This window comes from Gastrolobium bilobum, unplaced genomic scaffold, assembly GCF_033153095.1.
Source record: "Gastrolobium bilobum isolate Gb01-03AN ecotype WA unplaced genomic scaffold, APGP_CSIRO_Gbil_v1 utg35429, whole genome shotgun sequence".
In the NCBI taxonomy this organism is placed as follows: domain Eukaryota; kingdom Viridiplantae; phylum Streptophyta; class Magnoliopsida; order Fabales; family Fabaceae; genus Gastrolobium; species Gastrolobium bilobum.
Window position 1 is genome coordinate 101417 of NW_026895783.1, and position 72089 is coordinate 173505.

General features: G+C 32.9%; 5 protein-coding genes and 1 long non-coding RNA gene across 13 annotated transcripts; 3 read left to right on the plus strand and 3 right to left on the minus strand.

Annotated features, from left to right (window-relative positions):
- Window positions 1-1745: 1745 nt before the first annotated feature.
- Window positions 1746-5619, minus strand: LOC133295984 (F-box/kelch-repeat protein At3g24760). Its single transcript, XM_061494924.1, has 2 exons — window positions 4357-5619; window positions 1746-2263 (listed from the first exon to the last, which is right to left on the minus strand). Exon 1 carries the CDS (start codon window positions 5530-5532, stop codon window positions 4384-4386), a length of 1149 nt encoding a protein of 382 aa, XP_061350908.1. The 5' UTR covers window positions 5533-5619; the 3' UTR covers window positions 1746-2263; window positions 4357-4383.
- Window positions 5620-27279: 21660 nt separating this feature from the next.
- Window positions 27280-29544, minus strand: LOC133295993 (uncharacterized). Of its 3 annotated transcripts, XM_061494941.1 has the most exons (5): window positions 29335-29544; window positions 29152-29242; window positions 28560-29032; window positions 27864-28089; window positions 27280-27599 (listed from the first exon to the last, which is right to left on the minus strand). In XM_061494941.1, exons 1-5 carry the CDS (start codon window positions 29338-29340, stop codon window positions 27580-27582), a joined length of 816 nt encoding a protein of 271 aa, XP_061350925.1. In that variant the 5' UTR covers window positions 29341-29544; the 3' UTR covers window positions 27280-27579. The 3 variants fall into 3 exon arrangements, with proteins under 3 accessions (XP_061350925.1, XP_061350924.1, XP_061350923.1); XM_061494940.1 differs by lacking the exon at window positions 27280-27599 and having other exon boundaries at window positions 27606-28089; window positions 29152-29239; XM_061494939.1 differs by lacking the exon at window positions 27280-27599 and having other exon boundaries at window positions 27606-28089.
- Window positions 29545-33647: 4103 nt separating this feature from the next.
- LOC133295985 (uncharacterized) lies at window positions 33648-38892 on the minus strand. 6 transcript variants are annotated; one of them, XM_061494930.1, is made up of 4 exons: window positions 38832-38892; window positions 36852-37071; window positions 35014-35300; window positions 33648-34907 (listed from the first exon to the last, which is right to left on the minus strand). In XM_061494930.1, the coding sequence occupies exons 3-4, from the start codon at window positions 35279-35281 to the stop codon at window positions 34117-34119; spliced, it is 1059 nt and encodes a 352-aa protein (XP_061350914.1). In that variant the 5' UTR covers window positions 35282-35300; window positions 36852-37071; window positions 38832-38892; the 3' UTR covers window positions 33648-34116. The 6 variants fall into 6 exon arrangements, with proteins under 6 accessions (XP_061350914.1, XP_061350911.1, XP_061350913.1 ...); XM_061494927.1 differs by lacking the exon at window positions 38832-38892 and adding an exon at window positions 38649-38818; XM_061494929.1 differs by lacking the exon at window positions 38832-38892 and adding an exon at window positions 37301-38818.
- A 6324-nt stretch (window positions 38893-45216) lies between these two features.
- On the plus strand, window positions 45217-45921 carry LOC133295987 (transcription factor GTE12-like). The gene has a single exon (XM_061494931.1). It carries the CDS (start codon window positions 45217-45219, stop codon window positions 45919-45921), a length of 705 nt encoding a protein of 234 aa, XP_061350915.1.
- A 6093-nt stretch (window positions 45922-52014) lies between these two features.
- LOC133295988 (uncharacterized) lies at window positions 52015-54748 on the plus strand. Its single transcript, XM_061494932.1, has 4 exons — window positions 52015-52626; window positions 53030-53119; window positions 54379-54498; window positions 54563-54748. The coding sequence occupies exons 1-4, from the start codon at window positions 52015-52017 to the stop codon at window positions 54746-54748; spliced, it is 1008 nt and encodes a 335-aa protein (XP_061350916.1).
- A 4065-nt stretch (window positions 54749-58813) lies between these two features.
- LOC133295983 (uncharacterized) lies at window positions 58814-61418 on the plus strand. The gene is made up of 3 exons (XR_009749427.1): window positions 58814-58913; window positions 59832-59920; window positions 61240-61418. It is a non-coding gene; the product is annotated as an uncharacterized LOC133295983 (long non-coding RNA).
- The last annotated feature ends 10671 nt before the right edge of the window (window positions 61419-72089 follow it).

Sequence of the window (72089 nt, forward strand, 5' to 3'; positions counted from 1 at the left end):
GATAAGTTGTGTGGGAATAAAAGGGAAAATAATTTTTAAGGGATTAAAAATCCACAGTAGTCTGCCAACTGAAAAACAATTGTGAAATAATTTTGTTAAGCAATTGGATGCTAAGGGCTGTGAGGAAGCAATCAAAACTCAACCTAGTTTTTTTTAATTAAACTTCTTAATACTTTGTTAATTCTGACTGTTTTTAATTCAGTTAAATTTTTTAGGAATCCTTGCAGAAACATAACCAATTTGAAAAGTCTAAAAATAATTTTCTCAATTTATTTTATTTCTTTCATTTTGTGCATTAAGATATTGTTTTCAATTTTAAATCAAAAAGCCCCAAGTCAACTTTTAATCTTCTGTTTGTTTATTTTATTTTCTGTTTGTCAACCTTAATCATAGTTTCTTTTTAGTTAGAAATTCAATTTTAGGCAATTGCAAAATTGGCTTTTGAAGCTTTTCGCCATAAGATCTCTGTGGGACGACAAGGGTCTTAAATACCCATATACTGCTTGTGGCTGCGTATATTTGCGCTTATCCTGCATACTCTTTAGCAAGGCCAACAATGACGATAGGTGGAGGTGGTGGTGGTAGTGATGGTGACGACAGCACTGGTGGTACGACAATGGAGACGACGACTATGGCGGTGGTCGTGTCGGTATTGGAAATCGACAATCACACACAAATCAGAAAATAAAAGAGAAAGAGAAGAGAGAATTTTGACACGACAATTTACCTTGGTTCACCCAATGTAGACTATGTCCAGCTTGTGTGTACTATATTCACATTCGGTTTACAAGGAAAATATAAATATGATTAGAAAACCCTAACAGTAGCTATTCATGTACCCAAACTCAAACTACTAAAAAAAAGAAAAAAATTACAATAAATTAGGGACTCCAGTTGCCTTTCTGCTGACCCCGACAACAATGGCCCTCATCAGCATGCAAAGTATGAGAATGATTAAGAGAGACAAGTATTTCTCATTTTGTGTCCGACAACAAAAAAACAAAAAAAATTGAATTCTTTTTTCTGTTCCCCAACACAAAAATTAAATTGATTCATCTCGAGAACAAAAAAATAAATTGCTTTTACCAAACAAATTTTCTATCCATTTCTGTTTCCAAAAACAGAAATTTAAAAAAAAAAAAATTATTTTGAAAAGGTTGTGATACACACCTTAAGAATCCATGCATAGTTGTCCCTTCTAGATTTTCGAGGGAAGTTTAAAAAACTTGATTTTTAAGTTCCAGCTCTGTGTATTTATGTTTAAATAGGGAACCATAGCCTACATTTTGTGATTTGAGAAAGAGGAAATAATAAATATGAATTGGGTCACATAAGAAAAACAAAGGAAAAATAATGGCTAGTTTCGATATCTTCTAACTAACAGGAACACTACTGTTGACAGAACAGAATCCAGAGGATTCAGTCCAAATGAAGACGTGAATACGAAAGATTGAAAGACGAGACAAATCCTTTGTTCTTCAGGTTGTTCTCTTTCATTGTTTTTTTTTAGTCAATGAAGACATTCTCTACTAGCCCAACAGTGAGTAAATGAGAGTTTTGGCTCTTCCAAAGAGATTACCAGCAACAATTTTTATCTTGAAAGAGAACATTAATTAAGTGAGGCAACAAAATAGAAAGATTGAAAAAAAAAAAAGAGAGTAAGCAGAGCTAAGAATAAGTTGTGGAAGTTGGAAACCTGGAACAGATTAGGTTACAAGAACAACAAATACAAAGGGTGCATGCATATCTTGATGAAGTGAATCTAAATGGCTGAAAATGCCAATGTGTACCACTTAGACTACTTTTAGCAACATATTAAATGACTAATACCAAACTGTTGCCAATATCAGTACTTAGAAATGCAACATAACACTAAATAACTCACATAATTATTACTTAATACAACACAGTTGCCAATATTACTTGGTAAGGATGGGAAGAGAAGGCAAAGGATTGACCCATGTTTTATGACAGCTAAATAAGGTATACACACATCTATAATTATTTTTTCCAAAAAAAAAAAAAACACATCTATAATTATCTACTACATACTTTATGACAACTTCTGCTCTTTTCTGATGTGAATGATGCACAAGCCTTTGGTGTCTGCAGCATCTATATACTACCGTTTTGAGCAAATGATTCTTCTACTTGAACCTTGAACCTTGAACCTTTCTTTTCTGTCAATGAGCATTTCCTTTTGTTTTTTGTTGAATTGTAGAATCACAGTTTTACTCGGATACAGATCAATAACAGCATCATACTGTTGAACAATTGAAAGTAGATTCATCAAGCCATTACAAGTAAGATAGTGAAAAGTAGAAATGAAAAGTAATGGAAAAGCTCGTCAATGGTAACGAACTTGTAGACAAAAAATAAGTTGCTGACGACCCAAATCAATCAAGAAAATTCAATTGAAATGAACTTTGAACACATTAAAAGCTGTAAACTATTCAATATATATAGAAAACAAACATCAAACGGTTCAGTTGTTAAACTAAGGATGAAACTAACTAGAAGCACTCTACACCTTGTGCAGGGCTTAGTCCTAAACCTGTAGGATCCAATTGTCAATGACAGGTTAGTCATTCTAAAGCTACTGATATGAAGGCACTGATACTTGTCTTTATTCCTCAACTTTCTTCATATATAAAATTTTAAACAAGTTCATTTAATGGAAGTTCCTTTACATGAATAACTACAGGATGCTTATAAATATATGAATTCATGCATCAAAGACAATTTTGAAGATTTGAGTATTTATGTTTTTACGTATATAGCATACTTGTTTCCATAAACATGCACTAATTTGTACATTTTATCTATGTGGTGTGCACTGAATGGATATTAATCTCCATTCATAACAGTTACTTAGTTAATTTAATGGCATAAATTTACTCCCTGGAGTCCAGAACTAACCAGAGAATCTGAATCTTCAACTGACATGTATCTTGGAATTAAAGAATTAAAACTTATAAAGACATGAGTGTTGGTCACTCTTTGCTCTTTAAATCATCAAAGGTTTAAAATTTTTTCTGTCATGTAAAATTCAAAATCTACCCTTCACCAACTTGATTTTGTGGGGGCACAAATAGCCAGCTTAGTGCAGCTTGCAAAACAGTTCTCTCACAGATGATTTTTACCAAAATCCGATGTCATCTCATCTTATCCATTGAAAATATTGGATTCCATACAAGGAAATTCTCCAAATTGTAGTAAAATAGCATCAAGAGTTGGACATGAGAATCAGCATAAAGAAAACAATAAAAGCATCTATGAAGAGCCACAATAATGAAGTAATTAATGAAAAAGAACAAAAACGTGAATGCAATGAAATGGTCAACTGAGTCAAACATAAGAGTAAAGAAACATCAGTTCTACTCTTAATTCATAAATACATTATGTCATTACAGTGATGATCAACGATGTCATTTTCAAAAATTTCTAAAATGGAGTGTCATTTCGTATTGCTAATTGGTTTGCTTATGCTGCAAAACATTCTATTTCAGCTAGCCTGTTTGTTAGAATTGTAACAACAACTAAGTTAAACAGATAAGGAAGATCTACAAAGTTTTTTCTTTCCCAACTTTTACTTGCATCATCACCATATAAGGTAAATAAAGATGAAAAGCATAAATATCCATTCATAAAAGGGAAAAAAAATCATGGTAAAATGGAAAAGTATAAACCATATACTTTGGAGATGGAGTACTCCTTTTAAAATTCGCGCACTATAGTCGGAAACCATACATGGCAATGTAAAAGACAGTGAACAAAAATATCATTAAACTATAAGAAAATATCACTTGTTTCATAACTAACTCCAACACTCTTTCCCATTTTAATCAATATACAATTGTTTCCAGATCCTAGTCAAGTTAACTGACAAAGAGAAAGCAATTGCATAGTCTATCAACAATCTCACCAATAACTATAAGCTTATAACTATTATGCTAACAAGGGAAACTAATTTATAATGAGCCAACAAACTATATATATACGGTTAGTAAACTTAATTACATGAAGCAATCATGGCATTAACACCGAACTTCAACAAGGACTGAAAGCTCAAACAGTAACATGTATTAGGTGCAATACTGTTGAGTTAATTAATATGAAATATACATGTAATTGACCCTAGAGCCAATCAAACAAAGAGATCATAAGATAATTGGGATCATAAATTATTTCATGATCGTCCCTACAAGTTCACTTTCATGATCAAAAGGCACATACAATTATTTGTAAAACAGAACATAGCAGAACACAAAACCAAATTTAGAGGTTAAATGCTAGCTAAGAAATTGCCCAAAATGATGATGCTTAAAGATGGTGGTGTTAAGAAACACAGGATACCTAGTAGGAAAATGACCACCGTAGAGCCTATTGAAGTCCAGGATGTTCACGTTCACCCAGAATACTAGGCAGTGAAAGAGTTGAACAAAAACTAATGACTTTGTGAAACCTGTTCACTGGTGATGGCAATTGAGGCACTCTCCTCCAACTACACTTCCCAGATTCACCATGAATCTCACATACACAAGCTGGATACACCCTATGATAGTCTTCATTGAAAACATATATAAGATCACCCAACCCAACACATTTCAAGCTTGCAAATTTATCATCCTCATCACCATCAAACAAGCTATAAAGCAAATCATGTGGCATCACAGCAATCTCATTGAACTCCATGGTCTTCTCATCAACCTTCCACAAATTGAAGGAAGACCCATGTGGCAAATTGCAGATCCCAGCCAGAACAAGTTGTTCCCTGCACGCAATCAAGAAGGAAAAAACAACCCCAGAAGGCCTAAGTGTCTGAACCTCACTCCAAACACGTTGGTTCAAATCAAAAGACGAAACAAAACAAGAATATATCCCAAACACAAAAAACCTTCCCTTAAACAAAGCAGAGGATAAGGAAGAAGATGAATTTCCTGATCTGAAATCTGCAGGAAGAGGAGTACCAAGTTCCCAAGTACCCAAAAGAGGGTCAAATATCTCAACATCCAAACGGTCCTCTATATCAACCAAGTTCCCAATGAACTTGACCCCACCAACAACAATGAACTTTGGGTGAATATTAAGACACCCATCATTGAAAACACCAAGAAGAGGGTTGATTCTAGGGAAGTGAAGAGGTGGGGTAGCATGCCAGAGAGGGTGGAGGATGCGGGTGTAGCAGAAAGCAGGAGCAGTGATGAAGAAGAAGCCATTGGTGCCAATGAAGGAAGTGTTTGGTTGGTGTTGGCGTGTGGTGGTTGTGGGGAAAGTGGGAAGAAGGAACCATGAGTTAGAAATGGGGTCAAAAGCGAAGGATTGGTTGTTCTTGGAGGAGATGTTGTGGAGTCCATGAAGGAAGAACCATGGTTGGTTTTTGTTGTTGTTGTGGTCGGAGAAGGGAGAGGAAGAGATGATTGATTGCCATAGTTTGCAGACAGTGGAGGCTCGGATCAGTGTTGGAATTGGGAGCAGTGATAGGATTAGTTCTATGAGGTCTGAACTCAGATGAGTGATCTCTGTTGTCATCTCTTTCTTCTTTCTTCTCCTTCTTCTGGTGTTGGAGGAAAGAGAAGAGAAAAGAGAGACACAATGTTCAAACACAGATAACGATGAATGGGGTAGATGGTTGAAAGGTTGAACGCGTGCGTTGATTATTTATACAGCATGTTTAGAAACTACTTTTTAAACTAAAGTTAAAAAAAAAAAAAAAAAAATTATTGTAACAACGAATTATGTTATTATCATGTTACTATTAATCAATTTCGTCGTTAGATCGGTTATGTTGATCCAACGGTTATATTTATTTTTACTTTTGTATGATTATGTTTTCCAAATTTAATATTTTATATTTATTTCTACCTTTGTATAATTATGATTTCTCATATTTAATGCTTTCACTTTAAATATGTGGAATCGTAATCATACAAAAATAGAAATAAATATAATCGTGGAATTAACATAACCGATCTAACGGTGAGATTGATTGGTAACACAATTTAGTTGTTACAATATACTTGCCCGAAAAAGAATAAAAAAAAAAGTTTGCTTGTTACGTAAAATTTTTGGTTTAAAAATTATTTAAAAACACACGTATCAAGAAAGTCTCTTTCTTTCTCTATGCCTCTTTGTTAAAAAAAATTACATAACTCAAAAAAAAAATATAAGAGTTTAAAAAAAAAAAATCTTTGAAAGATTTTGGCTTTTGTTTTTTTATTATAATAAAGGGTTCAATTTTTTACTATAAATACAAAGAAATTATTTACATTGAGTCCAAAATAATGTCGTTTTAAAGCTAAAATTAAGGTATTTTTATAATTATAATTTATTTCAAAATTATAATAAAATTTTTTATTATAATTTTTTAATCTTTTAACTCAAAAAAATATCATTATAAAAATAAATAAATATAGATATCAAAACCTATAAAAAAGAACTTTTCTTAAAACCTACTTCACTTAACATTTACTTAAGCTAAAAATAAAAGTATACAAATATACTCATAACGTGTAGTTTTCATTTTTAACGAGTTGAAGTTATTATTTGCAGTGTTATTCAATTGGAACTCAAGAATATAATATTCATTTGACAAATCGTTGATTTTCAATAATTGTATAATTATAATTTATTAAAAATTAGTAACTAATAAATATAATTTACTAGTTATCAGGTTCAAATGATATGTAAATTATTAAATTTAATATTGGTATCAAATTATCGTATTACATATATATATATATATATATATATATATATATATATATATATATATATATAATCATTTTCATAATATAGTTTATAAATTATTGATTAATATTATGCATTTTTTACTAAAATTCAAGTTCCAACTTCATCTGTCGGATGATCTTTAAAAGTTTGATACCAAATTATGAAAACTGATTTGATCAATAAATGGATGTCAATTTAATACCTATTCAACTCAATTTCTAATCAGTTTACCAACCTCAGATTAATTTATTTGCTTCATGAATGAATTGATTAGATTTGGTAGTATAACAATCCTCAATCTTAAACATATGAATAAAAGAGGTTAATAGGAATTTAAGGAATTAAACACTAATTTAAAGGATTTGTGAGAGAGAAAAATCATGTAATTGACACGATAACTAAGTTAAGAATACAGTTCATATCAGACAAGTCTCGTAGAACCCAAGTATAAGTATGAAATATATGTAAGGACATAGATATCATTTTGATAAAAGTTAGAGTTATCTTGATAATTGACCAAGATTAGGTCAAAGCTTGAATTAGATGGTAAATTAAATTGTGTGGTTAATTTCATGGATTCAAAGTAGGGCCGGCAAAATGGGCTGAGCCCGCCGGGCTGGCCCGCCCCGCCTGCCAAATGGGGCGGGCTGGGTTGAGTTTTTCAACCCACCAGCCCGCCAAACCCGCCAGCCCATATGGGTCAGCCCGCCAGCCCATATGGGTCATCCCGCCAAGTCCTTTTTTTTTTTTAGGTTACCCAATTGTTATGTAGCTCCGTAAGATTTCTCTGCATGCAAGTGGCTTTTTTGAATTGTTGTGGACTGCTCATACAACACTTTGTTACTCTATTTTATCCTGATATGATTTTATTTTTTTATTATTATTTTTGGATTGAAAGATGCATATTTATATGCAGATTATTAAACACTGATCTTCTTGGTTTCATAAGCACATTAGGATTTTATGCAGATTTTTGTATGCTTTTATGCAGATTTTTTTATGTGATTTTATGCAGAATTTAATTTTTTGTATTTTATTTTTATATTTTTTTTATTTTAGGCCGGCTGGCCCGTAGCCCGCCAGCCCACTCATAAAACGGGCCGGGTTACTCAATTCAACCCATTTTGTCAAAACGGGCCGGGGTGGGCCAGCCCATTTTGGGCGAGCTAGTGGCGGGCCGGGGCGGGCTGGCCCATATTGCCAGCCCTAATTCAAAGTGATCTTATTGTTATCAAATGATGTTTAGATTGATTTCTAAAACTAAGTCAAAATAAGATTAATTAGAAACCAATAGAAAGTGGTATAGGTCAAAGATGTGTACAAAGTCGACAAGTTAGTAACATAACTTAACTTTGTGAATTCTTTGTATGATTTTTGATATATAAGTGATTCTATGTATCCTTGAATGAGTTAAACTCAAGAAGGTCAAAGTGGAATGAAGATCAACCAATTAAAATTAAGTTTGACAAGTTTTGATTAAATGGACCAATGAATGTGTAGTTTGAATAATCAAATGTCCAAGTAAGAAAAGATGCATACACTTAGTCATTCTGATGTACTTATAGTTGGCCCATTGTATATGGCCCAACCATTGATTCAAGAAACTCATAGTCAACTAGAATTGTGGCCTAATAAGTATGGTACAATTGTTGAAAGAGGCAATGATTTGAAATATAACAAATTACAATCGAATCCAAGTCTCAGTAAAGCAACAGATGTGATTGTGATTTGTTTGGGAGGAAAAGGAAATCAACATATTTGACATATTTGACGTGATTTGAGATTAAAGATTTGGGATGTATTTTGAATTATTTATTTGTAATTTTTTATTTATTTTTAGATGTTAATTACTGTTATATTTTATTTTAGGAAGTTTTATTATTTTTAGAATTTTAGATTTAGAATTTTGAATCAATATGTAATTAGTCTATAAAAGGGTGCTTATGACCCTTATTCTAGGAGTTGAATTTTGTTATTTGTTAATTAAAAATTGAGAACAGGAGGGTTACTTTTTTGTGAAATCCCAACTTTCTGTTTAGCCACTTTTCTATGCGCTTTCGGCATCATTTGGTATTAGAGCACTAGGTTGCCTTCAACCAATGGCTAAACAGAATCGTGGAGGTCGACGACAACAGAGTCACCAGAGTAGGGAACGTGGATTCATTCCTAAAGAATATAGACAACTGCATCAGATTGACCTACGAGTTATAGAAAATGAAGAGCTCGGAAGGCGGATCAGGATTTGAAGCAACAACTTGAGCAAGCGTTGGACAAGAAAAACCAAGTTTTGAAGCGATTATGCGTGCCGGCACAAAGAAGGAGAATTCAAGATTTGGAGCGACGACTTGTGTGGGTATGCATGAAAATTCAAATTTTGAAGCAAACTCTTGTGGAGGTGCAGAGCATGGAAATCCAATATTTGGAGTGGCGACTTGCGTGGACAAAGTTGGGCATTCAATCCGAAGAAGGAATGGAATTAGATGACGCATCTGATGATGAAGAAGAGGACGTCAATCCTTTGCGGATTCTAAACCAGGGACAGAATTGGAAAGTACGACCTGGAAATCAGTCAACTTTTCAAGATATCGAGATGCAAATCAGCATTCCTGACTTTGAAGTCTATGATCATAATCCAATTTGTGATGATGACCCGATCTATGATGATAATCCAATTTATGATGATTATCCGATTGTTGATAATTATCCCATTTATGATGATTATCCATCTTATTTGAAGATTCAGTTTATGATGATAATCCAGTCTATAATAAATCTGAGGGTGAATCATATTATGAAGATCTAATAGAGGAAGATTTATCATTTGAATTTTTGTCTAAAGAAATTGAGATCAGTGGAGATAAACAAGATTCGAGGACAAATCTTTTCCTAGCAGGGGAGAATGATGCACTTATAGTTGGCCCATTGAACATGGCTCAACCATTGATTCAAGAAACTCATAGCCAACTAGAATTGTGGCCTAATAAGTATGGTTCAATTGTTGAAAGAGGCAATCATTTGAAATATAACAAATTACAATCGAATCTAAGTCTCAGTAAAGCAACAGATGTGATTGTGATTTGTTTGGGAGGAAAAGGAAATCAACATATTTGACGTTATTTGAGATTAAAGATTTGGGATGTATTTTGAATTATTTATTTGTAATTTTTTATTTATTTTTAGATATTAATTACTGTTATATTTATTTTAGGAAGTTTTATTATTTTTAGAATTTTAGATTTAGAATTTTGAATCAATTTGTAATTAGTCTATAAGGGTGCTTATAACCCCTATTCTAGGAGTTGAATTTTGTTATTTGTTAATTAGAAATTGAGAACCGGAGGGTTACTCTTTTGTGAAATCCCAACTTTGTGTTTAGCCACTTTTCTATGCGCTTTCGGCATCATTTGATATCAGAGCACTAGCTTGCCTTCAACCAATGGCTGAACAGAATCGTGGAGGTCGACGATGGCGGAGTCACAAGGGTAGGGAACGTGGATTCGTTTATGAAGAATATAGACAACTGCGTCAGATTGACCCATGAGATATAGAAAATGAAGAGCTCGGATGGCGGATCTAGGATTTGAAGCAACAACTTGAGCAAGCGTTGGACAAGAAAATCTAAGTTTTGAAGCGACTATGTGTGCGGGCACAGAGAAAGAGAATTCAAGATTTTGAGCGACGACTCGTGCAGATATGCATGAAAATTCAAATTTTGAAGCAAACTCTTGTGGAGGTGCAGAGCATGGAAATTCAATATTTGGAGCGGCGACTTGCATGGACAAAGTTGGGCATTCAATTCGAAGAAAAAATGAAATTAGATGACGCATCTGATAACGAAGAAGAGGACGTCAATCCCTTGGGGATTCTAAACCAGGGACAAAATTGGAAAGTGCAACCTGGAAATCAGTCCACTTTTCAAGATATCGAGATGCAAATCAGGATTCCTGACTTTGAAGTCTATGATCATAATCCAATTTGTGATGATGACCCGATCTATGATGATAATCCAATTTATGATGATTATCCGATTGTTGATAATTATCCCATTTATGATGATTATCCATCTTATGTTGAAGATTCAATTTATGATGATTATCCATCTTATGATGAAGATTCAGTTTATGATGATAATCCAGTCTATAATAAATCTGATTGTGAATCAGATTATGAAAATCTAATAGAGCAAGATTTATCATTTGAATTTTTGTCTAAAGAAATTGAGATCAGTGGAGATAAACAACATTCGAGGACGAATCTTTTCCTAGCAGGGGTGAATGATGCACTTATAGTTGGCCCATTGTACATGGCCCAACCATTGATTCAAGAAAATCGTAGTCAACTAGAGTTGTGGCCCAATAAGTATGGCACAATTGTTGAAAGAGGCAGTGATTTGAAATACAATAAATTACGATCAAATCCAAGTCCTAATAAAGCAGCAGATGTGATTGCGATTTGTTTGGGAAGAAAAGGAAAGCAACATATTTGGCGTGACTTGATATCAAAGATTTGGGATGTATTTTGAATTATTTATTTGTAATTTATTTATTTATTTTTAGATGTTAATTACTATTATATTTATTTTAGGAAGTTTTATTATTTTTAGAATTTCAGACTTAGAATTTTGAATCAATTTGTAATTAGTCTATAAAAGGGTGCTTATGACCCTTATTCTAGGAGTTGAATTTTGTTATTTGTTAATTAGAAATTGAGAACCGGAGGGTTACTCTTTTGTGAAATCCCAACTTTCTGTTTAGCCACTTTTCTATGCGCTTTTGGCATCACATTCTTAGTGTGTAAGTCGGTTCCTTCAAGTGGAAAAAGATATGGAATGCTGTATAAGATGATGACAAGGTAAGTGTGAAGAAAAGGAACCAATAGGAATAAAACTTGATGTTAAAGTAAAAAATTTGTAAAGTAAGTTAACTTTGTGATATTTTAAATACACAATCGGTCATCCCTTCCTCATTAAAAGTCCTACGCACATTCATCTCCTTTCTTCTCACCATGGCCGAGCATAGCACAAGAAAAAGAGCATGTGAGTTCTTGGAGAGTTAAACACTTTTAGCCAAAAACTTATTTCACAAAAGTCATAGCTTTAGGTTTTGTGATCCTAAATCTTCTCTCTTTTCATCTTAAGAAGCCTTGTAGTGAGAGATATGTCCATCTAAAGAGGACTGGTACTATTCATCAAGAGAGAGAAAGTTGGAGTTTTGACAAGTGTTTGAGTGGAAAAGGTTGTCTAGTTCTTAAGGAAGCTATATAAGATATTACTTCTTAATTTTGATGTTTAAAAGTTGTTGTATGAAGTGTTTTGTGGTTGGTTAAGGTTTGTATATATCATGATTATGTGATGTTTTTTTTCCATGTGGTTTTAAATGATTTTGAGGTTGTTTGTTAGGTCTATGTGTGAACACCCAATTTTGTCCCAAATATTTAAAAATGAAAAAAAATACAAAAAAATAAAAAAGAAAAAGAAAAGAAAAAAAATAAGTTATGAACACATATTTTTGTCCTTCAATAAGGAAAAAACGAAGAGAGCAATCAAAAAGATGGAAAAGGGAATGATGGCCATTTCAGAAAAAATAACAGCTTTGAGTAGGACCTGTTCCAGCCACGATATATCCTTCATCCACCGTCCGATCGAGCTGAAATTTTTTTGGCAAGATCTTAACTCATCGTCCTTCATATCGACCGGTGAATTTCTTGATTGGATGTCTATATCATTCCCAAAAATTTAAAATCTGCAACTGTTTTTCTGGACATTTCTGCAGTGAGCAACAACTTTGTGAGGGTCATGTCTCCCAAATGAACTGTTGGATTGTCCTCATATTTTGTCAGCGTGTTCCCCTTATGTAATACTACAATCTGGCCGGACGAATTTTCGAACTGAGCCTCCTAGCATCAGATATAAATTTCTTAAGATGGACTGTTAGTTTTGTTAGAACAAATGCAATTTTGGGCAGCCATGTTGCAAGGATCATTTCTCTCAAACGAACCTTCGATCTTCCTCAAATTTAGTCGGCATGTTCCTCCCATATGGTACTTCAATCTGATCGGACCGATTTTCAAGCTAAGCCCTCTGGTGTGAGATATGGTTGTCGCAAAATGGCTGCCCACATTGAAAAAAACCAATTTTTCTAAAAAGTCCCACATTACCCATTTCTCATTCCTTCAACATACACCCTTTGGAGATAACCAAATTAAAAAAAAACCCAAAATACAAGACACTTGAACTTGGTTTTTAAAACTAAGTTAGTGAAATAGTAAAATTTTAATTACTAATTTTCTCTACCTTTTTTTTTTCTTTCTAGAAAATTTGGGGTGATTTTCCACAACTTTGCTCCATACACCAAGTTTTGATCATCTTTGAGGTAAGTCCATTTACCTCGTCCTTTAGTTAATAATTTTCTTTTTTTTTGTATGCTTTTATATTCTTTATTTGTTAGAAATTTTCTTATAATTGTCTATTTATTTTATGCTTTTCGTGTTTTATTAGAAGTTTTCTTATATAGCTTAGAAATTTTATTAGGGATTGATTTGGGCGTGACGCCTTGTTAATCTCATAGTTTTTTGGATTATTTTGATTGAGACAGCTTGGCGACCCAAGTCAATTTCAAATTTATTATTTTGTATTATTTTTTTTTTATAATTAGGGATTAATTTTGGCGTGACGCCTTGTTAATCTCCTAGTTTTTTGGGTCATTTTGTTTGAGACAACTTGATGACCCAAGTCTATTTCAAATTTATTATTTTGTATTATTTTATTTTATTTTTTATAATTAGAGATAAATTTTGGCGTGATGCCTTATTAATCTCGTAGTATTTTTCGGGTTATGTTAGTTGTGACAACTTGGTAATCTGAAACCTTTAAAATAATTTCTTTAAAATAATTTTCAAAAATTAAAACCAACCAGTACACAAATAATTTTTAAGAACGACATAGCTTTGAATTTCTCACTGCACATGAGGATACGTCGGAGCGAAACTCTTTCCGTCAAGCTAAAATAAAATTTTAATATTTTAGTCTTCATTCTTCATAAATAATCATATTTATTTTAAGGGATAAAACATATTTTTAAAAGCTATTAATAATTCGCACAATTAATTTACGGTAACCATTTTTAAACGGATGTGTCACGGGTGCAGTGGGATTAAGTTTCCACCCTTCCCTGCGCATAATTAGACTCCCGAACCTTTGATCTATAATTTTAAAGACCAGTTTGCAATAAAAAGTTTTCCAATTTTTTCAAAGTAAATAAAATTGGTCGGGACTCTGTTGTTTAAATTTTTAAATTTCGGGTCGTTACACTATGTAAAACTATGCATAGAAATACTTAAAACAAGCTAAAATGTTTTGAATTTCTACAAGCTATAATTCGGCCAAATGAGGGTTTGTTATGCAAATCATGTGGTTGATAAAATGCCTAAGTGAAATTAGGATTTTAAGGTGTTGTAGTGATGGTTGGTTCATTGGAAAATTGATTAAGAAATTAAAAGTAAAAGCTATGTATTTCTACATAGGCTATTCGGCCATACACTTCTAAAATGATGAGGACTAATATTTAATCATGTAAGTATGATTAAACAGTGGTTAGTGAGTGGTTAATCAATGTTCAAAGTGATTACATTGGAAAGGAATTAAATAAAATACCCTAGAAATTGTCTGCGTACATTTGGCCATGTAGAGTTTAAATGGAAAAGATTGGTCTAGTGATAATACAATGATGTTTAAGGAATGGTGTAGGGTGGTTTAAAATGATTTATAAGGTTGTTAAGTTGATAAGTTATGTAAAGGAACCATATATGTAATTCGGCCACATAGGTTAAATGAGCAAGAATTACATAACTTGATGTTTAAATGTTGTGTAGTGTTTAATTGATAAAAGAATCAAGATTTGATATGGTTTAATGGGTGTAGAATGGATGAAAAGTCATTAGACTTATAGATATATCAATTCGGCCATTCAAGGAAAAATAATAAAAGAGTTGAAGTTAAATTCATGTCATGATGAATTTATAAACATGATAATGTGTAAGGTAGATTACACTAATTTTCTTTTTGGTACATCAGATTACACTAATTAAGTTGTGTGAGAATTGGTGAGAAAGTGTGTAACCTAATGTGTAAGGTTAAGTTGTTAAAGATAAAGTGTAAGTTAACCTAAAGTGTTGTGAATTAGGTTAAATGGTATGTCAATTGGATAATTGGTATAATGGTGCATGAAATGATGGTATATCAATTCGGCCATGACAATAAAAGTATCATGGTATGTAAATTAAATTCAATTAAATATTGAATGGTATTGGTGAAATGGAATCAAGTAGGTTTCAAGTGGTTTTAAGGTAAAATAAACCCTAACAAAGTATTAAGTACTTACTCGAGTTAGTGGATTAACTAACTAGAAATGTGGGTCTAATGTTAAGGTGTGAAATTGAGATAAGACTTGTGTGGTATGATATGAACTGTTAATTAAAAGAGTGATTAAGAAAGTTACCAAATGGGTAATTGATTTAACATGTGATATGTTAATTGCTTGTGTGACAAGTAATATGTGTTTGATTTGGTAATTGATTGTATTTTAATAAATAATACCAGAGTGTAAACAAACAAAGTAAGTGGACGTAAAGAGTACAAATAGCTTGGACTACAAGTTAATAGCGGGAAAGCAGAACAGGTAAGTTCCCAGTTTATGAGGTTTCTTCATTACGATATTCCCCCGTAATTAGTGGATTATGGTTTCTGATAGAAATACCTGTTATGAGTGTTACATATTAACATAGTTACATTTATATAGGATCAATATATATATATATATATATATATATATATATTATAAATTGCATGATCTTATGCGAATTAAACTAACATACTGTAATTAATTTGTGTTATGCATTGATGTGTGAGGATAATTTGATATTTTGCTGTAATTGAATGTAAGTGATTTGTGTTATTAATATTATTTATGTTCTGTCTGATCTGGTAGTGTGATTTAATATGTTTTATGTTAAATCTGATTATGTGTTCAAATTGTTGTGATTAACATGTAACATGATTGATAAACTGATAACACACTGAACTATATGTGATTTGTGAATGATGTGTTGTAAATGATTGATATGTTTTATTTATGTATTTTATTGATATGATGTATTGACTGGACATATCTTATTGATGTGTTGTATTTAAAAGTATTGTGAAGTAGCTGTGATGTTGTGTTTGAAATTCTATGCTGTAAGTATTTAATATACGGTTGTAATTTGGGTGTCAGCATAGGAAATGTTGTGTTGTGATTAATCTGATAAAAGATTAATGTAAGGAGTATAATTATAGTACACTGATATAAAAAGTTGTGACTTTTAAGTGAAAAGGGTGATGAATATATAGAATTATATATTATATATACATATATAGATGTGGTTTCCACGTACGAGGTCAAAAGTTATTCTGGTCATACTAGATGAGTGTACCTTGACTACGGGGAACTCTGGTGGAGTCTTTGAGATTACAAAATATCGTGAACACATTCGGTCTTCGGTTGGTTCCGATTATTCTGTAAAACAAAGATATATGATATTTTGATGTGTTTTGACGGTTGTGATTTTTGGTAGATTTGATTAAAGTGAATTACTGATTAATTTGATTAATGTGAAGTGATTATCATTCTGGTTTATGAAGATTGTGTGTTACTGATAATTCTGATAGGAGTTTCTGAAATAACATGAAATGATTGAGTAAATAATAAAAGAGACTCTAATTTATCAAAGAAAGAAAGTAAAAGATTTTATATGTGAATACGGTTGTTTGATGGTGTAAATATTTATCTGTATTATTAAAGAGACTGTATGGTGTGGTCTATGTTATGTATCTGACATGTTACGCAGGAAGTGAAATTGTGGGTAGAGACTTCTCCATAAACCTCGAGCTTATTGAGTTTATCTCACCTCGCATTATAGGGACATATTTCAGGTACTTCTGATGTCGGAGATAGATCCTTTGGTAAGAAGCCAATATGAGGAGATTAAGGCTATGCATGCAGGGATAGAGAAACAGTTGCATGTGTGTTGAATATCTGTTTGTACGTTTGATAATTGTATGTATTCATGTTTTGTAGTGATAAGACAATTGTAGATAATGTAAATATTCTTTTGCAAGGCCTACGTTGCCTATATAAATATTTGTAGAAGTATGACAAAGATATGTATCTGTATGCACATATTTATGTATTAGGTTAATGAAATGGCATGGAGCCATCTTGTGATAGTTTGAATGGAATGAGTATTGTGTCTATCAGGTATTAAATGTTAAGTGGGATTTAATCTCTGGAATTGTCCAATAAATAGCAGAGATGCTGTCAAAATTTATAGAAATTGTAGGGTAATTACCTAAGACTTTAGTGAGTCATATCTCACTAAATTAGTAATCAAATGAGGCGTGTGAACTATCATATTGAAGCTTAGGATATCTTCTTTATTGTTCTAAAATGTGAGACTGTTAGGAGTTGTGAGTCTTGTATAATTTGCATTTAAGTGCAGATTGCCCAGTTTCACAGGCTGTGAGGCAGCAAAGGTTTGTCAACTTTAAAAATTTATATCTTCTTCGTTTCTCATCGAAACAAAGCTTAAGATATATCAAATTAAAGCTCTAGGTGTCTGCTATGACCTATTAAAATCTGGGAGCAAAAAAGTTAATATATTTTCTGCAGTTTTGAAAACCGTAAGGGAACTAAGATTTCGCTGTTGATGTTTGTTGACAATTTTGAATAATTAACTTACGACGATTATAACTTGAGCTATAGAAGTCCAAACGAGGCTTACGATACCTTGTTGGAAAGCTTAAAGAGTCTAGTTTAACATAATAAAATATGAAAATTTATAGACAAGTAGTCCAGTGCGATTTTGGAAAAGACTGAACCTACCTTGATTAGGTAAAACATGTAATTTGTGTATTAAGCTTTGTTGGTTTATGGGAATCACTTAACATCTTTGAATATGTGTTGAATGGTATTTAAGCTATAGAAATTTATGTTCCGCAATTGATTTTAGTTATGATCATAATATGAATTTGTCTTAAATACAATTATTTTAAAGGTAAACATTATTGAAAAGTAAAAAATTATACCGTATTTCAATTCAAATATTGTGATTATAACTGCAGTTAATATCATATGTATATTAATATCACTAGTCATGAATGAGGTGTTACAGGTAGTATAAATAGGTATTTTCTAAAATTATTAATATCATATTTTAATTAATTTTAAAATTATTAAATAAAATTATTTTTTTTATATTTTCTAATTTTTAATGAGTATTGAAAACATAATAAACTTAAATAGGCTAATAAATTTGGGCCACGTCTTTTAATTTTTTAAAATTGGTTAAGATAGACTTACAATTTAGCTTATATCATCCTAATAGATTAGGATGGATTTATAATACTTGACATAATTCTGGCTATTTAGATCGATGATACTACTCTGATTCTTAATTAAACCGGTCCAACAAGGGTATTCCCCCTCCCAACAGATGCGCTTCCCGGGTGTAGAACTTGAGTCCTCTACCTTACGAGGACCAAGCATGCTTCCACTTGGCCAACACTTTGTTGGTTATTATATGTAATTTAATTAACATTATATATATTTTTTAGAAATAAATATAATTTCCCCCTAAAACATGCAAATTTAGACATGTTTAATAAAATACTTATAATAAATGTTTTTTTGACTTTTTTGCCTCTTATTAATTTAAAATAACCATTTTGTCCATATTTCAAAACTTTATGTTAATCTACCTCCGTTTGATTGTTGACTAGACAAAGTAATTGATTACATTGTTCAAGTAACCGATTAAACCACGAGATATTAAGGTAATCGATTATAAAAAGTTGTGTAATCGATTACCATGCACCATGTTTGACCCATTGACCTTTAAGTTAATCGATTATAATAGTTATTTAATCCTTTAATTTTTGTAAAAAAAAACCCTATTTTAGTCGAAGAGGGAGTTATAACAAGGTGTAATCGACTATCTAAAACCTAACTCGATGGGAATACCAGTGGGTTTAATGTGGTACAAAATTTTGGATATTTTATCGTTAATTTTGGAAGACCATAATTTTTGACTTGGGTGTCAGAATCATGTGTTTTTTTTTTATTTCACGTAACTTTTTGAGACCTATGCGAGGCAAGGGATTTGACCCAACAAATTTATCAAAAAATATTTCTTTGTGCACCGTTTGACATATTATATCTTTGTGAATGATGATATTTAAATTTTTACTTTTTAATACTAACAAATAATCCTCCGGAAATTTTTCACTATGTAGATCTCAAAAAATTATATGGAATAAAAAAAAGTACCTGATTCGAATTCCCGAGCCAAAAATTATGACATTTCAGAATTTTATTCTAATTTTTTGATGATTTAATTAATTGCATCATTCAGTCAACTATCAAATAAGGGTAGATTGGTGTTAAGTTTTGGTAAAAGGTCAAATTTGTAAATGATATTAAAATGGGGAAAAAAAGTTATTTTTTAATTAATAAGGGGCACAAGGATAAAAAAAAGTGCTATCTATGTAATAATTGCGTTACTATCTAGAAATAGGATTTGGCCCAAAAATTTTATCAAAAAATACTTCTTTATGCACCATTTGACATATTATATATTTGTAAATGATGTTATTTAAATTTGTACTTTTTAATACTAACAAATAATCCTCCGAAATTTTTTCAATACGTAGATCTCAAAAAATTATGTGGAATAAAAAAAAATACCTGATTCAAATTTTCGAGCCAAAAATTATGGTCTTTTGAATTTTTTTTCTAATTTTTTGATGATGTAATCGATTTAATTATTCAGTCAACTATCAAATAAAACTAGATTGGTGTTCAGTTTTGGTAAAAGGTCAAATTTGTAAATGGTATTAAAATGGGGAAAATTAATTATTTTTTAATTAATAAGGAGAAAAGGATAAAAAAAAAGGGGTGGTATCTACGTAATAATTGCGTTACTATCCAGAAACATCTTCTCCCTCGCTTCATCTTTCATCTACAAACATAAAATTATATAATAGTTTCCGGCATGTTTCATGGACTCATGCAGAAACCACGCCCAAAAACCTTAAGGCAACACGTTTATTATTTATTCTATAATATTTAACATAATTTTTCTAATTTAAAAAGGATACAATATTAATTTTTTAGAGGGAGTACCATCCCCTTAAATTTTTATTAACTATAACTAACAATCACAACCCATGTGACTAAATGCATATTGCTGTGGGTCCTTGTAACTGACCTAGCCATAAAGCTTAAATGCTAAACCCACAAATACAGGCATTAAACTTATGCTTATCTTGAGTTAGGTTGCGATGTGTAATTTTTCAATAAATTTTCTAGAACTGTTTAGGTGGGTAGTGTGTTATTGGCATTTATGACATATATATAGATAAATAAAAATCAACATTTATTTCTTTTGTCATCCAAAAAGGAAGAATAGAGAGATTAGAGGAGCGGATGAACTCAATAGAGAAGAGACTTTATAGATTGGGCATTAAGATTAAAGTCACGTTACAAGAGGTCCCGCTACCATTGAAAAATCGTTAGACAGGAACATCTATGTTGAAGGAAAGTTGAGTCCCGCATTGGAATAAATCTTTGGTACTACTGTTGTACCAAAGATTCAGTGCATCTCACCAATGAAAATATTATATGTCAGCTAAAATACTTTTTTTCTGTGAATTTTTTTTTCTCTCCTCTGATGTGTAAAGCTCTCATTCATGGGATGCACACTTAATCTAGGTACAGCAGTAGTACCAAAGATTTATTCCCCGCATTGATTGTCCCTCGCCTTGCCATGGTACATCAAAATGGATTTTCCTCATTATGCAGAGCCAACCAAATGGTTGCATTGTATACCACAAATTTTCCAACATAAAAGCAAATCTATAGAGCACTAGGTTCAAATAATTTAGAGGTGGCAAAATGGGTTCGGCTCCATCTATCAAATGGGGTGGGATGAGTTTCATTTTATAACATACCAACCCATTTAATCTGCCAACCGCTTTATTTATTTATTTATTTTTTTACTTTCAAAATGGGTTCAACTTGGTTGTACTGAGTTTTTCAATCTACTTTAAAAAATAAAACAAGACGGAGTGGCTCATTTTTTGACTGATTGATAGTAGGGTGGGACGAGTTACCTGCTTTGCCACCTCTTAGGGTCACTGATAATGGGCTTAAACTTTGGCCGGCCTTTGGAATCGGGGTGTTAAGTTCTAATATCTTTTTGGGCTTTTAGAGATGTTTTAATCAAGTTTTTAATTACTTTTATCTTTTTATTTTTGTAGAATTTTTTTTTTAATTTCTATTATTTTTCTTTTCATTACTTATTTAAAGGTGTTATGAACTCGAGGTAGGCTGGGGTGGTGTATCTCAAGGTTCTTTACATGGTATCAGAGCTTCGCCGCCCCCCACTTTCTCTTGTGGCGTTTCTTAGCACAGGTAGGCTGGGCCTGTTGCATTGTCCACTCTTCAAGCCCAATGGGCTCTCGTGTGAGGGGGCGTGTTGAGATATATAGTCCCACATTGGTTGTATGTGCAACTAATGCGGAGTTTATAAGGTCTTGGACACTCCCACCCAAGGGGCACTCCCACCCTTTGAGCTAGCTTTTGGGGTGGTGTATTCCAAGGCTCTTTACACAGACTAAGAACATCCAACGATCTTTCACGGTGGATTTGTATACCTAAAACAATAGGGCATCACCAAGATCCTTTGTATCAAAATGGCTGGACAACAGTTGCTTTATCTCATATAACATGTTTAAGTCACTGCTAGCATGTAATAAATAAGCAAAACGCAATGCACACATCAACAACATTGGACACGAAAAATCATAAACTTGCTCCCATTGGTCTTAATATAGTTGCACTAATCTGCCTTATAGAACTATATAGTTCCTTAAGTCCTTTACAAAAACATTATAGAACTATATGTATCATTGCCTTAAGGCATATTTCAAACCACATAGTGATCACTTCAATTTACATTCTAAATGCTCTTTCCATTCTTCAAAAAATAAAAATAAAAATGAGGTTAATCTCCTTACAATTTTTTTTTAAAGATCTTATCAGAAAAGTTCTATGTCAAAATGAGCAATCAAAACTAAAACGACACAATGGAGTGTTTAGTAGAGACTGGTTAGAATGCATAAATGGGAACAACAAAATGTTCTTCCATAAACACAACACGGATCACAATATTTTCACCACCAAGTCACCCTTAAACATGAATCCTGCTGGTGAGGGAAGGACATTAATGGGCATTTGAAACATGTATATAAGCGAAGAAAGAAGAAAAAGGAGGATAGTGAGGTAGAGAATGTAACAAAATGTACACATGGTGCTTGTTAGGAAGGTATTAAAAAGGAAGATGGTCCAATGCTGAGAAACAGAGTAAAGGAAAAATGGATAAGGAGAGAATTAGGCCCAATTTTAACATGCTTGTTCTGACTAAAAAATGGGTTTGAATCTAAGACCAGGAGTTGCAGTTACCCAAACTGTGGTACAAGACTTTATCCGCATTTATTAAGGAGGTTTAGATGTGACCTTGAAATATGAATGGTTGGTTTTCAGAAGAAAAGAAAGAAATATGAATGGTTGGAAAGTTTGGGTAAAATGAGATCTTACTTTATCAAGGACTGTCATGTCATTAAAGGCATTGATGAAATAATTGCAAAATGAGATTAAAGCATACTATGTTGAATTGGGCATGCTAAATATGAGAAAAATTTGGGGCATCGGGAGTACCGATTTTGGTGCATTCTTTTATTAAAAATGAAAATATTTTTCAATTTAAAAAGAAATATAAAAATAAACATGGATAAAAAAAGAATTTTTTCCCCTTTTTAATAAAAAAGAACACGGTGAACTAAAATTTTTCTCATTGAATACGGCGATTCATGTTCAATAGAAAAGATTGGAGGGAATCAAGAGAAATACCATGAATTGCTCAAAGAAACTACAAGAGAACATGCCCTTAGTCTTAAAAGAATATCTAACATTAGGCCACATCGCCACCATATTTGGAGGTGCGTGTAAGAGGTATGCATGAGTTAACTTGAATCAAATTTTTAAAAAAATCGAATCAAATTAGTTTAAACGGTTCGGTTTGAAAAAGTTCGGTTTAGTTCAAAATCAATTCGATTCGAAACTAAATCAGTTCGATTCGAAAATGGTTCGGTTTGGTTAAAAACGGTTCGATTTGATTCAGATGCAGTTTGGGTCAATCCTATTCTAAAAAGGAAAAAAATTAAAAAAATTAAAGAAATAAAGTAATAAAAATCGTTTCGATTTGGTTTGAAAACGGTTCGATTCGAAAATGGTTGAGTTCTTGAACTCGTTTTAAAAATCAGTTCAGTTCATGAACTAGTTCTTTAAAATTTGATTCGGTTCATTAACTGGTTTTTAAAAACTGGTTATTTTAAGTACAGTTCAGTTCGATTCACGGTTCAGTTCAACTTTTTGGTTATTTTACACATTCCTAATGCATGCAAGCTTGTTTACACATCACTTAATCATCATCGCTAATATATATATATATATATATATATATATATACATATATATATATATAAATAAATATATGGGGTTTACATTTCTGCCGCGGCTGTACGTGCAGCAATCAAATACTTGTCATATATATACTTGAAAGCATTAAATGCGGAGAATCATAACCATGCAAAGGATGAAAACATTAATCGTAGGAAATCATAATCATACAAAGGATGAAAGCATTAATTGTGGGGAATCATAATCATACACCTGTCGTTGTTGTACCTAAAGCGGCTACAAAAATAATTTTCCCTATATATATATATATATAGGGATATATTTTTCTTATGTTGTAGGAAAAAAGTTACCTCATGTTGTAAAAATAAAAGTATAAGTGGGATCCACAGGTAAGAGGAGAGAGAAAAAAGAGTGGTGAGACCCAACCTCTTTTTGTGTGTGTAGAAAAGTTGTTTATCTTATGTAAAATGAGATAAACATAACCCATATATATATATATATATATATATATATATATATATATATATATACATGATGAAGGTTATATTTACAACCTATTTTCAATGAGATAAACATAACCCATATATATATATATATATGGGATAGGATATTGTGACACCCAAGTTATGTTACACCCATGGGACACCCAGTCAATCTCACTGTTAGATCGCTTATGTTGATCCAACGGTTATATTTATTTCCATCTTTGTATGGTCATGATTTCCCAAATTTAAAGTGAAAGCATTAAATATAGAAAATCATAACCATACAAAGGTAGAAATAAATATCAAATATTAAATTTGGTAAATCATGACCATACAAAGATGGAAATAAATATAACCGTTGGATCAACATAAGCGATCTAACGATGAGATTGACTGGGTGTCACATGGGCGTAACATAACTTGGGTGTCACAATATCCTATCCCTATATATATATATATATATATATATATATATATATACATGATGAAGGTTATATTTACAACCTATTTTCATTTACAACTTCTTACAACCATATCTTAACCGTTGATTTCCGTCAATCAACGGTTAAGATTTTCGTAAATCAAATTTATTAATTAATTATTAATTCACAATAAATGACAACCGTTGATTGACGAAAATCAACGGTTAAGATATGGTTGTAAGAGTTTGTAAACTATTTAGGTTGTAAATATAACCCCTCCATATATATATATATATATATATATATATATATATATATATATATATATATATATCTTTTTGAGTCAAATTTGATTTATAAGTCACCGAATGTTCATTCAAAATAAAATGTATCAATAATTAATTCAACATGAATTTATTTTATATAAGCGTTTTAACATTTAGTGCATAAATTTTATATTAATAATTTTCCATAACATTTATTTACTTAAACAATTATTTAATAATATTTGAAATAACTCAGTTATGTAATTATTGAAAAATGACAGGAGAATGTAATTTATTTATGATTTTATGAAAAATATATTATTATATAACACGTATTTTTTTTTAAAATATTGCAGTGCTTTATTCTTAAAATATATCGATTTAGAGAAAAAAAATTAAAATTATAAAAAATCTGAAGAGAAAATATTGTAGAAAATGTAAAAGAAAAAAAATTGGACTTTAAATTCACTTAAAACTAATTATAGAAATAAATAAAATAACAGTGTTGAAAAAAAGCTAATCGCCCAAGCTGGAGTAATGTATTGTGCAATGCATAAAGAATCACCTAATTACTTTTTATAAAGTTTTGTAAAAAAACTTGCGAAAAAAAAAAAAAACAGATTAAATGAAGGGTTTTATAAGAGTTATGTTGTAGGAAAAGTGATTCTGAAAGTTATAGGGATTCGTTTTGCGTGTTTAGTTTTTTTTTTTTTTTTTTGCTTTAGAAAGTGTGGGCCCCACAAAATGTTGTGTGTATAAGAAAATTGTTGGTGTCATGTGATATGATAGATATAAATCCCTTAAATGAAACAGATATACAGTTAATAAAATACTGGTATATGCCAATTTCTTATGAAATAAGTTAAACAGTTAATTGAAAACACTTCTAAACGCTAAGTGTGTTGTAACAAAATAAATAGAATTTCTGTAACACATAAGTTCTTTCTAGTTTTTTTTTTTTGGTTAAAAAATGTGGTGCAACCTATGCATGACATCTGGTTATCTCGAAACATTATTGGATATATCATATATGTAGTCCATTTCTTAGCTAAATATTTAATTGTTGAAATTTATGCTAATAATCTATTGGTTATGAATAAGAAGTGGGTTAATAAAGAAAAGAGAAAAGAGAAGATGAAGAGATGTGTGGGTATTAACAAGTCCCATATTGGACAAATAGTAAGAAGTGAGAGAGTTTATAGCTCTCACCTTACTCTCGTAAATTGGCCCTTTGGGTCACTACACATTTTGGGGGAGGAGCTAGGTGGGCTTTGCTCCACCACACACGCGCTCGGCTCGACTCGGATCGGTTCAGTTCATATTTGTGTAATAAAAATAATTTTTTTTAAATAATTTTTTTTAATATTTTGTCCAAAAATGTATCTGTTGCTTCCCTCCAAAATTTCGAACCCAAACGTTTCTACCCGCCGGTTTTTTGAGCAATTTTGAACTGAACCAGTTCTTCCCCTTCGCGAACCGATCACTGGCTGTATCTGCTCGCCGAACCGGTCACTAGTTTTACCTATTCGTCGGAACGGTCACCGGTCGCACCCGTTCGCCGCCGTCAGACACGGCAGTTCGCCGTCGGCAACTGTTCATCGTGACCGGTCAGTGTCTATAAATAGACACTGACACATTCAGAAAATGGATCCAATTTTTTCCTGCACTGAAACCCTGCCGGAATTTTTCTCCTTCCGGTTTGCATATTCTGTTCATACTCCGGTGTGATTTCCTCTGGCATTCAGTTGTGTTCGTTTAAGCTGTTGACTGGTAGTGCCGCCACTCTTCAGACGAAATCCGTTCTATCCTGGGAGACAAGTGTCCATCAACCTTTGGCATCAGTGAGGGGGTAAATTGTCTTAAAAAGATACGTTCTGTGGGCTCGAATTTTATTTCTCTGATACTGCATTTTTTCATTCTTCTGATTCTGTCTATTTCATACATATCAAGTAAGTTTGTTTTTAATATTTATAATTGCACAATGATAATTCTGATTATCTACCCCTTCTGTTCTTTACATGGGTCTAAATCTCTTAGTGATATAACATCACCCACTGTCTAAATAACAATCTTAAGACAATTTGATGTTTTGAACCTGTGATCATTACATTCTGTATTTTATTTTATATACTGTTTCTGTTTTATTTACTGTGTGATTAATCTGTGTTATTAATCAGTGTCATAAATTAATCTGTGTAATTAATTTCGGATTCTGTTTGTGTAACAGAAATGGCTAGTGTAAGTGCAAACGCTGCCAATCTTACTGCCTCTGATACTGCATTTTTTCATTCTTCTGATTGTGTCTATTTCATACATATCAAGTAAGTCTGTTTTTAATATTTATAATTGCACAGTGATAATTTTGATTATCTACCCCTTCTGTTCTTTACATGAGTCCAAATCTCTTAGTGATATAACATCACCAACGGTCTTCAATAACATTGATACATAAGGCATCGAATCTAATTAATTTTTTTTTTTAAAACTAAACTCACGCCCCTTGTCTTTTCCCAATTACTCGAACCAATTGAGTCCCCACTCCCAAATTTCTTAACCATAAAACAACCAACCCCCCCCCCCCCCCCCCCCCCCCCCCCCCCCATGCATTTCATAATACTAATGTTTGTTATATCTACAAATTAAAAAAAAAATTAGTAATGTTAGTTATACAAGATTTCTATGCTACTAACATATAAATGACATTAAACTTTCATTTCCGATAATCATGAATGCTGATTATTACAGGTTTAAAGGAAGTGGTCCCACTCACTTGTAAATCTCCACGTTAGTTAGGTCAGTCCACAAATACTTAATATATTCCCCTAATAATGTAAATGCCAAACATTCTCATGTCATGAACATGGTAGGATCAGCTTGATCACCATCTAATACATTTATATCATTAATTACTGATATTACATATCTATTTCTCTTGCTTCTTGCTCTTTCTATTTTTCAATTAAGTTACATCAAATTAAATCTCTAAGAAATATCTTATAGAAATTAGCCATTAACAAGACACATATTTAGAGCATTAACTTATGATGTAGATTTCCTGCTAACACTTCACCACACTTGGAATATCTGCTGTAGACACATTCTTTCATAGTTCCAGCACCACAACTGTTCGTCAAACAAAAAGATGGGAGAAGAAAGAATAAGTCAAAGTATTTAGAATAAAAAAAAAACTCTCAATTAAACCCCGACTAGTAAGAGTAGAATAAGGACAATCCTTACATGCAGTCTTACTTTTACATATTTGCAAAGAGACTGTTTTCCGGATTTAAACCTGTGACTTTTCAATCACCAAAGAGCAGTTTTACCTATGCTCGAGGCTCGTCCTTAGAATAAAAAAAAAAAATGGTGCACAAGCACAAGCTGGCATACATTCAGAGTCTGTTGTGATCCAGTTTCCTTTTCTACAAGTGATGTGGCCAGTTCCTGCAATTTGGTTTTGTCTTGATGAGGAAGCTATTGAGATAGCTGAATAGGAAGAGGAAGTGGTGGAGCAGCTTTCCACATCCCATCTGAAACTGATCTTGGGTGAATCACTGCAAACTTGATCATCATCTGGTACTGCTTTCAGGGTTCCACGTCTTCGGAACATTAAAATCTGATAAGAATTTCATCATCAATTCTCCTTAGAAACTACTAAGCTTAAGAATGAGTATTAGCAAAATCTCAAACATAAGATTACTCAATCTTGTTTTGTGGATTAAATAAAAGCTTGGCTTAGCCAACAACTATTAGTTCAGAGTTTGTTTTCCTTAATCAGATATTTCAAGTTCGAGCCTAAGAATGGAAAAAATGATGTTGAGAAAGTCGCCTCTATATGGGTTCCATAGTGCTCCAATTAGACTAGTTTGGTTTAAAAAATAAAAGGGTGGCTTATTTCCTTCTTTCAATTCTTTTTGCCTAGTTATTGTATGTTAACTTTTTCATCATTATGGCAATTTCATTTGGCTACAATATTGAAACTTGACAATATAAGTGAATTATCTACCTACACACGGTTATGAGTCATGTATCTCATGTGCAGGGTTGAAAAATAATTAAGGGTGATTGAAGAGGTCGAAAATTTACCTTTCTTCCATTGAATTTTCCTACTTTGTCTGTTTTTGCAGAAGCAGCCCATCTAAGTAGCTCTTTCATTCTCGACATAGGCTTTTTTTTATCCCCTTTAATTTGATCCTTAGTTTCTATGGTATCACATTGGACACTTCTTTCAGCTGAGGATGACAATGGTACCTCAGTTATGGGCAAAACCTTGTTTCCTACATGAGCAGCTGAATCTGCCTTGTTAACAATTCCAACTTCTCTGGATGATTCTTCTCTCTTCATCTTTGTAGAGTGCACAAAATGCCTTCTATTAAGGCTTCCAAGTCTCTTTAAGTTGAGGGTGCTATAAAACCAAGAATTTGGAATGTCTTTTCTATATATGAAAGCGAATATCTTTAAATTCTTGCTGCCATGCTTGTTCCATTCGATTTTCTTTGTTCTTTTATATGATCTATCACGCTTTAGTAGACTTATCTCTTTCCCTTTAGCATTTTTTTCTGAAAGAACACCAAAATAAAGATATATTTGCATTAAATTCTTCATTAAAATCAGAAAAGAAGTTATGCCTAGTCAGAAACAAAATAAGAGTTGAGAAACATGTAAGAGTCAATCTTACCATTGATATCTTCCCTTTTGGGTGGAATATTGAAGGTCCTGCTCTTTCTATCTTGATCGTGTTCCCCTCTAAAAAGCCATTGAAGAATCTGCTATTACACACCAAAAGAGCTATTAGCTTTGATGTGAATAATGCATGCTGCGTATTCCACTATATATAATATCATCACATAACAAAGCATACCTGCATGCCTACTGTGGATACTTTGATGTACTATTTTTGTGTGTGTGTGTGTGATGACTGTATTAGTCAAATGAACAGCACTGCAGATCTATCTGTGCTGTCTGTTTGCAAAAGATTCCTGTCTAGTCTTTGAGGCCTTTGGTGAGATGAAGACAAAGAAAATTGTAGTGAATCTAAGGAAGATGGTGAGACAACCAAGCAGTGAGTGGGGAATAGTTGGCTTATGATTCTGAGTAACATGGGGCTTATTATATATAACATGATCAAGTGGTGTATATTAAGACCAAGGACTTAAAATTTAATTAAGAAACAAGATGTTTCAGCCATACACTTGTATATATGTGTCTATGATATATTTGGACCTCAGGTTATGTGGACCACCAATTGGACATTAATATAGTTTCAAATGAAGATGCAGAAATAACTAGAACTAGTGTGGATTTCAATCAATTATTGGAATTTGCATCCAAGATGAGCAATGCTATTCATCTTGCTTCAGTGAAAAGCTACAAACAACAATATGGTAAAAAGAAATGAAGCAGACAATTATTCAATGTCTATAAAATGTTAATAGATTGACTCAATCATTTTGGTAACGAAATCCCAAGTAATGATCTCAATTATGATCTCATTATGTCCTTATCTTTGGAGTTATGCCAAAGTAACATGCCTTTGAAGTCTTAGGGCCTATTAACATGCCAAAAGTAACAATGTAGCATAGAGTAAAACATAGGATGCTCAACTCAAGGGGTGACATAGTTGGTAAATTGGTTGTGCCTGAGAACTATTGTGGCTAAAAGGTCTAAGATTCGATTCCTAGGCCAAATTAATTGGGTACTAGTAACAAAAACTTTCACCCTCGATGCCACGAGAAGAATTAAGAAGTCTTATCCAATTGGGTGAGAACACGGTTAGGAAACAAAATTATAAAATAAAATTGGATGCTCAATCATAAAAAGAAAAATTATACGCTGTCACGGAAATTGATCTAAACAATTAACAAAATATCCTGCAATTAGAGAAAAAGAGAGAGGATAAAATATTATTAAAACTACTGATCCCTTGTTACTTTGATAGATAAAAACATACAAACACAACATCTTACTCAATACTTTATAAAGAAAGTGCCCAATATTTTGGTAGGCACATGGAACTTGAACAGAAACTTAGATTAAGAAATGAAATTTGTCTGCACATGATGCTGCTTCGGGGATATATGAACGAAAAAGTTGATTGAATATGTATAGCAGTTAAGCATGTGGGGCTTGCAGAAGATATTTTAGTAAGCGGTGAATTCTCGTGGGTACAAATTGTGGAACCGTCAATGTCACATGGGTGAGCTAGACATGACAATTTAAAACTGGTATTCTGGAATAATCACATACACTCACTCAATGATCTTGAAACCCCATTTTGTTAATGCTGTTTTTTTTTTTTTTGTTTTTTTTTTTTTTATTGTTCGAGTCTTTGAGGTTCCTTTTGTCCCTTGTATTGGGATCTAATAGGAAGAGGACCCCCTGATGTGTCACTTTTCCAACCTTAGAAACTATGGGCCATAGTATAATTCCAATGAGGAAAGATTAGGGATGGGCGTAAGTAGCGGTAAAATTGGGCCGGGCCAGGCCAGCTTACAGGGGTTTACGGTTCGGCCTACGTCAGGTCAGATTTGACTTAGTATATTTCGTAAAATAGATCGGGTTTGATCTTTGAAAAAGCCTGTTTAATAAAAAGGCTGTAGGTCCACTTTCACAAGATCTAGTCTATAAACCTACAGGCCGGTCTATATTGTACTATTTATTATAAATAAATAAAATAGAATAAGTATGCCTTGAAGAAAAAATAAAAGATATAAATTTAATCAATTGAAATTATTCATAACTTAATTATATTCGATTAATTTTAATAGAAATCTGATTTTATTTCTTATGTAGAAGGAACCAACATCTCAGCATGTTAGATTGTGTATATGAATATATTAAAAGGTTTTTAGGAGAAGTTATACTTACTACAAGAATCATGATATGTTTGTTGGATTCTTGTAGTTATTTTAATTTACATTGTATGAATTTGTTTGTTGGATTTGAAGAAATATACGTTATTTAGTTTGAGCATTTTGCTTTGGAAAATGACTTAAATGCAGATTGTATGGGTTTTGTTGTGATTCATGATTCTGTTTGGACGTTGAAGTTATGATTTTCGGTTTAACAACAGAATTTGAGTATTTTGTAAAGTTGATTTATCGTTCTGCTTAGAAGTTAAAAATTAACAGACTAATGGACTAGGCCAGACCATTTATTTATTATAAACGGGTCAAATCAGACTAACAATTAGACTCTTACTAGGCTTGGGCCAAGCCAAACATGACTATTAGACGGATTCAGGGGGAGCCCTTGGCGGGAACCACCACCAATGAGCTAAATTAGATCAATCATATCAAGTGGGTCCGACCCGATATTTCAACCCAAAATCTTAAGGCATTGAGTTTAGGGTCCTCACATTTATATGCACTTCCCTTACTTCATTACCAACCAAAATTAAGTCAATTTACCCTAACATAAAATGATCCTGACCCAACTTTAGATATTATATTTAACTAAGTTATAAATTTTTAAAAATAAAATAAAAAACTAAAACTAAAGGGTTTTTCATAATAGAGAATTACATCAATACTAAAGTATTAATATATAGGTTTAATGTTTATGCTTTTACTGTAGAAAAATTTATCTGCCATACTCATATAAAAGTGGGTGGGTCTCATTAATCTTTTATATTTCTTCTCTTTATAATGAAACCCACTCACTTTCATATAAGTGTCGCGGAGAAATTTTATTTGTACCAAAAATAAAAATATTTTTCCCTTAACATATTATGTAAAATGTATTCGTTAAAGTAAAGAATTCTTATAATTTATAATTAATTTTCAAAATTTATAAATTTAAAAACACTATATCTCAAATTGAGTTGGGCCAACTTGAACTGCAGCTTAAATCCAACCCAAGATCCAGGGCTTGATTTTTCAAGATCCCAAACCCAATCTATTTAAATTTAAACCAATCCATATAATCGGGATGTAATGGTTCTTAAGCAGTGATGATGGTGGCTACACACAAAGTCATGGTTTAACAATTGTATTCTTTTCTTGATAAATGATAAGACTTAAAGGTGAAAATGAATAATTTTCAAACCTAATAGATGTTTAGATTAGATTGATATTCATATAAAATTAGCCTTTCAACCAAAAGGTCTATTTAGTAATTTTAATTTAAATTCTAAACACAAAATTAAATATTAACACTCAATCCACGTTTACGATTGGACTATTTTGCTTATATTTCAGTTGTATATTTGTATAAATATTATTTCAATAAAAAAATAAATTATAAAAATTAATATTTTGTATAGAATATTTTATGAAAGTATTAAATATTTATTTATTAAAATAATTTTAAATGTATTAAATCCAATAAAAGAATTAATTTTTTTTTAAAAAATTGTACCTTTGGATGACTCACAATCCTATCTCATAGGACTTTTAGATACTTTATTATTAGGAACGTTTTGACCGTATGTATTTTATTTTTTATTTTTTTGGTAAGGGACCGTATGTATATCTTTTTGTTGGTAAAGAGGACCGTATGTATTTTAATGGCCATTTTAATAGCTCTACTAAACTCAATGTACACGTAAGTTCTGCCTACTTTTCCACGCGTAGGCATTTCCTATTGGTCTTTGACGTATACCATATTGCTAACATTAGCTTTAGCATTCAGATAGCATCTAATATGCCATGATTCTTTAATGAAACAAACCTGAGCAAAAATATTTAAATTAACTCTAAATCTTACTCAATACACTATTTTATCATATAAAAAATCATAACTATATAAAAATGAATCATTACTATTGATTTACCTTTGTATGATTGTAATTTTTTCGCACAACTACATCATATTTTTTTTGAAAATGAAAAAAATCCATTTCCATTGCTTTATGATCAAATATTTTTAAATTTTTAAATATTAAGGTTGTTTTGACAATTGAGTGTTCCCTACAGCACAGCACAAACCAGTTCAGTTACTTTTCTATATCACCAGTTTCCTCGTTTCACCTTTTTTTATCCTTTTCTTTCGATGACTTTCAAAAAAATACAAACTATTCAGAAGCATAGCCTCACACGTATCACAATAATTCAGATTCGGGCACTTGCTTAAATTCAGTGATAACATCCCAGCAAATAAAGATTCACTGTGCCTCATAAGGATCACAAAATGTTCACAAGTTTAAAACAAACAACGATTTAGTAGACAGAACGGATTGAACACTATAATGTCACAATACAAGTTACACATAATAGTAATATGACTACAGACAATATTCACAAGCTTAAAACAAACAATGATTTGGTATAGAGAAGGATTGAACAATATAGAGTTACAATACACGTTACACATAATAGCAATATGACTATGCAACAACCTGCCAAATTACCCAATAGTTTACTACTTCCAAAGCTAAATATCATAACATTAAAGCAAGCTCCTTCTAGACATTCTCCTTGTTTCAATGAAACTAACGTTTAAGGATTTGGCCATGATTTGTTCTGAACTTGCTGCTTCAGCCACTCTACTGAGTCCAAAGCTGACATGTTCAAACAATTCTAGTGAAGAAACCAAGTGGATTAACTGATGATAAATCCGAAACAATTCAAGTAAAATAATAAGTTCCTGCCAAAAAACACTGAATTGTGAATATTATTACCAGATAGATAAATGATGGTAACCATCATGGTTGATCTTCATTGGACCTTGTCCGGGTCAAACGCCTACGCCTCCTTGGCACAGGAGATGCATCTTCACCAACATCACTAATAAACATACGTAGATCATCATCAACATCATGATTATCGTGAAGACCCAACAGATTCTCACCCCAAAGATAGTGGCGTCGGTCAGATGAACGACGATGATGCCTTGTCCATGCACTTGAATGAGGTCTTGGTTCCCTAACAATTTCAATGGTACTATCCATCATCTGAAACAAGATGGTTGTGGTTAACCAAGGACCACTAGCATTGCCAATGTTGCCTTCACGTTCATCTGATAACCTACCAATACCATCTCCATTCTCAAGAACATAATCTCCAACTACCACAGCTCCCGGCATGGCAGATTGAATAGCACTGACAATGTCACCATATTCTCTTTGACGTTCAATATGTTGCCAGGCTCTTTCTCTTGTCGGATCAATGTCAGAGGGACGAGAAGTGGGATGAACTCTTCTTGCATGCCTGCGCAATTCCAGATAATCACCAACAAATGAGCATGAGTCCCTTGAGCAACTTCTCTTCTTCATGTTCAAGTAGTTCCTAGCCTCTTCAATCACTTCCCAACCCAGTACTGTGCCTCTACATAAAGGGCATTTCAAGCTCAATTTTGACTCTGATGAATTATCTGCATCTAAATCCTCAAGCACAGCCCTGTCCTGCAAGGTCTCAGAATCAGCAGTTTCTAAAATGCCTTCATCATGTGGGTCTAAATGCCTACTTGGATCTTGGGCATCACCCTGTCTTGATCCTTGGGGAAGTCCAACAGATAATAAGAGTATTAATTTCATTATGGTGGAGTTCATTAACATCATGCATGTCAGAATGCATAGTAAGGTTAATATCAAAACTATTACCAGAGTTGTTTGTGTTTACTAAAGAATTGGGTAAATTTGGGTTCTCCTTAGAATTGTCCCTCATTTTTTTAAACCGGTCCAGGCAATTTGAATGCCTATAACTTGTATCACAAATGTAAGATCTGCAGCCCTTCTCATGAGAGCTGCAAAGGAGAAGAACAGCATTATGTGGATGGTCCATGCAGATAGCACATGAAACTTCATCCAATTCTTTGTGAAGAGCACGGATGTCTGAATCACTACATAATCTTCGCTTAACACCAGCCATCTTCCTTGCACGGTGTTAACTACTCAACATATTGAACTCATTAGAAAATGGTGCAGGTAACCAGACAAATAATCTTTCATTTTTTCATAACAAGACAACATGCACACAAAATTTCTGACATAAAAATAAAATACATGGTCAACAATAGAAGAACAATTCTATATACCTACGAACAAGCAAAGAGTAAAATACAAGAGTAACAAACAGAAACTAAATATAATAAACATGGCATGAACCACTTAAGCTTTGTCCTCCTGTGCACAAGAATGTATAAACAACAGCAAGAAGGACTATTTTTAGACGGATTAACAACATCGCTCAGACTTCCGGTTCTTCCCTTCGTCCTATTTCCCAGTATTACTATAAATTTTAATTCTATTTACCCTTCCTTTCTCTCTCTCAAAACATTAAAAAAAGGAATCAAAGATATGAATGGGAAAAATTGACTTTGATTCTATCTTGTATAATGTTTGCCCTTTTCTCCACACAACAGGGAAGCCTACAAACTGTCCTTCCACACATGAGAGAACAAGAATGTGAAGTTTTGATCTAATGTGTGACTTTGAGATTGAACTGAAATACACCATGATTCAACACGGAATAGAACATAAAAAATAAAACTATGATACATGGGATCACCAATGTATTATACTCATCTACAGTTCTAATATGTTGATTCTGCAGTCCATCCTTTCATTTATAATTCAAAATGAAGTATACCACACTTACTCTTTTCCCTCCTCGGATGTTCAAACTTCCCCGAAACAAATCTTTATTTCCTTGGCTATAAAGAAATCAATATAAAGGAAAACTAAAAAAGACAATATTGAAGTGGTCAATTTAAGTTGACAACACAAAATGAACCACTAACTAAAATATTAGATTGCCCCAATTGCATAATTTTAAACTATAACTATTTAAATAAAAAGCACTTCTTGATACTTTCTAACAGACCTTAATATAACATCATCTTGGATTCAAAACCCATAGATCATTAGGATATCAAATCCTATCATCATCCAAGTCCAATGGCATCTACAATATCGATGTGACTTCCAACAGATTCTTTAAACTAAATGATCTACACTAGAACAGTGTTATTGCTTAACACTGAACCAAAGCTAATTTGATTAGGTATGAACATGACAATCAATCTTCATATCTGCTGAAACTACACTATTTATCTTTACCAAAATCTGAACATGACATGCCTAACTTTGAATGTAATGGCAGTTTGTGTTGGTCAACACTAATCTTCTATTTCACGAGACAAATCCGAAGAGAAGATTTACCATATTGTAAAATAATTTAAAAGACTTTCTGGCACATGGAAAAACCCTGCTTACTAATAGAAGAAAACGAAGTATCCAAACAAAATGCAGTTTTAACAAATTAATATCCCAACTAAAAATTTATGAAAGCAAAATATGAAAAAGAGATCCACATAAAACCAGAAATTAAATAGTTCAAGCAAAGATTCAGTGCTAGCAATGAAAAGGCAATTAGAAGGAAATAAAAGACACCGGGATAACAGCATGCTCTACTGTATGCTTATAAAGTATAAACTTACCAAGACAATAAGCTCTAGCTATACTCCCTACCGAGGGCTTCTGAGTCCCAGTTTGTAATTACAGAACCTTTAGTTGACTTCACAAAAGAATCACACGGCAATCACTCATGCAATGCTCCAAAGTACGTTATAATTAATGAATCAATGTATACTACATTCTTGGACAAATGTATAAATAACGAACACATCTTACAACAGAATCACCAACAAGCCCCAAAATCTGCAGGTATACCATCAAAAAGGAAGAAAAAGAAACTACGTTAAGCAACACAAGATCTCAATCCAATAAATTTGATATCAATTAAATTTAAAATCTAGGAAGCAGCAGTTAGAAATAAAACCATAGAAACAGAGAAATAAGGACACTTCAATCAAACTGATTCATCAACTCAACACTATTGTTTGAAATAAGGACACCGTCAATCAAACTTATTCATTAGTGAAATTACCTAGTATCCCGGATCATATCACGGATACTGTGATCTATGGTTGTGACAATGAATCCCATTTATTTTGTTTCCTACCTAAGAACATCATACAAAGCAGTGGCTTTGTGTAATATTGAAATTCAACGGGCGATAGGGTAGAAATTGAACTGACACTCATAACAAGATAATCCTAAATCTACATAGTTCTATGGACATTATGAAATGGGATAGATGGGGAAATGAAATTTTATTTAATTATTTTTAGTAAAATTTACATGAACATCAAGCAAGATAGTAAATAAGAAATACAAGGACTTCAATGCATTATTGTTATTAGAAATGGCTCTCCAGAGATATCATGGGTGGCTAGACTTATCTTCCTGTCCAGTGTGTTGGTGTTGTTGCTTGGGAACAGAAAGATTCAGGAAATTACTAAGGCATTATGATGGTGGATTTGTAGATTTGCAAGTCAAGGTAACAACTATGGCAATGATAATGACCACAATAAAAGTAGGGTTAGCAGACTTGGCAGGATTTTTCCTATCCAATAATCATCAAATTTTGCACATTGAGGAGACCTATCCTAAATAGGATTCAAAAGTATGAAAGCATGGAAGCATTAAGCACTACTAGACTTATATGACCAATCAAATTGAGATGGATCACAATGCAGATTATCAAGTTTATTTCTTTGGCCATACATCAAATATCAAGTAGAAACCCATATAGTATTATTCTGCAAGTATAAAAAATAGACATCCAAAAATTACAAAATCACCCAAAATCTGTTTGTTCTCACAGTCCTCAAGGTTCAACATTCTAGAACAAAAAGGGGACCAATCATTTGCCCAAACAAGACATCTACTACTCAAATTTATAGATATAATCAAACAAACTAGAAACGATTTCCAACCAGGCAAAGTGTAGAACATTCCAATTGCACACCATCCAATCACCAAACAAACACAAAAATTAGCAATAATTGGAATGAAGAAATGGAAAGGAATTCTACAAGAGGTGGGAATAAACAGGGTTCCAATTTCAAAAACCTATTTAAATCCCAAGAAAAATCATACATGATACCTAACCCCAGATCAACGTCCAATCACCCACCAATTCAAAACAAACCCTAAACCTAACCCCCAACTCAAACCCTGAACAAAATTCAATCACCAGAAAAATTCATGATTATCCTGGGGAAAATTAAATTAAAAAAATAAATTACAGAAAAAAATAAATAAATAAATAAAACAACAACACAAGCACCCAATCAAAAAGAGCAAGATCAAACCCAATTAGGATCCATAAAGATAAAACACAGAAACAAATAAAAATCAAAACTTTAGCAGAAATAAAGGTGGGGATTTACAAAAAGGGTTGATTTATAATTTAATTTTTTTTTTTTCCTTCTTCTTCTGGGGTTGGTCTCTGCAAAAGATCCAAGAGATGCAGAGAAGAAACAAGACACGGAAGAAAATGAAACTCCAAATATAGAGGGTGTTATTTATATATTAGAATTAGGACAAGACATAGATGAAAATGCTGCGTGCACCTATCAACAAGGATCATGATTCATGGGTCCAAACACAAGGGGCTAATAGTCGGTTTAAATGGTTATGCGTACATTCTACGGTTAAGGTATAAGGTACGAGTATGAGTACAGGTATGCATTTTTATTTTTTTTTAATAAAAATTTGGATAAGATAATCTTGGAAGAAATCAGAATTTTGATTTTTGAGAATTCCTCATCTGTTCTTAGTTAAATAGAATAGAGTACGCTAAAAGTTATTGAATTGAATCAACTAAAATGGGATTTGTTTGTTGTATTCACATTAACAATATAATACGGGTCCACATGTTCTCCTCTAAAGGGAACAGAGCCTCCATATACAAGATGATTAATTATTTAGCTATAAATAATTAAATATTACACAAATTATTTATGGAAAATTAAATTAACATCCTTATAATTTCTTATATTTATTTTTTTAATTGTCAATTTAATTTTGATTTATGGAAATAAAAATAATTATAAAATATCATAAGGAAAAAAATTTCCTAAGTATAACCTCCCTCAATATTATACATTATTTAAAATATTATTCACAATATTAAATTTTTATTTGATAAATAATCACATATCGTGTATTTAAATTAATAATTATAATAAAATTATATAGATAGAATATTTAAAATTAACTGATTCCAAATTTACTTTTAATTTAATGAAATATATATATATATATATATATATATTTGGTAAACTACTGAAATATATTAAAAACGCTCATATTTAAAATTTCGTAATTTTATAATTTAATTGAATTTTATTTGTTGTAATAATGTTATTGGTATTATTTAAATTTATTATTTAATAAATAAATATCCAATACATGTTTACACTAATAGCTTGGCTTTTTTACCCTTTTGCCCCTCATTAATTAATTAATAACCAATTTGTCCCTCCCGCAGAACTATCCACCATCCTGCCCCCTTTTACTCGATTCAGATGAATTTTTAATCGAGTAAATGGTCAAAATACAGAAAAAATGATGACTGAAATTTAATTGAATAAAAATGATTCAAGGGTGTGGAAGATAGGCTTGCTCGTCTGGAGCTTGCACGAGGACAGGATGTTGAGGAGGCAGCAGGGGAGGATCCCCATGTGTCAGATGAGGAAGACGAGGAGACAGAGTCCGAGGAGGACGGGGATTAGATTTAGGGTTTAGGTTTTTAGTTCATGTTTTTCTGTATTCATGTCATGTATTTCCTTCATTTCCTATTTGATGTAGGGGTTAGGGTTTGTATTTCCTTTGGTTCCCGAACTATTTGATGTAACGAAGTTGTTGTTTTGTTATCGGTTTTTTTTTTTTTTTGATAACATTGTTATCGGATTTATTTATCATTAATTATGCCCTTTTCAATGTTGAACAAATGAGATAAATGGTACTTTTGTATGAACTTGATCAATTTGGTTCAAATAATAGCACAACAGGTCACAATCGTCCATAGCAACTCAGAACAATCACTAATAGGTCTTTAAAATGATTTAACCAAGTTTTGGTTCACCTAAACCAACGTTTGCAATCAATACATGCACGTTTTGGGAATTGAACATCCACGTTGCTTTTTTGTGTCGCAATTTGTGTTCCCTAAGTCACACTAACTTAGTTCATGAGTGTAGATTCTCAATGAAGACTAAAAATCCTAAAAAAACAGAATGGGGTGCCAAAAGCAATGTTTTAATCGATTAACCTGTACTGGTTTAGTCGATTAAATATTGTAGTCGATTAGGTAATCGACTAAATAACAATTGTAGTCGATTAAACCTCCCCGAAATTTAATCGACTAAGAGGGATTTTTAGTCGATTAAATTTCGGTCATCATTTTTTCTGTATTTTGACCATTGAATTGATTAAAAATTCATCTTAATCGACTAAAGGGGGCAGGATGGTGGATAGTTTTGGGAGAGGGACAAATTGGTTATTAATTAATCAATGAGGGGCAAAAGAGTCAAAAAGCCCTAATAGCTTTAATAAAAATTTATAATCAAAATATTTGAAAGACAAAGATTTGTTTGAAAAAATTTAGCGCGTAATAAACGAATACAACTACGATTATTATCTTATAAAATATAATAAATATTTACATTTAAAATTAATAATTTAACAACTTAATTTTCTTTTATTTGATAGGATAATTTTACGTATGCATTGCACAAATTATTCAAATTTACTAGTCAAGTTTATTATTTGATGACTTAATATTTCGTACTTATTTAAAGATTTTAGTAATAATGGCAATTCGGTTAAAAGAAATCCATCAAATTAAATGATAAAAATAGGAAAAAAATATTTCTACAGTTACTGCAGATAAGTTATATGCATTTATTCCCAAAATGACGTAATTTTGGAATTGAAATTTTAAAAAATTATAAATATAAAGACTATTATAACCCTAAAAAGTTAAAATTACAAAAACACCATGATTCTGCCCCAAAACGACGTCGTATTGAGTTTACTGCATATTACTTAACTGCAGAAAAAGCGAACCCATAAAAATAATACATAATATAATTCTTTAGAAGTTTTTTTAATGAAAATATTAAATATGACATGACAGGGTAATGTATGAATAGATTAACTAATATTTAATGTGTAATTTATTTATCTCTCACATCTCCCTATGAACTTTTAGATTGAAACTAATAAATATTAAATTATCAAAATACTTAACTTGTATCAGAATCAATATCTTATTAGATTTTAAATCAAAATAAGTTGGAATTAATTTTCATAATTAGTATTTTAACCCGTGCGATGTATATGGGTTATGATGGAATGATTTTTATTATATATTGATATGAAATTTATACGCTAAAGATTACGAAATACATAAAAATAAAATATGAAATAAATTTTAAAGGAAATATGAATGTAATAACTGTTACTAAATTTAAATAGAAGACTAAAGACTCGTGTATTAAAGTTGAAACTTCTTGATCACAAGTAAATTGAGTTTGTTGTAAGCCTACAAGTATTTTTGGAAAATAAACTTTCAGATATACAATAAGACAATACAGTTCATAATTAAATAATAAATAAAAAGTATCGTTTTATATGTAACTGTTAATAAACTATGAGAATTACAAAGTATTATGAGGTTTGAAAATAAAATTATAAAGTCATCTACCATTTGAGATATTCAGCAGTGCAACTCTTTTGTTTGGGTTAAACATTATTGCTGAATTAGTCAATGATGTCGACATATGTGTTGTCTCTACATAAATGAGAATTTGTGAGTTCAATTGAACATTAAAACTTAAAAAATTAATAATAGGAATAAATATGTACTACCAATAGATCTTGTATAGCAAGTGTAAGATTGAATGTTTGTAACGGTCTTCCTCGTTTTCTCTGTTGATTTGAAGCACCATCACACTGACTTCAAAGTTGATTTTCATGTAACCTTACAAATATTTTTACAAATTTAAAATAAAATAATATATATTTGTTTTTTTTCTTGGTAATCTATATATATATATATTTGTTTTTAATTGCTAATAAGTTTGATGTATAAAATAATAAAAATAATATTTAAGTTGAATAAGTTGAAATTGCAGGAATAGAAGATGTGTCTGGGATTACTCTTTTTGTCAAAGGAGTAGTACAATCATTGCATAGAATTGAATTTTGATTTTCTTTTAATACTATCAATGATATCCAACAATTATGAGCAATTGTATAGGTAATGCATATGAAAGACATTTAAACATGAATTGTACATTATAAATTTGGGGAAGGATATTGTAACAACCAATTAATGTTACAAGCATTGTTACTACTAATCAATTTTACCGTTAGATCGATTATGTTAATCCAACGGTTATATTCATTTTCATCTTTGTATGATTATGATTCCCCATATTTAATATTTTATATTTATTTTCACCTTTGTATGGTTATGATTCCCCATATTTAATGTGAAATATGGGGAATCATAACCATACAAAGATGGAAATAAATATAACTGTTAGATCAACATAATTGATCTAACGGTGAAATTGATTGGTAGTAACACTAATTGGTTGTTACAATATCTTACCCCTATAAATTTATACCGCAAGCATCTTTTGATGAGTTAACACATGCAAGCTATTGTTATTTTAAATTGTTTACAAATTATAAAATTTGGAAACGAAAATTAATATTTTGACTGTCTCATTCTTTCAAATATTTACTTGATAGAAACAACCATGAAAATGGTAAACCTTTTTAATTTATTATTATAGTTGAAATTGGTATTGGGCATTAGACGTATGTGAAACAATTGTTTAAAAAGAAATAATATTTTATGAGTACAGAGAGAGATGAATTTTTCATTGTAGAGTATAAAATTTAAATGAAATAGTTTCGTTTACCTGAATTGTATGGGTTTCTGAATTGTCTTTTCCTACACAGCTGAAGCTTTCTTTCAAATCTTGCTTGTTTTAAGCCAGAAGTTGAAGATGCCATTTTAATTTTGGAGGAAGTTGCAATTTGGATGACAGAAAAGAAGATGAAAGGGATATTATGTGGGAGATATATTGAAAAGTGAGAATAAGTGGATGAGACACATGATGATGGAGGAGACGTTATATGATTATGTCCATTGTTGTCAAAAACTAGTCTGAAAACGTAAAAACGGTAGAAACGCAGTGTAAAAACGTGTTAAAACGTAAGTAGAAACGGTCCTTAGTAGAAAAGGTAAAAACGCCGTGCAGAAACTAAAATCTGTAGAAACGCAAGTTTTTACGTTTTTTACCATTTTCACTTAAACTCAATTTTTTTATTTTAAAAAAAAACTTTTTTCCATTTTTTGAAATTCAATTTTCTCTTTTAATGTTTTTAGACTTATATCTTATATAGTTATGTGACTTATATCTTTTAAATATGAAGTTATTTATTAAATTTTGAGTAGTGACTTATGTGAAATTTTTTTTACATGCACACACACACACACATATATATATCTATATAAAATTTTGTATCTAGATCTTAAGTAGTAAAAATTCTACGTTTCGTCTCCTTTCTAAGAATTACGTTTCTACTATCCCCTTCTGTTTCTACGTAGAAACTCGATTTTGCTACATTGATTATGTCTGCTTAAAGGTAATTATTGGTAGTGAGTAATTTTAGACTAGGGTTTTGGATGGATCAAAATAAGAAAAATGTCTTATTTATATAACGAAAAAGGGAAACTAAATATGTTGGCTAATCAGTACCCTTGATTAGCGTCCCATCACTTCCCAATCATATTGGGTAATTGCTTTTTTTTTTATCCAATCAATTCAATTTGATTGTTTTCCGTAATTGTAGCTAATCAATATAAGTAATTGATTTCCTTAATTTTCTCCATTGTCCTCACATTTAATTTCACGACTATATTTAAATTCAAATTTTAAACTCAAAATTCAAAATTAGAATACAAATTAATTTTAGTAATTTGTGTGACCCATATAATTTTTTTAAAAAACTTGCTTAAGATAGAAATTTTACACTTTTCGAAAGAATCCAAATCATTGTATAAGTTACATGTGGCAAATTTTTTTATAGAAAGACTCTGAATTATAATATAGTAAAGATTAAAATCAAAAGGGTATATTACCAAATGATGGTAGATCAGTTGATAGCGCGATGGAATTGAGCAGGTGTTTGATTCTTCCAGAACCGTCTTTGGGAGGAATTTAAAGCCTTAATCCTGGGACCTGCTCCGAATCGGATTAGTCTCGAAACGATGAATCAATTGGAATATCTCCAAAAGAATCAAAAGGGTATAAGAAAAATTAAAACAAAAGTATTTACTATTATTTTAAATTGAATAAGTAAATATAACAAGCTATTCATATTCGAATTTTACTTATCATTAAGATTTAAAAAAAGTTAAAAGTTCCCCAACACATTTTTTACAGGTTTGTTAATTTAGCAATCTGTGGTTATTTAATATTGTATTATTTTTATGTTATTTAGAATGTTTGTGGACGATTTGTGATTATTCAATATAATATTTATTTCCCCCTTTAAAAATCAAATATATTTTTGAAACTATGGATATTATTGTGATTTTTAGTTATCTGAATTTTAATGTCAAAGATTGGATATCAATTGTGATTTTAAAATAATGATATAATCTGATATCAAAAAAATAAAAATAATAATGATATAATCAAATTTTTAAGAAATATATATAACTCTTTGAATACCTGCTTAATTACTAATAGACGCTGATGAGATAAAAATAAAATAAGGAATAATATCAATCGTATCTCCATTTTGTTACTTGTTTGCCAAGTATCCTAATACTATATAAGACACTCTACCAATCCTGTATAATGATATTAACACCCTCCACCAATCCTGTTTTCTTTTTTCTTGTGTTTTCCTTTCAAACGCTCTTCAATGGCTGAACCCCAAAAGTCACGTGTGATTAAGCTTTACTTGAATGGTGCAAAGCGTTCAAGAACGGTCCAAGAAGCCTGCCCACCGACGGAGATCATCGCTGATCATCGTTCCAAGAAAATGAGAAAAGATGCTTTTGAAATTTCTCCACCACTGAGAATGAACAGAACAACGGCTGAACATGAACACCGACCAACAAAGTGTAGAGTGCAAAGTGCAAGAGAAGGAAGGTGCTTCGGACCGGAAAACTCCAAAAGAATGTCAAGAGCAGCTTCCCAAGTTTGTGAGTTGAAGAAGGAAGGTGAAGAGTGTAAGAAAGAGAAGAAACAAAGCATAGACAGATACAAAAAAATGCAATGTTGGGTGATCTTGAAAAGGTTGAAGGAAGGAAGAGATGCTTGGGCTTTCAAAGAAGCTCTTGATGTTAAGGTCTTGGAGTTTAATGATAACCCTGAATCTGTATCAAATTCAATAGGTTTGAAGGATATTGAGGTCAAATTGAACCACTATTTGTATTACAAACCTAAGGAATTTGCAGAAGATATGAGGCTTGCAATTTCTTATGCATTGCTATACCCTTGGAGGAGTGAGATTCACATGATTGCAAGGAGGGTTAGTGAGAAATTTGAGACCGATTGGAAATCTTTAAAGAAAAAGTGGATTCTTGAGGAAAGAAAAAGAAAGAAAAGTATGTGCAAATCTTGATAGAGAAGCTCAAGGTTGCTGGATTCTGTTTAGAGTGTAGTGTTTGTACAAACTTGATTCTTGAATTACTAGGTTATTGATTTTGTTTCCTTTTGAGTTTTATTAAAACGTAGATCATGTTTTTTCAGTTTTTTCGTTAATAAGCAATCCTATTTTATTAAAATATCGTGTTTTCCTCGTATGAATTTGTTGCTCCCTCTGGAATCAGGTTATCTCCTCCACGTTCTCTCTTCCTCAATATTCGCTTCTACCTAATTTTCTTTTTTCTGAAATGTTTTTTTCTATGTATATATTTTTTCTCGTTCTTCAGCTTCTTGCCCTTGTTTTCTATCGAAGTTTTAGGTGTTCTTTTAGTTCGTTTCGTTTAAAAATCACAGCATCTTGGTCATATGCACTTCTGGTTGTTGAATTTGTTGGCAGATCTAGGACTTCGCGCTGTTTCTCAGTTTTTGTTTTGTAACGTTTGGCTGAAGCTTGTTAAGTTTAGTTTTGTGTGTCTGTTATTTGATCTGAGTTCCTTCATTGTCGTGAATTCTGATCTATGGCTTTTTTTTATCCAATCAATTCAATTAATTGTTTTCCGTAATTTTAGCTAATCAATCTAAGTAATTGATTTCCTTAATTTTCTCTATTGTCATCACATTTATTTTCATGACTATATTTAAATTCAAATTGTAAACTCAAAATTCAAAATTAGAATACAAATTAATTTTAGTAATTTGTGAGTGACCCATATAATTTTTTTTAAAAACTTTCTTAAGATAGAAATTTTACACTTTTTGAAAGAATCCAAATCATTGTATAAATTACATGTGGAAATTTTTTTATAGAAAGACTTTAAATTATAATATAGTAAAGATTAGAATCAAAACGGTATATTACCAAATGATGGTAGGTAAGTTGGTAGCGCGATGGAATTGAGCAGGTGAGAGTAAGAGCATGCGTTTGATTCTCCTAGAACCGTCTTTGGGAGGAATTTAAAGCCTTACAAAAAGTGTGTTAAAAATGTGTTAAAACGTAAGTAGAAACGGTCCTTAGTAGAAACAGGTAGAAACGCTGTGTAGAAACTAAAATCGGTAGAAACGTAAGTTTTTACGTTTTTTACCGTTTTTACTTAAACTCAATTTTTTTATTTAAAAAAAAAAAACTTTTTCCCATTTTTTGAAATTCAATTTTCTCTTTTAATGTTTTTAGACTTATATCTTATATAGTTATGTGACTTATATCTTTTAAATATGAAGTTATTTATTAAATTTTGACTAGTGACTTATGTGAAATTTTTTTTACATGCACACACACACACACACACACACACACACACACACATATATATATATATATTATTTTGTACCTAGATCTTAAGTAGTACCGTTTCTACATAGAAACTCGATTTTGACTACATTGATTATGTCTGCTTAAAGGTAATTATTGGTAGTGAGTAATTTTAGACTAGGGTTTTGGATGGATCAAAATAAGAAAAATGTTTATTTATATAACGAAAAAGGGAAACTAAATATGTTGGCTAATCAGTACCCTTGATTAGTGTCCCATCACTTCCCAATCATATTGGGTAATTGCATTTTTTTATCCAATCAATTCAATTTGATTGTTTTCGGTAATTTTAGCTAATCAATATAAGTAATTGATTTCCTTAATTTTCTCCATTGTCGTCACATTTAATTTCATGACTATATTTAAATTCAAATTTTAAACTCAAAATTCAAAATTAGAATACAAATTAATTTTAGTAATTTGTGTGACCTATATAATTTTTTTTAAAAACTTGCTTAAGATAGAAATTTTACACTTTTCGAAAGAATCCAATTCAATGTATAAGTTACATGTGGCAAATTTTTTTTATAGAAAGACTCTGAATTATAATATAGTAAAGATTAGAATCAAAAGGGTATATTACCAAATGATGGTAGATCAGTTGATAGCGCGATGGATGGAATTGAGCAGGTGTTTGATTCTTCCAGAACCGTCTTTGGGAGGAATTTAAAGCCTTAATCCTGGGACCCGCTCCGTATCGGATTAGTCGCGAAACGATGAATCAATTGGAATATCTCCAAAAGAATCAAAAGGGTATAAGAAAAATTAAAACAAAATTATTTACTATTATTTTAAATTGAATAAGTAAATATAACAAGCTATTCAGATTCGAATTTTACTTATCATATAGATTTAAAAAAAGTTAAAAGTTCCCCAGCACACCTTTTACAGGTTTGTTAATTTAGCAATCTGTGGTTATTTAATATTGTATTATTTTTATGTAATTTAGAATGTTTGTGGACGATTTGTGATTATTCAATATAATATTTATTTCCCCCCATTAAAAATCAAAGATATTATGGATATTATTGTGATTTTTAGTTATCTGAATTTTAATGTCAAAGATTGGATATCAATTGTGATTTTAAAATAATGATATAATCAAATTTTTAAGAAATATATATAACTCTTTGAATACCTGCTTAATTACTAATAGACGCTGATGAGATAAAAATAAAATAAGGAATAATATCAATCGTATCTCCATTTTGTTACTTGTTTGCCAAGTATCCTAATACTATATAAGACACTCTACCAATCCTGTATAATGATATTAACACCCTCCACCAATCCTGTTTTCTTTTTTCTTGTGTTTTCCTTTCAAACGCTCTTCAATGGCTGAACCCCAAAAGTCACGTGTGATTAAGCTTTACTTGAATGGTGCAAAGCATTCAAGAACGGTCCCAGAAGACTGCCCACATACGGAGATCATCGCTGATCATCGTTCCAAGAAAATGAGAAAAGATGCTTTTGAAATTTCTCCGCCACTGAGAATGAACAGAACGACGGCTGAACATGAACACCGACCAACAAAGTGCAGATTGCAAAGTGCAAGAGAAGGAAGGTGCTTCGGACCGGAAAACTCCAAAAGAATGTCAAGAGCAGCTTCCCAAGTTTGTGAGTCGAAGAAGGAAGGTGCAGAGTGCAAGAAAGAGAAGAAACAAAGCATAGACAGATACAAAAAAATGCAATGTTGGGTGATCTTGAAAAGGTTGAAGGAAGGAAGAGATGCTTGGGATTTCAAAGAAGCTCTTGATGTTAAGGTCTTGGAGTTTAATGATAACCCTGAATCTGTATCAAAGCCAATAGGTTTGAAGGATATTGAGGTCAAATTGAACCACTATCTGTATTACAAACCTAAGAAATTTGCAGAAGATATGAGGCTTGCAATTTCTTATGCATTGCTATACCCTTGGAGGAGTGAGATTCACATGATTGCAAGGAGGGTTAGTGAGAAATTTGAGACCGATTGGAAATCTTTAAAGAAAAAGTGGATTCTTGAGGAAAGAAAAAGAAAGAAAAGTATGTGCAAATCTTGATAGAGAAGCTCAAGGTTGCTGGATTCTGTTTAGAGTGTAGTGTTTGTACAAACTTGATTCTTGAATTACTAGGTTATTGATTTTGTTTCCTTTTGAGTTTTATTAAAACGTAGATCCTGTTTTTTCTGTTTTTTCGTTAATAAGCAATCGTGTTTTATTAAAATGTCGTGTTTTTCTCGTATGAATTTGTTGCTCCCTCTGGAATCAGGTTATCTCCTCCACGTTCTCTCTTCCTCAATATTCGCTTCTACCTATTTTTCTTTTTTCTGAAATGTTTTTCTATGTATATATTTTTTCTCGTTGTTCAGCTTCCTGCCCTTGTTTTCTATCGAAGTTTTAGGTGTTCTTTTAGTTCGTTTCGTTTAAAAATCACAGCATCTTGGTCATATGCACTTCTGGTTGTTGAATTTGTTGGCAGATCTAGGACTTCGCGCTGTTTCTCAGTTTTTGTTTTGTAACGTTTGGCTGAAGCTTGTTAAGTTTAGTTTTATGTGTCTGTTATTTGATCCGAGTTCCTTCATTGTCGTTAATTCTGATCTATGGCTTTTTTTTATCCAATCAATTCAATTAATTGTTTTCCGTAATTTTAGCTAATCAATCTAAGTAATTGATTTCCTTAATTTTCTCTACTGTCATCACATTTAATTTCATGACTATATTTAAATTCAAATTTTAAACTCAAAATTCAAAATTAGAATACAAATTAATTTTAGTAATTTGTGTGTGACCCATATAATTTTTTTTTAAAACTTGCTTAAGATAGAAATTTAACATTTTTCGAAAGAATCCAAATCATTGTCTAAATTACATGTGGAAAATTTTTTATAGAAAGACTCTGAATTATAATATAGTAAAGATTAGAATCAAAACGGTATATTACCAAATGATGGTAGGTAAGTCGGTAGCGCGGTGGAATTGAGCAGGTGAGAGTAAGAGCATGCGTTTGATTCTCCTATAACCGTCTTTGGGAGGAATTTAAAGCCTTACAAAAAGTGTGTTAAAAATGTGTTAAAACATAAGTAGAAACGGTCCTTAGTAGAAACAGGTAGAAACGCAAGTTTTTACGTTTTTTACCGTTTTTACTTAAATTCAATTTTTTTATTTTAAAAAAAAAACTTTTTTCCATTTTTTGAAATTCAATTTTCTCTTTTAATGTTTTTAGACTTATATCTTATATAGTTATGTGACTTATATCTTTTAAATATGAAGTTATTTATTAAATTTTGAGTAATGACTTATGTGAAATTTTTTTTACATGCACACACACACACACACACACACACATATATATATATATATATATATATATATATATTATTTTGTATCTAGATCTTAAGTAGTAAAAATTTTACGTTTCGTCTCCTTTCTACGAATTACGTTTCTACTATCCCCTTCCGTTTCTACGTAGAAACTCGATTTTGACTACATTGATTATGTCTGCTTAAAGGTAATTATTGGTAGTGAGTAATTTTAGACTAGGGTTTTGGATGGATCAAAATAAGAAAAATGTCTTATTTATATAACGAAAAAGGGAAACTAAAAATGTTGGCTAATCAGTACCCTTGATTAGCGTCCCATCACTTCCCAATCATATTGGGTAATTGCTTTTTTTTATCCAATCAATTCAATTTGATTGTTTTCCGTAATTTTAGCTAATCAATATAAGTAATTGATTTCCTTAATTTTCTCCATTGTCGTCACATTTAATTTCATGACTATATTTAAATTAAAATTTTAAACTCAAAATTCAAAATTAGAATACAAATTAATTTTAGTAATTTGTGTGACCCATATAATTTTTTTAAAAAACTTGCTTAAGATAGAAATTTTACACTTTTCGAAAGAATCCAAATCATTGTATAAGTTACATGTGGCAAATTTTTTTTATAGAAAGACTCTGAATTATAATATAGTAAAGATTAGAATCAAAAGGGTATATTACCAAATGATGGTAGATCAGTTGGTAGCGCGATGGATGAAATTGAGCAGGTGTTTGATTCTTCCAGAACCGTCTTTGGGAGGAATTTAAAGCCTTAATCCTGGGACCCGCTCCGAATCGGATTAGTCGCGAAACGATGAATCAATTGGAATATCTCCAAAAGAATCAAAAGGGTATAAGAAAAATTAAAACAAAAGTATTTACTATTATTTTAAATTGAATAAGTAAATATAACAAGCTATTCAGATTCGAATTTTACTTATCATTTAGATTTAAAAAAAGTTAAAAGTTCCCCAGCACACCTTTTACAGGTTTGTTAATTTAGCAATCTGTGGTTATTTAATATTGTATTATTTTTATGTTATTTAGAATGTTTGTGGACGATTTGTGATTATTCAATATAATATTTATTTCTCCCCTTTAAAAATCAAAGATATTATGGATATTATTGTGATTTTTAATTATCTGAATTTTAATGTCAAAGATTGGATATCAATTGTGATTTTAAAATAATGATATAATCAAATTTTTAAGAAATATATATAACTCTTTGAATACCTGCTTAATTACTAATAGACGCTGATGAGATAAAAATAAAATAAGGAATAATATCAATCATTTCCAAAAAAAAAGGAATAATATCAATCGTATCTCCATTTTGTTACTTGTTTCCCAAGTATCCTAATACTATATAAGACACTCTACCAATCCTGTATAATGATATTAACACCCTCCACCAATCCTGTTTTCTTTTTTCTTGTGTTTCCTTTCAAACGCTCTTCAATGGCTGAACCCCAAAAGTCACGTGTGATTAAGCTTTACTTGAATGGTGCAAAGCATTCAAGAACGGTCCCAGAAGACTGCCCACAGACGGAGATCATCGCTGATCCTCGTTCCAAGAAAATGAGAAAAGATGCTTTTGAAATTTCTCCGCAACTGAGAATGAACAAAACGACGGCTGAACATGAACACCGACCAACAAAGTGCAGATTGCAAAGTGCAAGAGAAGGAAGGTGCTTCAGACCGGAAAACTCCAAAATAATGTCAAGAGCAGCTTCCCAAGTTTGTGAGTTGAAGAAGGAAGGTGCAGAGTGCAAGAAAGAGAAGAAACAAAGCATAGACAGATACAAAAAAATGCAATGTTGGGTGATCTTGAAAAGGTTGAAGGAAGGAAGAGATGCTTGGGCTTTCAAAGAAGCTCTTGATGTTAAGGTCTTGGAGTTTAATGATAACCCTGAATCTGTATCAAAGCCAATAGGTTTAAAGGATATTGAGGTCAAATTGAACCACTATCTGTATTACAAACCTAAGGAATTTGCAGAAGATATGAGGCTTGCAATTTCTTATGCATTGCTATACCCTTGGAGGAGTGAGATTCACATGATTGCAAGGAGGGTTAGTGAGAAATTTGAGACCGATTGGAAATCATTAAAGAAAAAGTGGATTCTTGAGGAAAGAAAAAGAAAGAAAAGTATGTGCAAATCTTGATAGAGAAGCTCAAGGTTGCTGGATTCTGTTTAGAGTGTAGTGTTTGTACAAACTTGATTCTTGAATTACTAGGTTATTGATTTTGTTTCCTTTTGAGTTTTATTAAAACGTAGATCCTGTTTTTTCTATTTTTTTCGTTAATAAGCAATCCTGTTTTATTAAAATGTCGTGTTTTTCTCGTATGAATTTGTTGCTCCCTCTGGAATCAGGTTATCTCCTCCACGTTCCCTCTTCCTCAATATTCGCTTCTACCTATTTTTCTTTTTTCTGAAATGTTTTTTCTATGTATATATTTTTTCTCGTTCTTCAGCTTCCTGCCCTTGTTTTCTATCGAAGTTTTAGGTGTTCTTTTAGTTCGTTTCGTTTAAAAATCACAGCATCTTGGTCATATGCACTTCTGGTTGGTGAATTAATTGGCAGATCTAGGACTGTTTCTCAGTTTTTGTTTTGTAACGTTTGGCTGAAGCTTGTTAAGTTTAGTTTTATGTGTCTGTTATTTGATCTGAGTTCCTTCATTGTCGTGAATTCTGATCTATGGCTTTTTTTTATCCAATTAATTCAATTAATTGTTTTCCGTAATTTTAGCTAATCAATCTAAGTAATTGATTTCCTTAATTTTCTCTATTGTCATCACATTTAATTTCATGACTATATTTAAATTCAAATTTTAAACTCAAAATTCAAAATTAGAATACAAATTAATTTTAGTAATTTGTGTGTGACCCATATAATTTCTTTTAAAAACTTGCTTAAGATAGAAATTTTACACTTTTCGAAAGAATCCAAATCATTGTATAAATTACATGTGGCAAATTTTTTATAGAAATACTCTGAATTATAATATAGTAAAGATTAGAATCAAAACGGTATATTACCAAATGATGGTAGATAAGTTGGTAGCGCGATGGAATTGAGCAGGTGAGAGTAAGAGCATTTGTTTGATTCTCCTAGAACCGTCTTTGGGAGGAATTTAAAGCCTATCCTGGGACCCGCTGCGAATCAGATTAGTCGCGAAATGATGAATCAATTGGAATATCTCCAAAAGAATCAAAAGGGTATAAGAAAAATTAAAACAAAAGTATTTACTATTATTTAAAATTGAATAAGTAAATATAACAAGCTATTCAGATTCGAATTTTACTTATCTTTTAGATTTAAAAAAAGTTAAAAGTTCCCCAGCGCACCTTTTACAGGTTTGTTAATTTAGCAATCTGTGGTTATTTAATATTGTATTATTTTTATGTTATTTCGAATGTTTGTGGACGATTTGTGATTATTCAATATAATATTTATTTCCCCCCTTTAAAAATCAAAGATATTTTTGAAACTATGGATATTATTGTGATTTTTAGTTATCTGAATTTTAATGTCAAAGATTATATCAATTGTTATTTTAAAATAATGATATAATCAAATTTTTAAGAAATATATAACTCTTTGAATACCTGCTTAATTACTAATAGACGCTGATGAGATAAAAATAAAATAAGGAATAATATCAATCGTATCTCCATTTTGTTACTTGTTTGCCAAGTATCCTAATACTATATAAGACACTCTACCCTCAAAGCTCTTTCCACAGCAAAACCACTTTTATCTCTGCTTTTATTCTTTTGTATTTTCAAAATCTGTTTTCCTCTTTGTCTATATTTTCTATAGCCGCAAGGAATGAATACCCACCAAAAATCAGGGGGCCATTCAAGAATGTCAAGAATGGGGTCCAAAGCTTGTGAGTTGAAGAACGAGAGTTTAAAGTGCAGGAAAGAGAAAAAGCCAAGGGTAGAGAACATGGACAGAAACCGGATGAAGCAGTGTTGGATTATCTTGAAGAGGTTGATGGTAGGAAGAGATGGTTGGGCTTTCAAAGCCTCTTGATGTTAAGGATTTAGAGTTTCTTGATGATTCTGAGGCTATATCCAAGCCAATGGGTTTGAAGGATATTGAGTCCAAATTGAACAAATCTTTGTACTCAAGACCTGAAGAATTTCCAGATGATATGAGATTTGTATTCATTTATGCAATGCGATGAGAAAAGATGAGGTACACAAAATTGCAATGAGGTTAGTGAGAATTTCAAGAGCAGTTGGAAATCTTTGAAGAAAAAATGAATACATGAGATAAGAAAAGTAAAGAAGATAGAAGATAGGAAGTATGTCAAAACTTGATAGACAAGCTGCAGACCTATGAATGAAGGGTGTTCGATCATGGTTAGGGTGCAGACCTATGATACAAAATGAATTATAGCGTTGTAGATTTAGTTTGCTTTGATTTTCATTAAAATATAGGTTTGTAAAAACTCTATCTCAGGTATCAATCATTAGATTGATGGTGTGAATTTTTGTCGTAGTTACAGCATTTTCAGTTTTTAGGGTAATAACGAGGGTCAAAGGCGGACTCAAAATTTTTTATTTATGTCCGCATATTTAGTGTCAGATTTTTTTTTTTAATTTTAAATGCATTAAAAAACAAAAGAATATAAACAAGAAAAGAAAAAAAAAACTTCAATTTAACATAAAATCAAAAAGTAAAATTATTTATTTTTATAACTTTATTTTATATTTTTGTAATTTTTCTAAAAGTATTTAATCAAATCTCACTACAAATATATAAATGACACAACGAAAATATATCATGAAGACAATTAAGAATTAAAAAAAATAATAACACTAATTATTTTCTTATATTTTCAGTTTTTTTGGTAATTTTATATATTTTATTTAATTCTATCCTAATTAAATAATTTTCTCTTTTTAAATTTTAAGAATTTTATATATTTTTTAAGAGGAAGGTTATACTTACAACCTATTTTCGTTTACAACCTCTTACAACCATATCTTAACCGTTGATTTCCGCCAATCAACGGTTATCATTTATTGTGAATTAATAATTAATTAATGAGTTTAATTTAAAAAAATAATAACCGTTGATTGGCAAAAATCAACGGTGTTAAAATATGGTTATAAAGAGGTTGTAAACAAAATAGGTCGTAAGTATAACCTTTCTCATTTTTTAAATTCATTTCAATATCATGAGATTCATGACGTTAGTGCTCTTAACCTCATACAAAAAATTCTTTTAAATTTTGGGTTTTTACATTTTTATTACATTCTTTGTTATTACTTCTCTTTTTTTTTTTTGCAAAAAGAAAAAAAGAAAGAAAGGAAAGATAATCAAATCCTCCTTATATCCATAAGAAGCCCACATTATTGGCCCAGGGATTTAAAAAAAATAAATAATTAGCACAAATGCAGCTACCACATGGTCATTAACCTAAATGCAAAAATAAAAAATAACAAAACCTAACCTAACCATAAGTTAAAAAAGAAGGATTGTCTATTGCCACATTTTGAAGGGCTCAGTGAAAGCAAGTTTGAACAATGGAAGAGATGTGGTGCCTTGGCTAGATACAATGTGGTGGTTCTAGTTTCAATTGCTAGTGGCTTGCATAAATGTAGGTCCGCCATTGAGGAGGACCAAGCCCAAAAAAAAAATCAAGAAACAGAAATGTGAAACTTTTTCCATACTTCATTTTAGAAACTATAATTATATTAGTTGTGTCTCAATTGTGGCTCTGTTTTGTGTCTCTATCATTGGTTCATACTCGTGTTTATGTTGTCTGCATTGTGTCTCGTTGATGAGTTAATTATCCCAACTCAGTATTTGTATGATATCCAAGTTGAAATTAGTTGGCAAATAGAGATATATGGCTTAAAGGGTCTGAGGTTTCATTGAGGTGAAGGTTACTACAGTTCCTACGCATTGTCATTGTTGAATTGAGTAGATTGAATAACCCAATAAACACATCAACAACATAAAATCAATTTTGATGGTTAATGATGTAGCACATGAAGCAAATTCTTGTACCCCTTTTCGATTGCTTAGCAGAAAGTTGGGAGTAGATTAAAAAAAAAATTAAAGATATATTATTCTCTCTTTTCCTATCTTAATATATTATTCTATTTTCAAATGGAAAACATGGAAAAAAAAATCAAAACTTTAGCAGAAATAAAGGTCGGGATTTACAAAAAGGGTTGATTTATAATTTAATTTTTTTTTTCCTTCTTCTGGGGTTGGTCTCTGCAAAAGATCCAAGAGATGCAGAGAAGAAACAAGACACGAAAGAAAATGAAATTCCAAATATAGAGGGTGTTATTTATATATTAGAATTAGGACAAGACATAGATGAAAATGCTGCGTGCACCTATCAACAAGGATCATGATTCATGGGTCCAAACACAAGGGGCTAATAGTCGGTTTAAATGGTTATGCGTACATTCTACGGTTAAGGTATAAGGTACGAGTATGAGTACAGGTATGTATTTTTTATTTTTTTTTAATAAAAATTTGGATAAGATAATCTTGGAAGAAATCAGAATTTTGATTTTTGAGAATTCCTCATCTGTTCTTAGTTAAATAGAATAGAGTACGCTAAAAGTTATTGAATTGAATCAACTAAAATGGGATTTGTTTGTTGTATTCACATTAACAATATAATACAGGTCCACATGTTCTCCTCTAAAGGGAACAGAGCCTCCATATACAAGATGATTAATTATTTAGCTATAAATATCAGTGTTATTAAACCCGGCCCGAGCATCGACCCGGTCGGGGTACTGGGTCATTGGGTCATTAGTCGGACCGATTGACCCGGATCTATATAGATATATAAAAATATATATAAATATGAACATATAAATTCAATTATATTCTCCATATCTAAAATAAATTAAACAAGGTTCATTAAATAAGCTGAAAAATATGAAGCATAAAAAAAAATGTATACGTTTCTATGTCAATTTGAATTGCAACTCATAATCCCTATAAACATACCTCTCAATGACATTGAACCAGTGTTGTAAAACCCGACCCGTCCCAGCCGGGTCGACCCGGGACCCGGCGACCCGGTCATCGGACCGGTTCGGGTCAAGCATTGGACCGCTCAAGCATAGACCCGGCCAAACTCGGTCAAAACCCGGACAAAACTGGCCAAACCCGGTCAAAATCGGTGACCCAGTGACCCGAACGGGTCATGATTTAAATAAAAAAAACAAATAACCAAAATTATTTCATCTTGTCAGAAAAATGTAAAACTCATTTTAAATTATTTTTGTAATTTTATTTGCTAATATAACAATGACCTCCGATCCAAGTAGGGTGTAAATAGGCTGGGCTGGGCCGGGCTTTGGCCTTCGTGGCCCAAGCCTACGTCAAAAAAAATTCAGCCTATCTGGCCTATTAAAGGCTTTATTTGTAGGCCATGCCCGGCCCATTTTTTAAAATAAGAAAGCCTGACATGGCCTACAGGCCTTGTAGGCCTCCCACTGTAGATACTAAGCAAAAAAAGTAATTGTATAGAGCAAAGAAAGTTTCATTCATGCATGCGCTAGTACTTCTTATAAGAAAAAAATGACAAACAAGAAAGAGTCAACATAATACCCCAGCTCTAGAATATATATCATAGAGGAATAGAGTCAAAGAAATGGGAAAAATAAGAAAAATAGAATTACTGGATGCTGAAATAAAGTCTACAAGAGAATATCATTCATCTAAAAATCTTTAAACCACCATCAAGACAAGGGAAATAATAGTATTATTGAAAGATCTTCATCAGTAACTATAATGACCCTCACATTTATTATGGATTTAATATTGAAGGATAATTACAAAGAAAAAGAAATAAAGTCACTTTTGGTGAAAAATGAGTTAAAATAACAGTTAAGAGGTAAAAAATGCGGGTAAATAAAGTTATCTAAAAGTGAAAGTAAAAATAGAAACGTGACTAGAAAAATATTCTAGTCTATTGGTTAAAGTTTGGTAATGAATGGAGGTGTGTAGATAGATGAGCTTATACCCGCTAGTATAATGAATTTATATAAGTGACTCAAGGGAGTCACTGTTCCCTTCTCTTTACGGACGCGAAACAGAGAGAACGAAGGAAAGAAAATGAAAATGGAGATTTTGATTAAAATTCTTCCAAAATTCATAACTTGAGCTAGAGACCTCAAAATCACTCTGTTCCAAAGCCAAACCTGTGAGAAATTTCGAGAGGAATCTATTGGTACCAGTATTTCTGAGTGGGGTTCATTGTAGAGACAGATCTTCTCCCCCAAAGAATTCGAATTTCATGGAAAATATGGGTTTTGATGGAGCTTGAAGCCATGGGAGCTTGAAGCAAGCTTCTCCCTTCATTCTAGGTAAGTTCATGTTAAGAAATCTTTGTTTTCTTTGAGTTTTGAGAAAGATTGAATATAGGTTTTCATTTTAAAAATTTGGATTGATTGAGCATGTTAGAGCTTAATTCAGGTTTAGCTCATGTTGAGAAAAGTGTTTAGATGAGAATTTTAACGGTGAAAATGTATTTTGGAAAATTAAAAATATCGTATTTTTGAATAGTGTCGTATACGTGAATAGTGACGCATACATGAATAGTATTGTAGAGATGAACAGTGTCATATATATCAATTAACGAATCTTGGATTAGAGGTGTGTGATAAGCTTGAATTTGATGGAGTAAAGCATTGAAATCATGAAGTTGGCATGATTTCCTTTATGTGCCTCTTAGCCATTTTCAAAGGAAGTATGTGCTATGAGTTACTGTTTTACAAAGCGAGCATACTTTTATGCGTGGAATGATATTCTAAGGTGTATGGACCTTCGCTTTGGTGAAATAAAAAAGAAAATAAGGTAGCTCATTTGTATGGCCTTAAAATGAGTTTTGGCCATTTTCAAATGAGGTATATGTTCGGAGATATTGTTTCGCAAAGTGAGGACACTTATATGCGTAAAATAATTTATATAGGTGGCTAAGCTTGGGTTTAGGCACTAGACAAAGAGAAATCTTATAGCTCCTTTGTAATGGGCATTCGGCCTTAAATTGGGAAAAATAGGCTTTTAGGTGCTAAGAGGAGTAATGAGTGTTCTAAAGGCCTTTTGGGACTATCCTAAGACTAAGTGAATATGTGGAATTTTGTGGGGATTTGTTGAACAAAGAACCACCCACTCATGACTTAATATGATTAAGTAAAAAGAAAATAAACAATAAAGTGTGTGTCTTGTATATTTACATGGCATTATATCATTTTATTGAGTTTTATGTTGAATTCCTTCTCTAGGTGTACCTAGGGACTGTGAACGTTTGGATTCTCGTGGAGTATGATAAGTAGCTTGTTCTTCAAGTAAGCAGATTGTAAAGCTCAAAGAGGTAAGCTCTATGTTTATGGGGTTCGCTCCTACTTTGTGTTCCGCCATAGTGTACGGACTGTGGTCAGGTTGTATGATATGTATGAGATATATGATATAGATGCATTCATATAGAGCTATATGATAATATGATATGTTTTGTTTTGATGTATTTACTTTGATATGTGTTAATATGATATGTTTTGTTATGATATGACTTCTGTAATATGATTTCTGTAACAATATCTGGCCATTGATTGTATAGTACCCGGATGTTCGCTTTGGGGTCCTCCCTCGGGACTGATGGTGTACGCCTCTGATATGTTCCGCTGGTCGGGAACACGCGTGGATTTTTGGGGTCCTCCCTCGGGAACACGTGCGTTGATTTCCGCTTGGGGTCCTCCCTTGGGAATGACTGCGTACGCCTCTGATATGTTCTGGTTCCGCTTTGGGGTCCTCCCTCGGGAACACGTGCGTTGATTTCCGCTTGGGGTCCTCCCTTGGGAATGACTGCGTACGCCTCTGATATGTTCTGGTTCCGCTTTGGGGTCCTCCCTCGGGAACACGTGCGTTGATTTCCGCTTGGGGTCCTCCCTTGGGAATGACTGCGTACGCCTCTGATATGTTCTGGTTCCGCTTTGGGGTCCTCCCTCGGGAACACGTGCGTTGATTTCCGCTTGGGGTCCTCCCTTGGGAATGACTGCGTACGCCTCTGATATGTTCTGGTTCCGCTTTGGGGTCCTCCCTCGGGAACACGTGCGTTGATTTCCGCTTGGGGTCCTCCCTTGGGAATGACTGCGTACGCCTCTGATATGTTCTGGTTCCGCTTGGGGTCCTCCCTTGGGAACACGTGCGTTGATTTCCGCTTGGGGTCCTTCCTTGGGAATATCTGCGTACGTTTCTGATAAGATATGTGTATATGTTTTGTTTAGTTATGATATTTGATTATATGACATGTTTTATGGGATATGTATGATGATTTTGTAAATGATATTTGTTACGTACGTTGATTTCCGCTTGGGGTCATCCCTTGGGAACGATTGCGTACATCTTTGATATAACACGTTTTGTTCTGATGTGAGTATTGTGATGATTTTTGTAAAAGATATTTGTTACGTGCGTTGATTTTCGCTTGGGGTCATCCCTTGGGAATGACTGCGTTTGTCTTTGATAAGATATGTATATATGCTTTGTTCAGTTATGATAATTGCTTATATGATGTTTTGTATATTATGTATCTGACTGTCATGCAGGAAGTGAGCCCAGGGTATGGAGGGTTTTCCATAAACCTGGAGTTTACTAGAGATTCGTCTCTAACCCCGTTTGGGGATATGATTTCAGGAACACAGTTAATTGAAGAGCCTCATGGGACAAGGACACTAACCGTGGCTAGAGGTACTAGTATGAGGATGTGGAGTTCTGGGTGGTCGGATGCTACTATTTGTTTTAGACGTATTTTTGGAAAAGATGTATTGTTGCATAGTGTTCATATTCGATACATGTACATTTATGTATTCAGGCATGATGATATTAGATGGGTATCTGAGTATATTTGCATGACTGGTACTGGAAATATGGAAATATATATTGTTTAAACTGTCGTAAAAAAAGAATTAAATTAGAAGAAGTATGCAATGTGATATGTCATGTGAAAAAGGATTAAAGAAAAAGAAAAAGTTAGTTCGTATTTTCGTAAGTTAAGTCTTCTGCTGTTTCTGTTTGTATCATATGTATGTTAATTGAACCGGCTGACGGGGATGTTACAGTAACATCATAATCCAGCAAGGTCCCCATTGCTCCATGGTATTAAGCTGCAACAGCATGTAAAATTTGGAGACAAGACAATCATAAAATAAAATAGCACAAAAAGTAAGAGATATTGGTATTTGGTACTTTGCGTCTTTGCCACATAAAATAAATATTATTTTATTATTTTATTTTAATAAATTAAATAGGCCAACCTAGGAGGCTGTAGGTCGGGCTTGACAAAATTGGCATATGGCCTATTTGTTAAAAAAGCTTTTTATAAGCCTAAGCCTACTCTACTTTTCTGAAAGGCCGGGCCTGGCCGGGCTCAATGCAGGCCGGGTCGTAGGCTGGGCTGGGCCAGCCTGACCCATTTACACCCCTTCCTCCAATTTCAACTTCCAATACTGAAGCAATTTGCGGAATAATAAATTAAGAGATTATGACATATGTCATTTTTAATGTAATTGAATTTGAAAAATATGAGTTCAATGCAGTGTTATTAAACCCGGCCCGGGCATCGACCCGGTCGGGGTACTGGGTCATTGGGTCACTGGTCGGACCGGTTGACCCGGATCTATATAAATATATAAAATATATATAAATATGAACATATAAATTCAATTATATTCTCCATATCTAAAATAAATTAAATAAGGTTCATTAAATAAGCTGAAAAATATGAAGCATAAAAAAAAAATGTATACAATTTCTATGTCAATTTAACTTGCAACTCAGAATCCCTATAAACATACCTCTCAATGACATTGAACTCATATTTTTCAAATTCAATTACATTAAAAACGACATATGTCATAATCTCTTAATTTATTATTCCGCAAATTGCTTCAGTATTGGAAGTTGAAATTGGAGGTAGGGATGTAAATGGGTCAGGCTGGCCCAACCCAGCCTACAACCCGGCCTACATTGAGCTCGGCCAGGCCCGACCTTTCAGAAAAGTAGAGTAGACTTAGGCTTATAAAATTTTTTTTTTAACAAATAGGCCATAGGCCAATTTTGTCAAGCCCAAACTACAGCCTCCTAGGCTGGCCTATTTAATTTATTAAAATAAAATAATAAAATAATATTTATTTTATGTGGCAAAGACGCAAAGTACCAAATACCAATATCTCTTACTTTTTGTGCTATTTTATTTTATGAAAGGAAAACTTGTGTAATGTCTCCAAATTTTACATGCTGTTGCAGCTTAATACCATGGAGCAATGGGTACCTTGCTGGATTATGATGTTACTGATGAAGATCTTTCAATAATACTCTTCTTTCCCTTGTCTTGATGGTGGTTTAAAGATTTTTAGATGAATGATATTCTCTTGTAGACTTTATTTCAGCATCTAGTAATTGTATTTTTCTTATTTTTCCCATTTCTTTGACTCTATTCCTCTATGATATACATTCTAGAGCTGTATTATGTTGACTCTGTCTTGTTTGTCATTTTTTTCTTATGAGAAGTACTAGCGCATGCATGAACGAAACTTTCTTTGCTCTATACAATTATTTTTTTTGCTTAGTATCTACAGTGGGAGGCCTACAAGGCCTGTAGGCCATGTCAGGCTTTCTTATTTTAAAAAATGGGCCGGACTTGGTCTACAAATAAAGCCTTTAATAGGCCAGATAGGCTGATTTGTTTTTGACGTAGGCTTGGGCCACGAAGGCCAAAGCCCGGCCCAGCCCATTTACACCCCTACTTGGAGGTCATTGTTATATTAGCAAATAAAATTACAAAAATAATTTAAAATGAGTTCTACATTTTTCTGACAAGATGAAATAATTTTGGTTATTTGTTTTTTTTTTTATTTAAATCATGACCCGTCCGGGTCACTGGGTCACAGATTTTGACCGGGTTTGGCCGGTTTTGTCCGGGTTTTGACCGAGTTTGACCGGGTCTATGCTTGAGCGGTCCAATGCTTGACCCGAACCGATCTGATGACCGGGTCGGGTCGGGTTTTACAACACTGATTTTTACCACTTAACTGTCATTTTAACTTTTTTTTCACCAGAGGCGACTTTATTTCTTTTTCTTTATAATTATCCTTCAATATTAAATCCATAATAAATGTGAGGGTCATTATACCACGTTAGATTGCAAAATTTGTTTCAGAGAACCTTGTTCCAGAAAGTGGCTTCAGAGAACCTTGTTTCCTGTAAGGGGATGCCAAACGACATATAACTCTGTTGAACTAGATGAAATGCAGTGAAACAAATTAAGGCATTTGTTGTCTCAAAATATGGAGCAAGTGGAGGCTATCCGGCTTGGCAAGGTGTTATGGAAAAGCATATTATAAATGCTCTACGGTTGACCAGCTCGGGGGTAATACCCCATCCATTATTCCATACATTCTCCACTCAAAAGCTAAGTGTTCCATACATGCTTATGCAGAAGCTAGAAGAAATTGACTAGCAGTATCGGAGATATCATGCGGATGGTCTTCCTTGGAAGCTATTGATATACGTATCATGTACTCTTCATGCTTATGACTTTTGCAGGAAGACTCCTTATGATCCATCCTTAAAAAGAAGCTTGTGGAGTTGTGGACCTCCACATCAAATGCCAAGCTGCACTCTTGAAGCCAATGAGAGAAGATTCTTTCCTCTTATTTTAATTTTTTGTTGATTCTTTTTATAAGAGAATATTTAATTACTAAAATCTGCAAGTATATTTTCTTATTATTTGCATAGAGTGGAAAGCTAGAATAACTCAATTTTGGGCATTAAGGCCCAAACCATGCAGTTAACAAACATGATTAATTACTATGTCCTATGATGACATGTTGACACATTTTACAGCATGGAATAAGAGCTGGCACACCTTGCTTTTTAGATAGCTTCATGTTCTTAATGACAACTCAACCTTTGATAAACAACATCTGACGGAAGAGCTCAAACTCATTCCCTCTTAAAGTGTTGCTGCAAGGGACATGCTCCAAGAAAAGAATTAGCTTTATGGAGACGAGATCTTGCCATATGAAGAACAATATGTGGCTGTTCCCATCATCGTCGACCCATTGCGGCAATCTCAATAAGACAAAATGATGAGCTAAGCAACCATTTCTCTTATGTTATCTTTAATTTATTATTTCCAATATGACAGCTACAAACATGCTCCTAAGTCACTACATTATGCATATAGCTTACGAGCAATTTTCTTTAGAAAAATATTGATATGCAGAATCAAGGTGTTAAGGATGGAAAAAGTTGATTGCTTTCTTCATCATATGCAACGAGCATCGATACATGTCTCTCACAAGATAAGGAAACATGATATATGAATGAGTTTAGCGTTGTACCCGCAGTAGCAACGTCTTGTGGACTAAGTGAAAAACAAGCTTAGATCCATACTTTAAACAAAGATACCGGCTTTGGAATTGATATTCGAAAGCTTAGATGTACAATATTTCTAGCAGGGGTTGAATCTATTAAAATTACAACTGCAACCTCGGCATATGTATCTTTAAAACCTCTAAATGTGAGGGTGGCAATTTGGAAGCTGCAGCATTGTTCCGTCTTCGGTGCGGCCCAAGTATCATCACAACAACAATCATGGCCATAAGGATACATGTGTATAGCCGTGTTGAATTGATATCTTTCGGGTTATCCAATCCGGTTTTCCAAGACACCTTCAAATAAGGGGCTGGCCTTGGAAGTGCATTGACCGAACCTAATGATGATACGGATATATAAGATCCATGAAAAATATGGCAGATTGCTGAGACACACGACACACTAAAGTACACATGCAACTCATGCGTCCCTAACCAAGGCTGTGATGGTCGGGGACTTATCCAACTATCATGGAATGTGAACGGTGGTCGTGTCACCCCTGTCATGAAGAAATCGATGACTTTCTGTAGCAGAGAGATTAGTATGATACTGTAGGATCGCTCAAATACAAAATCAACAAATAAAACAACTATTCAAGAATGTCGTGAGGACTTGTGGAGAAAGAGAACAAACTTCTGTGAAATATTTTACTAAACTTCGCTGCTTCTCAATTCTGTGTTTCTCAAACAATATACTAGACTATTTATAGGCTATAGTTTGCCTTTCTAAAACTGCAACACTAAATAGCCATAAACCACAATTAAAACCAAACTTAATAACAAAACATAACGACTGACTCTTAACCTTTCAAAACTCCTAAACTTAATGTTAACCCTCATGACTCATAAACTCCATAACCGACAAATTCAAACCAAAACTCCTAAGATAAATGTTAACCTTATGACTCATAAACTATCCATAACTGACAATTTAAACACATTAAAGTAACATTTAACGTTTACTTAACAAAACTCCCCCGTAAACTTAAATGCTTCTTTCTTTCTTCGTGTTGCTTCTGCTTTTCTTCAACTTTTTGATCGCGCTTGTTTTCTTCAATCTTGATCACTAACAAAAAACATCTAACACATTCCAACTTAATTAACTCAAAAAAAATATCTCTCCTGCAATTATTTTTCTGAACATATTTTATTTTATCCGGTGGCTTCTTCAATTTGATATTTTCAGTTCCATTCGTTGTATCTTCTTCATTTGCAAGTTTCTCGTCACCCAAATTCTTCTCAGTTTCATTCGCCACTTCATCAGTTGCTTTCACAATTGCATCATTGGTATTGTCAACAAAACCTCTTTTTCTCTTCAAGACCACATCCTTTTCTTCAAATGCACCTTCCATTTTTCCGCCGTTCTCGGCTCCTTCATTGTCGTCTTCCTCGCACATCCTCAATGGCATCTCAGACCAGCGACCTATGCCGGTCGCCGACGTCGACCTCGTCACGACGGGGTCGAAGTCTCTTCCAAAACATGAACTCGTTGATTTAGCCGGGATCTCCCCCATCCCGGTTATCAACATGAGACTCGGATTCGCGGTCTCCTCCATGCCGGTCTCCATCAAGCACCTCGGCTTCTCAATCTCCTTTCCGATTTTCGACTCTGTCTCCAGACACTCAGGTTCCACGAAGTCTTCTACCTCGACAATGGACTCGTCATTCCCGTCCTTCTCTGCTTCGATCTCGGCTCCTTCGTTCTCCTCATCTTCTATCTCGGCTCCCTTGTTCTCCTCCTCTTCTATCTCGGCTCCCTTGGCCGCAGTCATCTCCATCGTCTTCTTCTCCGAGTCGTCTCTTACGCGTTCTGACACGTCAATCTCCTCCGTGGATGCGTTGCCGTTGGCAACCTCAGATTCCGCCATCTCGGTCTCTTCTTCATCCGCATCATTCTCCTCATCTTCATCATCATCATTGAAGATTTCATCTTCTTCATTAATCAGATCAAACCGTCCAGGCAAGTATTTTGTTATGAAGGCCATTAGAAAATCCTTCCACATATTATTAAAGTCGCGGCAGTTCCATGTACGGAACCATTTGATTGCGCTTCCTCTGAGTCTTCTCATGGTCACCTGCCATTTGTCCTCCGTCCAGGTTTTCCACCAACTCGCTCTTTTTCTCCATGGCTCTGATACCAATTTGTAGGATCGCTCAAATACAAAATCAACAAATAAAACAACTATTCAAGAATGTCGTGAGGACTTGTGGAGAAAGAGAACAAACTTCTGTGAAATATTTTACTAAACTTCGTTGCTTCTCAATTCTGTGTTTCTCAAACAATATACTAGACTATTTATAGGCTATAGTTTTCCTTTCTAAAACTGCAACACTAAATAGCCATAAACCACAATTAAAACCAAACTTAATAACAAAACATAACGACTGACTCTTAACCTTTCAAAACTCCTAAACTTAATGCTAACCCTCATGACTCATAAACTCCATAACCGATAAATTCAAACCAAAACTCCTAAGATAAATGTTAACCTTATGACTCATAAACTATCCATAACTGACAACTTTAAACACATTAAAGTAACATTTAACGTTTACTTAACAGATACTGGGCTGAACCAGCGAGTAGAAGTATTCATTTAAAATACCTTGGACCTTAACGACGAGATAAGGAAATATGTTGAATCAGGTTGGGAACAGTTGATTGCACGGACATCAACACACATCTTTGGGCAAGATAAGAAGAAATTACATACAGAGGCATTTAGCACTGTAATCACAACATCAAAATCCCATCCTGTGGACTAAACCAGCCTATGAACGAAGCCTGTTCTCCCAAGTCACACAAGTCATGGTTTTTGTGTCAGTATTGGAGATGGGCAGTAGGTGTTGGTAGAATGCATGCTCAAATTTTTGCCAAAGAATATTTTTCTTTGGCTCAGTCATATTTAACTTGAAGCTAGTTTGCCAACGTGCTTCTAATTATTAGCATATGCTCATCCGGAAACATGTTTTATTTTATCATGGAGAAATGTGCGATTGCGGAAGACATGAAGCCCAACAAAAAACATTCACTCCAGTAACACTTGTCGGATAATATTATTCTTGCTGCTCTAACTGGGGTCTTATCGCTACCATTTACATTATTTCTGTTCCCTTCTCTGCTCTTGGAAGTTATTATTTTTCATTGTATAATGAGAGAAGATTTATTATGTAATCAGCATATCGTGATATCATGCTTCCACGGGAAAATGGTATAAATAATGATTCTTTCCTTGCTATATAGACAGGCTATTGCAAGTGGATAAAAAAATAAAAAAAATAAAAAAATTTGCAGAGAAATTGAAAAAAGGAAGCTGTGAATATTCATTGAAAGCCAGCATTATATTCATTGAAGCATGATAGGGTGATCCCTTCATAGCCAACTCATATAGAGATGGCATACAGAAAGTATGATTATTAATCCATATTCAAAAAGCAAAGCTATTGGATTCCAACAAGTGATCCGACTTATCAATATTATCATTTATCCTCTATGGAAGCCGAGATGACTGCAACTCAGTTTTGTGGAAGTCGAGATCATTGGAGCTTAATATTAAGTCCCCTCCATGTTCTGTGGCAGCAATTTAATCAAAGGGAGAAATACCCAAATATGTGGATCTTGTAAGCCACAGGTTACACACATTTATTCCGCTCGAGGTCGAAGTCATCACTGGAAGGCAGCATATGTACCTCATCATCATGACCATGCCTCCGCCTGCACATGATGCCAACATCATTGCCGCTTGGAGAATAGACCAGAAGGACTAGAAGTCTTCGAGAAAGTAGTTAAAGATCTGCTGTGGTGTTAACTTCGAGATCATCATCCACAATGCCGTTGATGTCGGCAATACGACGAGACTCTTGACCACAGCTGACGTAGCAGCAACTGTCACCATTCCACAGTTTGAAGATTATGAGTTTGAGACTCAGAGGTGGTAGATGCTTGATGCCATTCGCTTGTTTTTATATCGAGCAAATATTTTTCAAGGCTAGATGTGCCTTCCAATCTGTAATCTCCAGCATGCAGATAAAGTTGTGGCACAAACCGAAAAAGATCTGGAAAGATGCTTGACATGGGAAAAGAACAACCCCAGCCTCCTCATTCAACAAGATGTGGATCCAAATAGAATCAATTATTTACACTTCAAGCGATAGCTGCACTGTGCTCATCAGAAACAAAGTTCTCTTCTTAAACAATTGTTGCTTATTGTGCATCCCGTCGCAGAGATCATGCAATATATGTGATGGGGATTGAAAATGAACCACCATCTAAAATGGTTGGAAATATAGCGGGGATGTCCGAGCCCAGAGCACACCACCTAAGTCATCAAAAGGGTGTGGTGCAAGCTAAAAATGTCAATTGGGCTTGCTTCACCGATGCGGTCCAATCGAACATAAATATACATTGTGTGTTTCGATGCGGTCAACGGCTGCAGTATACAATAAGCCACATCTTTTTAATTAGAGGTGGACCTGAATTTAGATGCTTGAAGAAATTATGCTCTAATCGATAAGAAAGACCATTACTGCCTCTATAAAAGCCGGTTTGATGCATTTGAAATTAAGGAAACTGCTCGGCCCATCAGGAAAGGCATTATGGCTGAATTGAGAATCATTTACACTGCGGTCAAATTTTCTTTACCTACTAAGTTAAGAATGCCAGCATACAAAACAAACTCGGTGAACGTGGAAGCTTAATCATGGGCATCCGAGAATCAACATTTCAGAACAAAATGATGAGGCACATCGGTTAACGAAGCCAGTTAATGGAGCTCAAGCTTCCAATTTTCATATATTGCACTTGCTGGGAGAGTCTTGCTCGTTGCAAAAAGAATCCAAGTTCATCATTTATGGCATTTCGGTCTAGTACGGCACAGCCGCCAACCGATGACCGAGATCTAGCATTGAACTTAGATCTAAATGATTCCAACTTTGATAGAGGCTTGAAGCAAGAGAACCCTTGATGATTTCGGTTCAGTCCCAAAACCAGTGTCCCTTTTGCAGGCTTATAGCCATTGCTGCCTGTATGTTATTGTCTTGCATATGAGTCCATGAGTGCCACGTCAATCAGAATCATCAACTCTCTAATCTCCTCGCTCTGCATCTAGCTCGGCTATGGAGCCCACCATACAACTCGTTCATCAGAGTTGAATCAGCTGAGGATGGACTTCAACCTGTTTACCCCATTGATGGGGGGTTGAACTTCTTCATCGTACAAAGCATGGAGGCATTTGGCCCACTTTACATTGCAGAATTTGTTTATTGGAGAAGTGAATGGGTCCTACAAAAGTTTTAAAGCAACAAGCTCTAAGAGAAGAAAATTGAGGTGAACCCCAACTCAAATATGCAGTGAGAAAGCTCGATGGATGGCTAGAAATATAATCCAGAGATAATGAGAAGCTGAGCTAAATATCGAGGCAATACAAATGGTTTATACTTCTAGAACACAAGAAAAAGTCTGCACCAAAAGATAGAGATTCAGCTCAAACTAACTCAACTCGGATTGTGGTCTCACTTTCGTTGCTACAAACATAACTTATCAACATTAATCACCAGGCCTATCATATGATTGATTCAAGAAGCTTTGGAAGAAACATTTTAAGAAGGAGAAGCCAACTTAAGCATCTCATGATCTTTCTTTTGAAGACAACATAGATCAAATATTGACTCAGGTTACGGTCTCGGGCTCCAAGAAAAAAATGAAGACGGGTTTGGAGAGACGTGGTCCTAGAAAAAGGATCACACCCCAATCCGCAATAAAGACCCAGGATAAAATATGGGATAAATGAAACTCTGGCAAGAAGCTGAGTTAAATATTCAAAGCCGAGGTAGTTGAACCCGTCTTGCCAAAACGAGCAAGACTGAGAGTTCTAGCCAGGCACAAAGCCGAGGTAGTTGAACCCGTCTTGCCAAAACGAGCAAGACTGAGAGTTCTAGCTAGGCACAAAGCCGAGGTATTTGAACCCGTCTTGCCAAAACGAGCAAGATTGAGAGTTCTAGCCAAGCACAAAGCTGAGGTAGTTGAACCCGTCTTGCCAAACGAGCAAGATTGAGAGTTCTAGCCAGGCACCAAACCAAGGTATTTGAACACGTCTTGCAAAAATAGCAAGAACGTGAGTTCTAGCCGAGGCATCAAACCGAGGTATTTGAACCCGTCTTGCAAAAATAGCAAGAACGTGAGTTCTAGCCGAGGTAAATAATCTTGGAAGATAGGGGGACGCCCTTAGATTCTCAAGTTCTTGCGAAGAAATCAAAATTATTGCGAAGAAAACAACACATCCAAGTTTTGATAAAAAATCAGACTTGCGGAATAAAATAAAGAGATCACTGCTATTACATCCCGGCAGCCTGGACAACCAAACTACCGGGCTGGGGGGCAACTGTTATGGACTTGACAAAGCCCATATTCTAGAAGGACCAATAAAGGACAGCACCAAAAGGAAGGGAATCTCCTATTAATGATAATCATATCCAGACAGCTAAGCAGTCGGACTTGGGCCCCCCAATATTCCTAAGAAGCCCAGAAGTACACTCCTACCAGGTAACCCTTCTATAAATAAGGGGTTAAACCAATAAGGTACACATTCTCTAAACTCTCTCTCTTAGCTTGTCACTGTGCACACACCCCACGCCTTGACTATGTCGATTATTATTGTGCACAATGATCAGCCTACCCTCAAGGGTATCTCATTCATAGATACTTGAGAAAGGGCACCTAGATCCTACATAAATTATACCAGCCATCGGTTGGACATCTCTGTCTTTTAGACAGAACAATAACAAAAGTTTATCCCCCAAATTTAATGATGAAATTATGAAGAAAATTTGCGGTAGATAACTAAATAATTCCATCAAAGAATAAAATTAAGGGTGGTGAGTTGATAACAATGCTGACAGGTGAAGTGTGGTTATTCACTGAATAGCTTTCAAATACATGTGTTAACTGGTTAATGATTTTGTTTTAAATTAATTGGTAAAAGATAAATTGAATACTACAATTTCGTTCTTGAGCTTTAATAAAGTTTAAGAACAACTATGCAACAACAAAAAAAATTTAAGAACAACTTATCGATGAGATTAAACAATTAGATAACAGTTGTTTATATA

Coding starts and splice junctions, on each gene's coding strand:
- LOC133295988 (XM_061494932.1), top strand. CDS start 52,015: ATGGCTGAACCCCAAAAGTCACGTGTGATTAAGCTTTACTTGAATGGT. Junction 53,120..54,378: donor CTTGGTCATATGCACTTCTG/GTTGGTGAATTA, acceptor TATTTTCTATAG/CCGCAAGGAATGAATACCCA. Junction 54,499..54,562: donor GGAAAGAGAAAAAGCCAAGG/GTAGAGAACATG, acceptor GGTTGATGGTAG/GAAGAGATGGTTGGGCTTTC.
- LOC133295993 (XM_061494939.1), bottom strand. Junction 29,033..29,151: donor CAAAAGGGAAGATATCAATG/GTAAGATTGACT, acceptor GTGTTCTTTCAG/AAAAAAATGCTAAAGGGAAA. Junction 28,090..28,559: donor GAAAATTCAATGGAAGAAAG/GTAAATTTTCGA, acceptor AATTCTTATCAG/ATTTTAATGTTCCGAAGACG.
- LOC133295984 (XM_061494924.1), bottom strand. CDS start 5,532: ATGACAACAGAGATCACTCATCTGAGTTCAGACCTCATAGAACTAATC.
- LOC133295987 (XM_061494931.1), top strand. CDS start 45,217: ATGGCTGAACCCCAAAAGTCACGTGTGATTAAGCTTTACTTGAATGGT.
- LOC133295985 (XM_061494930.1), bottom strand. CDS start 35,281: ATGGCTGGTGTTAAGCGAAGATTATGTAGTGATTCAGACATCCGTGCT. Junction 34,908..35,013: donor AGTAAACACAAACAACTCTG/GTAATAGTTTTG, acceptor GACTTCCCCAAG/GATCAAGACAGGGTGATGCC.